Source organism: Arvicola amphibius, chromosome 4 (genome assembly GCF_903992535.2).
Source record: "Arvicola amphibius chromosome 4, mArvAmp1.2, whole genome shotgun sequence".
NCBI classification, from domain to species: domain Eukaryota; kingdom Metazoa; phylum Chordata; class Mammalia; order Rodentia; family Cricetidae; genus Arvicola; species Arvicola amphibius.
In genome coordinates, this window is record NC_052050.1 from 19,912,180 (window position 1) to 19,975,062 (window position 62,883).

Sequence of the window (62,883 nt, forward strand, 5' to 3'; positions counted from 1 at the left end):
GGTGTCAGATCGCCTAGAACTGGACATACAGACAGTTGTGGGATGACATGTGGTTGCTGGGAATTGAACCCAAGGCCTCTAGAAGAGCAGACAGTGCTCATAACCTCTGAGCCATCTCCCCAGCCCTGTTAACTGAGACTCTTTAAAACAGCAGGGCACGGAAGTTAAGAGGAAGACGGCCTTTGATTTTGTTCACACCATAGCGGACACAAGCCCCTGGTACCTTGCCGGGGGAGGGTTAGATGTTCCCGACTGGGAACATGTTAAATTAGACTTACAAAGAGAGTTACAGAAACGGGCAAGAGCACTTCCCTAAGGAGACGTTCTCCTTATGGAGATTGGTGAAGGACACACTGCTAATGGAGACAGTGAAATTACAAGAACAGATGGAGGAGGGAAGCAAGGTTTTACTGAGATGCAAGAAGAAGAAACTAGATGCTTGGGTCCTAAAAGAAAAGAACATGAAATGGGTTGCTGTTAGCCAGATTCCTAGTGAAGAGAGTTCAGAAAGCGAGAGCTCTCAGGGGGAGAACAATCTGAGGAGGAGCAATTAGAGAAGAACAAGGAACTGCAGTGCAAATTGCTTCGCTGATGGCCCTCTGCACCTATGAGGAAGGATATGAGAAATCTTATGGGGAAGAAACACATCAGTCTAAAGGAGTTATTTTTTAAAAAAAATATTTATTTATTATGTATACAATATTCTGTCTGTGTGTATGCCTGCAGGCCAGAAGAGGGCACCAGACCTCACGACAGATGGTTGTGAGCCCCCATGTGGTTGCTGGGAATTGAACTCAGGACCTTTAGAAGAGCAGGCAATGCTCTTAACCGCTGAGCCATCTCTCCAGCCCCAGGAGTTATTTTTCAGTGGCCATGTGGGCTGACTGGGGTTCAGGCTTACCCTGTCATTGAGACATCTGATCCCAATAACCCAGGGCAGGTCGTCCGGCAGCAGGTCGTCCGGCAGCACGTACCCTGACTTTTAAGGAGCTAAAGCAGGTGAAGGAGGCTCTTAGCTCTTACGTACCATTAGCCCCTTTCACTGTCTCCATGTTTGAATCCTATGGGTCCCTCAATTTAACACCTAGTGACTGGCAACAGCTCGGTTGTGCTGTGGAGATTACTTGCTAGGGGGGGGGGGGGGGCGTCATCAAGAGAAACGCATACAGACCGCACGCCTTAAAAGCCCAGGCTGGTTTCCCTCAAAGAAATCTGGATATGCTGACTGGGGCTGGAGCTTATGCCGGCCTTGGGGCACAAATCGGGTATGATCCTGGGGTTTATGCCCAGATTGCAACTGGGCATATGTCCAGGCCTGGAAGGCATTACCTAAAAAGGCAGCAGGAGATCAGTTATCCCAGGTATTGCAGGGACCCTCCGAGCCCTTCAGGACTTTGCTTCTCAGCTATTACAAAGTAGCTGGTAGGGGCTGGAGAGATGGCTCAGAGGTTAAGAGCACTGCCTGCTCTTCCAAAGGTCCTGAGTTCAATTCCCAGCAACCACATGGTGGCTCACAACCATCTGTAATGAGGTCTGGTGCCCTCTTCTGGCCTTCAGGCATACATGCAGGCAGAATATTGTATACATAATAAATAAATAAATCTAAAAAAAAACCAAAGTAGCTGGTAAACTCTTTGGAGATGCCAATCATGCAATGCCCATAGTAAGACAATTAGCCTTTAAAAACACAAACAAGGAGGCCATACGGCCCCACAAAAATAGAAGCCTAAATGACTATATTCACATTTGCAGAGACATTGATGGGGCTTATTACTCTAGACAGGTTATGGCCGCTGCTCTACAGAAGGGAAGGGCCAAGGCCAAACAGATGGAGGGGAGAAACAGGAACTGTTTTGGGTGCGATCAGCCTCTGGACACTTCTGCAAGGTTTGTCCCTGTAACAATCAAGGAGGGGCCACCAGTCCAGGGCTATGTCCAAGATGCAGAAAGGGCTGCCATTGGGGAAATGATTGCAGATCCAAGACAGACATGGAGGGGAGACCTTTGCTGCAGGGAAACTGGAAGCGGGCCTCACTCCGGGGCCCCGAAACCCAGGTGTACAGAGCCATGAAGCCTACAGCAGGCAGCAGTCAGATTCAATTTGTCCCGCAAAGCAATCCCTTTCTGTTGCAGACAGACCTCGCTTGAGGAACACCAGAGAGCGCAGGATTGGACCTCTGTGCCTCCACCCAAGCTGTCTTAACACCACAAACGGGGGTACAAGCCTTGCCTACAAGAGTCTATGGGCAGTTACCATAGGACTCGTTTTAGGCCGTAGTGGTACACTTCTTAGAAGGATCCACGGTCCTCCAGGGGTAATAAATACAGAGTATAAAGAAAAAATAAAATTCTCACCATGGTGGAGTGGGAAGTGCTAATAACTACACAAGGGGACAGGATTGCTCAGCTTGTCTTATCACCCCAGTTTTCGACAAATAATCCCTTTCTTAAAGGGCATGGGGGAAATCGAGGCTTTGGCTTAACAGGACCTGTGCGTTTGGGGTAGCCATCCGCAACCCATCACTTGGTATTCCATTCAGAAGATATGGGTGGAACAATGGCCCCTTACTTCAGAAATGTTGCAGGCCGCTAACCTTCTTGTACAGGAACAGCTTCCTGCTGGGCTAATAGTGCCATCCACCTCGCCCTGGAATACCCCTACATTTGTAATTAAGAAGAAATCTGGGAAGTGGCAATCGCTGCAGGACCTTAGGGCTGTTAATGCCGCTATGCAGCCTATGGGGGCTTTGCAGCCTGGATTGCCTAATTCAGTGGCCATCCCCCAGAATTGGGAACTGTCAGTCATAGATTTAAGACTGTTTTTTCACCATTCCTTTACACCCTGCTGACTGTCAAACCCCTATTTGATATCTTACAAGGGGACCCAATCCTTTGTCCCCTAAGGAACTTACTCCCGCAGCCAAAGATGCTTTAAAATTGGTGTCGCAGGCTGTACAAGAGGTAAATTTATGATCAACCTTTTTCCTTCCTAGTCTTTTCCTCTCAATTTTCTCCTACTCAAGTTTTTTGGCAAGATGGTCCCTTATTGTGAGTCCATGGCTCAACCTCCCGCAGTCGCACAGTGACACCATATTATGAGTTAATACTGTAGCTCCTGTGGAAGGGCCAGAGGGAGCCTGATATAATTGTTGTTCCTTATGATAAGGGTCAGTTATTTACAGAATCATTATGGACCCTCTTCTTAGCCACCTCCTCTAGTCAATCATTATCCAAAAAGTCGGCTCCTTGAAGTGTTCTGCCGCCACCCTGTAGTTTTTCCCAAGATTGTTAAGGATCAGCCTATTCCAGGAGGTCAAACTGTGTTTGCCGATGCCTCTGCTGGCAACTATGCCGTGGTCATCTCCCAGGAAGTTATGGAGAGGCAGCCAGTAAAGATGAGTCACTTAACATTTATACTGATAGTGTGTATGGTTCACAAATTTTAAAGCCTTTAGAAACTTCCCCTTATGTAGCTCCCACGTCTACTGTGCATCATCTTTTGTTATGTTTACAACACTTATTGTGGCACCGCGAAAAATCCATATGTTAGTCATATTAGAGGACATCCCAAATTGCCAGGACCCCAGAGAAACGCTACAGCAGATTCCCTGTCCCGGGTCATGTTAGTTCTTTCTACTTATGATCAGGCTTTGCAATTTCTGGCTGCCCTCACCCCCCCTGACTGACAGCTAGCATTCCCAGTACACATGCCCTGTCTTGACCTCTGGCTGCCCAGCAGGTCTCCGGCCAGCTGCCTAGAAGGGTCTAGTTCTGGACAAAATAAAGGTTGTTCTTCCTCCAGCATCAAAGCCACCGTGTCTGAAGAATCCAGGCACACACACACACACACACACACACACACACACACACGTTTTGGTATCCAAGCGAGCGGCGCTGGGGTGGTAACAGTCTTTGTTTCTGTCTTGTGTCTCCAGAGACAGAAAAAGATAGTCTTGGGGAGGTAAACCTCTGTTATGCAGTGGATTTGGATATAGAGGAAAAACTCAGAATAAGAACTACGTATAAAACTTTGAGAAACAATGGATGCTAGACGAGGCAGTAACAACAAAAACTACAAGTTGAAGCACAAACAGCAACCCAACTGCCCCAGACTGAGGAATAAATACAACAGGATAGTAAGAGCCAGAAATATCTAAGACACTCTATGACACAGAGGAAATGTAGAGAAAGGAGAGTCTTTCTTTAGAACCAGAGCAGATGTCCCCGAGGGGGTGCACCGTTCCTGGAGGTACTGCAATACCGGGTCGATGCGTGGAGTGGACGGAGCAAGCTCCTATTCCAACTCCTACTTCCAAAAACCCATTTAATATATTGTCCTCGGATAGAGGACGTATCAGATATTAAACTGATAAGAACAGATACTACACTTGATCTTAGCCAAAAGGCCGAGAAGCGATAACTCCTCACTCACCCGCTCCCGCTACACTCACCTGCGCGCACACATTCACATCACGGTCGCCCGCGCTCGCGCGCCCCCGGACACGCGCCCGACACCGCCTCTCCGCCTCTATCCTGATCACCGCCTCGTCTCCGGGGAAACCCTGTGGGATCAGCGTGGGGCCGAGGGGTTTTCGATGCCCTTTTCGCTCCCAGAGTTCCTGGGAGCCGCGGCCACGTCCTCATCTGCATGCCCCGCCCAGCGCGCATGCCATCTCTGCTGTGCACCACAGCGTTTCCGAATGCCCGCCCTTCTGCCGATTCTTAGTAATTCAGAGTTGACGGTACCCACAAGAGGGTCCCTCCCCGCCACACACTCCCCGCCCCATATCTAGTCTACTCGTTTGGACCCGAGATGAGCTCCGCGGCTGAGGGGAGGGGGCCTCCTGGGGGAAGGCACGTGCTGATCCGCTCAAAGGGTGGGCGGAGCCTTGGCCTGGAGTGGGGCCTTGGAATTTCAGTGGTAAACATTTCTCTCTGGGGGTTTTTGCCCCATCCTGCCGCTCTTCGGTCCTTCCTTTCCTTGTTTTTTTTTTTTTGTTGTTGTTGTTGTTTTGTTTTTTTGTTTTGTTTTTCGAGACAGGGTTTCTCTTGTAGCTTTTTGAAGCCTGTCCTGGAACTAGCTCTTGTAGACCAGGCTGGCCTCGAACTTACGGAGATCTCCTCTGCCTCCCGAGTGCTGGGATTAAAGGCCTGCGCACCGCCTCCAGGCTCCTTGTTTTGTTTTTAACATGAAAGCCCAGACATGAAATTTTCGGTGATCATCTTGCCTCAATCTGGTCGTGTTCCTTTTTAATACAGAGTAAATTGGGTGGTAGTTTCGCGTGCCTTTATCCCGCTCTGGGGAGGCAAAGGCAAGTGAATCTTAGTTCCAGGTTAACCTGGGCTACAAAGCACATTCCAGAACAGTCAAGGGCTAACACATAAACTTTTTTTTTCGAAAAACAAAACCCAACTAACCAAAAACAACAACAACAACAAAAAAAAGCGCAAAACAAAACAGAATAAACATCACTTTGGGCCGAGAATAAAGGTTCATGTGTAATGCCAGCATTCGGAAGGCAGAGGCAGGAGAGATCTCTTATGGAGTTGGAAGCCAGACTAGTTTATGTAAATTCTAGGTCAGCCAAGGGCTACATAGTGAGGCTCTCAAAATATAAAAAAAGGAAAACCTCACTTACAGCACGGTGGCACACATCTGTTAATCGCGAGCAATCAACAGACAGGCTGGTGGGTCCGGCCTGTGTTGTGAGGTGAAACGCTATGCTATCAGGAAATAAAAGGGCAGTGGGGCCAATAGGGGCAGCGCTATAATTTAAAAGCGGCCAGAGGCCCCCCTGGTCTACAAGAGCTAGTTCCAGGACAGGCTCCAAAGCCGCAGAGAAACCCTGTCTCGAAAAAACAAAAAAAAAAACAAAAAAACAAAAAAAAAGCGGCCGGAGAAAGAGAGACATACTATACAACAGGGCTCACATGGGAGGTTTACTGGAAGAGGAGAGAGAAATGGGCAGAGACCAGTCCCTGGGGACAAGGGGGGGGGGGGGCAAAAGAGAAGGGAGGAGAGAGGCAAGAGATAAGACACTGAAGGAGGGCAAAGCCAACCTTTTAAAAGTGAACCAGTGAACGTGCACAGGAGGTGCTCTTAGTGGCTGCAGCTGAGGACCAGCCTCTCAGGACTCAAGGGCAGGCCAGTACAGATGCCTGAATATTAACAGGAACTTGGGGTTTCTAGATAGGAACACATGGGAGGAGCAAGCCCTCATTTTCCAGGGTAAAGCGAGTGAAACTACCCTCCTAACTTTTCATCGTCCTTTATGCTCGGCGTGAGAGTGCCGACCTTCACACACCACACACGTATGCATAATAATAAACAAAACATTAATTAAAAAAACATAGAGCCAGGCATATTTGGCTCCCACCTTTAATCCAAGCACTCAAGAGCAAAGGCAGGTGATCTCTGAGATGTAGGCCAGCCAGACATACACAGGGAGTTCCAGGACATCCACTGAGACAGTCTCCAAACAACAGAAACAAAAAGAACAAATGCTGGCAAGAAGGTAGAGGAAAGACGGTTCTCATACCGCACTGATGGAAAGACAAACCAGCCTATCTGCTGTGGAAGTCATTATTGCGGTTTATTCACACTAAGATGCCCACATAGCAGAGCTATCCTGGATATTTACACGAAGGACTCCAACCCATCAGACACCCTCCCACAATCGTCTGTCACAGCCCATGCTCAACAGTAAGGTATGGACCTGTCCCCAGTCACAAAACACACAATGGATGTGTGATAACAACCCAGCGGCGGTGGCACACGTCTTTAATCCCAGCACTTTGAGTTCGAGACCAGCCTGGTCTACAGAGTGAGTTTCAGGACAGCCAGGGCCGTTACACAGAGAAACTTTGTCTTGAAAAACAAAAACAAACAAATTAATAAGAAAAGGAAAGAAAGAAAATATGGTGTGTCTACAACGCAACTGTTTTCAGTCTTAAAAACCAACTTAAGTTGTCTGCACCAGAAACCGTGCAGATAATCACACTAAGTAAATTAAGCCACTCAAACATTTTCTCTTTCCTATGCTTCCTAGATTTTACATAGATACATATATATATATATACACATACGTTAAGACATGACAGGAGAACAGGAGTGGGGATAGAGCTGAGAAAAAGGAGGGGGAGTATGAGATAGAATGTATGTTAAACATGCAATAAATGCACATATTCACAAAAGCTTACATACACATATTAGGGAGAGCGAGACACAGCTGTTGTGTGGACAAAACCCTTCCCGAGGAGACAACATACAACTTCCCACCCCAGACAAGGTCCCAGGACAGATAAACGAACTGATACCACCAAAGTCCAACTTGTTGTTTTCTAAGACGGGTTCTCCGTGTAGCTGTGGCTGTCCTGAGCCATTATTTTATTGGATGAGAGGTTACTTACAGGAGCAGAAACGACTCAAAGACAGCTGGATCACCATCGAGCACCCCAGCATGGGTGACAGCTCACAAAGCCGGGAACCTGGAGCACACCGCACAGCCTGCAGGCAGCTCAGCAGGCTGGAGAGCGTCCCTTTCAGGAGCCTCAGTTGGTCTAAACCTGTTCCAGATAGCCGTTGGGTCTCCGAGTCTTCGCGGCTCAGCTTTACTTTGTGTAGGAGGGACTCACAGCTTGTTTACTCTGCAGGGAGGGGCCTAGTGAGTCTGGTCAGTTTCAGGGACTTCCTGAAGCTATTTTGAGTTGTTTACTTTCCGGCTTAAGGAGCTTCCTGCAGCGTTTTTTGGAAGAAACTGTTGCACAAAAGTGTTGTACTGCTGTAATCCTGGAGTTTAGGGAATGAAGGCTGGAAAAATTCAGGCAACACAGTCAATTTTCAGGACCCTCTAAACTGAGGAGTTCCAGACTATAGAAGGACACTGTCTTTACTACTTATTTATTTATTTTTGTTTTTTTAAGATTTATTTATTATGTATACAGTGTTCTGCCTGAATGTATCCCTGCAGGCCAGAAGAGGGCACCAAGTCTTATTACAGACGGTTGTGACCCACCATGTGGTTGCTGGGAATTGAACTCAGGACCTCTGGAAGAGCAGTCAGTGCTTTTAACCACTAAGCCATCTCTCCAGCCCCTCTATTTTTTTAATTATTTAATTTTATGTGCATTGGTGTGAGGATGTCCAATCCCTTGGAACTAGAGTCACAGAGAGTTGTGTGCTGCCATGTGGGTTCTGGGAATTGAACCCGGGTCCTCTGAAAGAGCATCCAGCTCTAAACTTTTGAGCCATCTCTCCAGTCCTTGTTCCTATTTCTTAAAATGGAAAGAAAGAAATAATTTGCGAACAGCCCAAACTGTTATGGGTTTGGGACGCTCAGAGATCCACCAGGCTGATCACGAATAAATTTTAACAAGAAGGAGGCTTTTATTCAGTATCAAGATACTGGCACCAGGTATACACCGGGACTTGGGAGTCCCAAAGGCAGCACTAAGACACCTGGGTCACGGGTTTATAAAGGCAAAGAACACAAAGTTACATTCCGTCTACCTATAAGTGGAAGGTTATCTTCAGCAAAACAAGCTTCTATTTAACAGAAGCAGGAACAACAGTTGACCTTATGACCTTGCATAAACAACAGTTCTGTTAAAATTGTATCAAGACTAGACTATTACAAAAATTAACCTTAAAAGCCCGAACATTGGGAAGTCTGTTTTCACTTTATAGTTCTCTTAAGCACAGTAATTTTAAACTTTTAAACATGAGGTAAACCATCAATAGAACATTAGCCATCACAAGATTACAAGAGAACCTGTTTCCAAAAATGTGTGTGTGTGAAGGGGGTGTTGTAGGAGCTGGGAAGACGGCACAGCAGTTCAGAGCACTAACTGCACCGGAAGATCAGAGTTCCGTGCCCAGCCCTTGGGCCAGCAGCCTCACAACTGTCTATAAATTTGGCTCAAGGAATCTGATGCCCTCTTCTGCCCTCCCAGAACAGAGTAAAAAATATTTTTTGAGAGCTGGGTGTGGTGGCACACAACTTTAATCCCAGCACCCAGGAGGTAGAGGCAGAAAGATCTCTGTGAGTTTAAGGCCAGCTTGGTCTACAGAGTGAGTTCCAGTTTAAAAGGGGGAAATTACAAAGAGCTCCCAGGTCCCATCCAGTCGTAATACGGAGAGAAGTGATTGGAGGCTTTCCATGGTGACACACTTTCAGCCTATCAGGGAGTTCTGTGGCTCGGTGGTTCAGACAGGCTCTGGGCCAACCAATCAGAAGGGGGTGGATTGTGGTTTACACCAGTGTGAGGGGTTGGGGAGGGGGCTGCCATCTAGCCTCAGGAAATTGTGGATAGCAGAATGGTAGGCTGGGAAAAATGGAGTCTCTGCTGCTAATTAGAATCCAATACATCCACTCCGACAGTGGCTCTAGGATGCCCTGCCTTTCTCCCTTTCCCTCTGCCTTGCTAAAAACCATTAGATCACAACCCTAAAGATAGCCACCAAGGTCTATTCCCTTATTTGGCCACTTCCTCCTCCTGAGGCCGACTACCAAGGCCCAGCTATCAAAGTACTGAAGTTCAGCAATCAAAAGCTCCCCTTTGGGGGCTGGAGAGATGGCTCAGCGTTTAAGAGCATTGCCTGCTCTTCCAAAGGTCCTGAGTTCAATTCCCAGCAACCACGTGGTGGCTCACAATCATCTGTAATGAGATCTGGTGCCCTCTTCTGGCCTGGCCTGCAGGCATACATGCAGACAGACTATTGTATACATAACAGTTTTTAAAAAAAGCTCCCTTTGGCTCACCTAATTAACACGCCCAGTGAAAACTGAATGCCTCATCCTAACACAGGGTTTCCCAGTTACCTTTATAAACCATGATGTGCCTATGGGCCACATCTGTGTCCTCTCTATCAGAGGTAGTCCCGTCATCCCTCCCTCCCTCCCCACCTCAGGACAAATACCCCTCCCTCCTTTGCCCTCACCCTCTATTTCCTGACTTTGCCTGATTCCCTCGTCTTAGTGGTCCTGAGCTGACACTGATTCTTTCAGCAGAGCCCTGTTCTGACCCACTCCATCACTGGAACCACCTTTGGGAGTTTCAGGAGCTGTCGGTCAGCGTGGCACACTCTGGGGTGGAACAGTGAACTAATCTGATTCAGGACGCCTTAGAGTTTCTATTTCTGTGCAGAGACACCATGACCACAGCAACTCTTATAAATATTTAATTGGGGTGGCTTGTTTACAGTTCAGAGGTTCAGTCTGTTATCATCATGACAAGGAGCACGGCAGCGTGCGGGCAGACGTGGTGCTGGAGCTGAGAATAACACATCTTGACCAGGAGGCAGCAGGAAGTTGATTATCACATTGAGTGACACTTGAGAAGACCTCAGCCCCGCCCCCACAGTGACCCACTTCCTACTCCATGCCTACTCCAATAAGGCCACACCTCCTAACAGCATCGCTCCTTTTGAGGGCCATTTTCTTTCAAACCAGCACACACGGTATAGCTCCCCAAAGAAACTGGTATTCTGGAATAAAAACAAATGGTTGTAAACTCCTGTTTACACTGACACTGATGAGGGAGTAGTGGACCCAAGAGACAGGCAGCCTTTGTTGTGCTGCGGCCCAGTCCCATTCTGCACAGGAAATCTTTCCCACCATTATGACAGGGCTCTAGCCTCCCCTAGGCCTCTTCCAAGGCGCCGGGCAGATCGGGGCCTCACTCTGGGGTGTTCGGGGATGTCAGCAGCCCACTGGTCAGCCATACTTCCCATGAAAGTCAGACGGCAGGGCCTGTGACTGGCAGAAGAGCTGGTGCAGTTCTTACAGACTCAGTTCCTCTTCTTCCAAGCTAAAATCCGAGAGACATTCTTCCTCCCTTTGGCCAGGCTGAAGGCAGTTGACCTGCAGGATCAAGAAGGCCCACCAGAGCGGTGGAGAGGACACACTGCGGTTACTCCGGGGTTGATATTCCCTAACCGTGGTTCCCAACTCACGCTGCTTGGGCTGAGCCAGGATAGAATCTGTGATCACTCCTAAACTTCTGCAGAGGGATTTGGGGGTGGGTAATTCAGCCAGAAAGTTTATATCACAACGGAGAGCCTTCCCACTGGCCTGGGAAAACATCTGCATACCACGCTGACTCATGGGCATGGCTACCACGTTGCAGAGATCCACCTCACAAAACAACACAGAGAAGATGCCTAGCTGACTTCTTCCAGAGCCACTTTTATAATCTGTATTATGGTTTGCAAGAAGGGCCTTCATCTTGGGGCAGGAGAGGTGGCTCAGCAGTTAAGATCACATGCTGTTCTCCCAGAGGTCCTGAATATGGTTTCCAGGACCCACATGGTGTGGCTCACAACCACTTGTTATTCTGGCTCCAAAGACCCGGTGCCTCTGGCTTCCTGGGGCATCTGCACTCATGTGCACATAACCAACCATACCCGTGCCCTGACATAGCTGGGCACACAGTGGCGGTTTTAAAGTGGAAGTTATTCTGATAGTCCCCTCTCTATTGGCGAATCTACTGCAGCAAACCGATTCCAGAGTCCAGTGCTGACTGCTTCCTCGCACAGCCACAGAAAGATGGACTTGTTTTTACTTTTTGTATTTTTTTGTTTATTTGCTTTTGAGACAGTGTCTCACTGTGTAGCCCTGGCTGTCCTGGAACTCACTCTATAGACCCAGGCTGGCTCCAAACTCACAGAAATCTGCCTGTCTCTGCCTCCTGAATATTGAAATTAAATTCGCCATCACACAGGGCAAAGGCTAGACTTCTTTCTGAGCAGTGGTGGTGCACATCTTTAATCCCAGCACTCGGGAGGCAGAGGCAGGCGGATCTCTGTGAGTTCGAGGCCAGCCTGGTCTACAGAGCAAGTTCCAAGACAGCCAAGGCTACATAGTAAACCTGTTTAAAAAAAAAGAGTAAATGAACACCACAGCCCAAGGGATACCACTATCCTTGCTTTCTCACTTTGCTGCAGACTACCCTAACCTCTCTGCGGTGACGCCGCCTTGCTGCTGACCAAGCTCCTGTTTGCCTTGTGTCTCCACTGAATTCCTTCCAGCGAGAAGACGGCGCCACGGAGAAACACTTGCCCTCGAGATCCCTGATGAAGCTGAACTAAACCATTGCTCTCCATGGAGGAACTTTACTTTCTGAGATGGCGGCCACTCTACCTGTTCAAAGCAAATCACTTCAAAGTCTTGGGGTGAATTAGGTGATCAAAAATCCCCACATGAGCCGGGCGGTGGTGGCGCACGCCTTTAATCCCAGCACTCGGGAGGCAGAGGCAGGCGGATCTCTGTGAGTTCGAGGCCAGCCTGGTCTACAAGAGCTAGTTCCAGGACAGGCTCTAAAAAAGCTGCAGAGAAACCCTGTCTCGAAAAACCAAAAAAAAAAAAAAAAAAAAAAAAAAAAATCCCCACATGAAGCTGGGCAGTGGTGGCACAACGCCTTTAATCCCAGCACTCGGGAGGCAGAAGCAGGCAGATTTCTGTGAGTTCAAGGCCAGTCTGGTCTAAAAGAGCTAGCTCCAGGACAGGCTCCAAAGCTACAGAGAAACCCTGTCTCAAATAAAACAAAAACCAAAAAAATCCCCACATGACATTCCCGAGACAGAACACACGTTGGCCACTACTGCTGTGAAGGAATCGTCTATGTAATCGTGGCTGCTTTCTTGAGACAACTTGGGCAACCTATCCTCTGATTAAGACATTTATATAACTGACTTATAGGAATGTCTTCAGCAAAAAGAATCAAGAACAAAAAAAATTATAGAAAGGTCTTCTTCTGGAGAGACAGGGAAACGTAGGGGATTTGAATACCACACCGTATTAGAGACAGTTTCCCTGGTGGTACACATCAGAGAACTGCGCTGTTCCGTGTATTCTTAGGAATCATGCAGAAAATTCTGGAGAAACCACTGCTCACGCAGCCTGACTTCCTGGAGCAGGAACCTCCCGCCCATTCTGGGGCCACAGTCATAGTCAAGCTCTTGGTGACTCCAGTTCTCTTCAGACTCCACACAAGGGGGCAGAGGACAGGGCTAGTAGTTCAGGGAAAGCCCCCCAAACTGCCTATACTTCAATGGACTTCCTTGAGAATGCTGCCCGGTGCAGTCCTGTGGCTGCATCGGTCCTGACCACCCCAGCTAGGGACACCCAGGGCTCAGGTCCCCACGCACCTGGATTAAACTCTGCAGGTCTTCTTCACTTTCGGCATCCATGGACTCTTCGCTGGGTCTGTATTCCACCGCGACCTTGCCACTTTCTGAAAGTGAGCGGCTCAGTTCAGGGTTGTTCTTGTTCTCAAACTTCAGCATCAAACACAGTTGCACCAATGAGTGCTTGCGGTCTCTAGAGGCTAAAGGAGAGCGTGTCTCCAGAGACGCCACATCGCGCACTGCAGTTATTAACAGAACTGTCATTTCTTTCACTCTAACCGTGTCCCCAGGAGATGGGGACACCCTCTAGCCTGAGATGGAAGGCAGCTTAGTCACCCAACCTGTCTAGATGTCACTCTAGCTATGACACGGGGAATCAGTACACAAACCCAGATGTCCAAAACTCATCAACTCTATTAGTGCCGGGCAAGCAAAGGAGCAGGGCTTGCAGCAACGAGGCAAACCTTTGACATCGATACCCAAGGAACAAGAGCGTTTGTTTTTCTCCTACACGCGATAAAGAACCTGAGTCCACCGCTGTGGGAATCGCATGAATGAAAGCATAATCTAGAATGTTCCAGAGAGCAGCGTTTTCATACTATTTGTGTTTTAAATTTATTTCTTATTTATTATATATACAGTGTTCTGCCAGCATGTACTCCTACAGGTCATAAGAGGGTACCAGATCTCATTATAGATGGTTGTGAGCCACCATGTGGGTGCTGGGAACTGAACTCAAGACCTCAGGAAGAGCAGTCAGTGCTCTTAACCTCTGAGCCATCTCTCCAGCCCCTATTTGTATTTTAAAATGAACCTTCAGCTCGCCAAGATTCAAGCGCTCAGAATAATTGAGAGAAGCTCACCCAGAACCACGATGGCCAGCTTCTGGAAGGCATCTGCCAAAGCGCTCTGGATCGCGAGCTTCTGCGCGGTCTTCCTCTTCATCAGAAACGAGGACTGTCCTGGAGCCAACCACACAGATGGATTTCACATACCTGAACGGGGACTGCCGAGGGGCTCTGTGTTTGCTGTAGAAGCATGAGGACCAGTGTTTGCATATGATGCCTGTGTAACAGCTGGGCCTGACCCTGTCCATGTCTGCAATCCCAGCAGGGAATGGGGCTGAGACAGGGGGCCTGCTATCTTTTAGCTGGCCAAAAAGAAAGACAAGCGCCAGGTTCAGGGAGAGCCCTTACCTCGAATGAATAAAGAGAAGAGTACACCCAACACCCTCTTCTGCCTTCTGGGTTTACACACACAGGCCCACACACCTTATGTGCGCACATACACACACACTCGCATACACTCCACACAAATGCATCATACACCAAAAATAAAAACATAAGTAAAGGGGGCTGGAGAGGTGGCTCAGAGGTTAAGGACACTGTTCTTCCAGAGGTCCTGAGCTCAATTCCCAGCAACCACATGGTGGCTAACAACCATCTACAATGAGACCTGGTGCCCTGTATTGTATATATAATAAATAAAATCTTTTTTTTTTTGTTTTTTTCGAGACAGGGTTTCTCTGCAGTTTTAGAGCCTGTCCTGGAGCTAGCTCTTGTAGACCAGGCTGGTCTCGAACTCACAGAGATCCGCCTGCCTCTGCCTCCCGAGTGCTGGGATTAAAGGCGTGCGCCACCACCGCCCGGCTAATAAATAAAATCTTTAAAAAAAAATAGGAGCCGGGCGGTGGTGGCGCACGCCTTTAATCCCAGCACTCGGGAGGCAGAGGCACGCGGATCTCTGAGTTCGAGGCCAGCCTGGTCTACAAGAGCTAGTTCTGGGACAGGCTCTAGAAACTACAGGGAAACCCTGTCTCGAAAAAAAAAAAAAAAAAAAAAAAAAAAAAAACCAAAAAAAAATAAAAAAAAATAGGAGCCGGGCGGTGGTGGCGCACGCCTTTAATCCCAGCACTTGGGAGGCAGAGGCAGGCGGATCTCTGTAGTTCGAGGCCAGCCTGGTCTACAAGAGCTAGTTCCAGGACAGGCTCTAAAAAAGCTGCAGAGAAACCCTGTCTCGAAAAACCAAAAAAAAAAAAAAAAGGTAAATACTTACAAGGATAGCAATTATTATTTGTTTAAAAAAATTCATTTATGGTTCTGTCTCAGATCATTGTTTGGGTAACTAAAGGTACGCACAGCACACGGAGCTGCCGAATGGCTCTGTTGAGCTCACATAGTGACAGGGCCTGGTGTGTTCTGAAGTTCCTCATGTAGTAACTGTGGGATCTAAATGAGGAACAGGTACAAGGCTCCCATCACTGGCCAGTTCCAAACTGACAGGTCTTCCTGCAAACTGCCTGCTGCAGCTCAGGGCTGGACTCACACAGAGCAAGGTCAGGTGATGGTGCTGATGATTGTCCCTATCTATCCAGCAGTCGCAGGAGTCCACTCCACACCCTCCACTAGCACTTTCTATCTGACGTGGACCCCTCATGCTGAGAACCATGAAGCCTATGAAGCTTGGAAAAACAAACAAAAGAACTAGGGGCTGGAGACGTGGCTCGGCAGTTGAGAGCACTGGCAGTTTTTCCAGAGGTCCTGAGTTCAATTTCCAGAAACCACATGTGGCTCACAACTATCTAATAATTATTTATTTATTATATATACAATATTCTGTCTGTGTATATGCCTGCAGGCCAGAAGAAGGCACCAGACCTCATTACAGATGGTTGTGAGCCACCATGTGGTTGCTGGGAATTGAACTCAGGACCTTTGGGAGAGCAGACAATGCTTTTAACCTCTGAGCCATCTCTCCAGCCCCTCACAACCATCTATAATGAGACCTGATGCCCTCTTCTGGCTTCCAGGCAGGCAGAACACTGTATACATAATAAATAAATAAATCTTAAAAAAAAACTTTAAAAAAATCAATTGGAGTACCTTTTCACATTGGCTTTTTTGTTTGTTTGAGCCATTCCATTAATAGGTAAAGGACTGAGTGTCTATACAGAGTTTATGGCAATGTTAATAACAATAAATGATGTGTTGTGTGTGTTTCTCTGTGTCACTAGTAAAGGTGCCTGAGGAGAAGAGAGGCATGAGACCCCACTGGATCTGCAGTGACAGGTGGGTTCAGCTACCTGACGTGGGTCCTTTGCAAGAGCAGTCTGTTCTCTTACACCCAGAGCCACTTCTGCTGGGACAGCTGAAGGCTGAGATAAAGGACTCTGACCAATTATTTCAACACAAAGCAAGTCCTTAACCAAAAACTACAGGCACGGGATTTCCCACCTCCCCTAACCTCAGGACAGGAAAGCAGTTCTACTGTGAATGAAAGGGTTTTGTCATGCACATGCTTACGTGAAAATCTATATTATAAGGCATAAAAATTCTGCCGAGGACTTCAGTAGTTTGGCAATGGAAGGGCCTGACTAGTAGCTGACAGAGTGGAGAGATGGAGGAAAAGACAGACGGACAGACAGACACACTGCTGCCGCCCTCCCTCTGCTGAGGACAGACCTTCCTCCTCTGGCTGGTGCAGAGGCTCCTCAGTGATGCCAACTCCAGGGCTCTTGCACCCGTAGCGCGGCAGAACCACCTCTACAGCACACAAGAACTTGAAGCTCCGCTTCTGCACAGGCCCCGTGAGAGCCCCGTCCTCCGGTCCAGAGAGCTCCTGCAGCTGGGAGGGGTTGGATTCAGGCCCTTCTAGGATTTCGTTATCTCTGAGAACCAGACCCAAGATTTCACCGCTGCTAGGCCAGCTCTCCACCACTCAGCCCTATCCCCACCTTGCCTAAGATTCCAATGGAGAAACAAAAAAACTAAACCCCAGGTTCCAGCTGGAGCATGCTAGAGCTTCCAAAGCAAGTAAGATTTGCAGAAGAAGGCCATGGACTCCATCAGCCAGTGAACTGGGAAGGGTTTTCCTAACTCTCAGACACGTCCACCCGTCCTCACCCTTGCTGGCCCCTGACATGTCCTCCCCGAAATCTAGGATTCTAATGCGGAAGGACAGCCACTTACCCTGATGATCCTTTTGGACCATCCATTGAAGCCAAAGTAGTAATTTGCCAGTTCTTGGCACCGTGAGCTGTTTAGGGCAAAGGTCTGGTGCCGTAGTGCTTTCTGTCTGGTGCTGAGACGAACCTGCGGTCAGCAGAGACCCAGAAATATCAGAGCCTGTAGAGTCTATCTTGGAGATACCAGTGGTCAACCAGTTCCAGCTCCATAAGAGACAGTGAGGGTCAGGTGGATGGAAGGATGTCCTCAGTCTTGCATCAGAGTGAGCCCCAAACACGTGCTATGTGTCCATCTAAGCCTCAGTGCTGTCCTCCGTCATTTTGGGGGTCCCTGTTAAGCGGCAGGTTACCCTGGGGGCTGGGGATGGAGCCTGGTTGGTGGGGTGTTTGCTTGACATGCAGGAAGTTATTTTCTTCTACTCTACACCCAGTTTACCAGTGCTCAGGCCCGCTGGCTCAGAGGATAGCTCCAAACCCACAAACACAAAGATGGCCTGGTTAATCTTGTTGGGTCACAAAACAAACAGATAAGAACATGTGAGAGAGATTTGTGAGTCGGAGGAGAAGGAAGAACGAACAGAGGTGGTAGGGAGGTGGAAGGTGTGGTCAGTCTGCAAAACATACATATGTGAAATTGCTTTAAAAACTAATAAATAAGCCAGACGGTGGTGGTGCACACCTTTAATCCCAGCATTCGGGAGGCAGAGGCAGGCAGACCTCCGAGAGTTCGAGGCCAGCCTGCTCTACAGAGTGAGTTCCAGCACAGTCAAGGTGACACAGGGAAACCCTGTCTCAAAAAACCAAAATAGGGCTGGAAAGATGGCTCAGTTGAGAGCACTGGCTGTTCTTCCAGAGGTGCTGAGTTCAATACCCAGAAACCACATAGTGGCTCAGTCATCTGTAATTAGATCTGGCGCCCTCTTCTGGCCTGCAGGCATACATGTAGACAGAACACTATATAAATAAACTTATAAAAAAAACTAAATAAATATATCAAAGAAAGGCCCTATACATTCGAGGGACCAATCAATATCTTAATTTCATTCCCAGACCAGGTATAATTCATAACATCTAACAGAAGTTTGATGCTCTGCTGAGTGAATTCCTGAAAGAGCAAGTGACTGAAGACTGAAATTCCTTTTCTGATGTTGCCTTTTGGACAGCAGAAACATGACGGCCAGGGTCTAAACATCCATGTAGAGAATCTTGGTAAGCAAGCAAGTTCTCTTGAGGACGGGTGTCTTTACATGCCTGTAATCCCTTAGGATGTCACTGGGTATGGCAGCAAACGCCTTTGATTCAACTTGGGAGGCAGAGGCAGGTGGATTTCTGAATACAGGGCTGGCCTGGTCTACGCATGGAGGTCCGGGACAGCCAGGGATATGTAGACAAAACCCTGTCTCAAGACAAACAAATAATAGTTAGGAGGTTAATTAACATCATCCCTAACTAAGCATGCAGTTTGGAGGCCAGACTGGGCTATGTGAGAAGTTGTTTTAGAGAAGAAAAAAAGAGGGAGATGGTGGAGGAGGCAGAGCAGCTGATAAGGGGCTTTTTTAGCATGAAAACCCGAAGTCAATCTCAACGTAAGTAGAGCATGGAGACACATTTGTGGTCCCAACAGTCAGGTGCAGGCAGGAAGATCAGAAGTTCAAGGTCATCCTTCTCTGACCATAGCCAGTAGAAAGCCAACCTGGACTACCTAAGACCTGTCTCAAAAACACAACCAAAGTGCTCCTGAATAGCTGTAAAGCATACCTAGGGGCTACCTGGGAAGGCTACTTTTCTTCATGCCTGTCCTGGCTAGCTTTGTTTCGTTTTGTTTTTTAGAGACAGGGTTTCTCTGTGTAGCCTTGGCTGTTCTGGAACTCACTCCATAGACCAGGCTTAGCCTCGAACTCACAGAGATTCACCAGCCTCTGCACTTAAAAGTGTGTGCCACCACCACCCAGCTTGTTGAATTTTGTTTTGTTTTGTTTTTCAAGACAGGGTTGCTCTGTAGCTTTGGATCCTGTCCTGGAACTAGCTCTTGTAGACCAGGCTGGCCTTGAACTCACAGAGATCCGCCTGGCTCTGCCTCCCAAGTGCTGGGATTAAAGGGGTGTGCCACCACCGCCCGGCTGAGGTTTTTTTTTTTTTTTTTTTTTTTTGGTGTGTGTGTGTGTGTGTACTGGCTACTTTTATGTTGACTTGACACTAGCTAAAGTTATTTGAAAGGAGAAAACCTCAATTGAGAAAATGCCTCCGTAACATCCAGCTGTAAGGCATTTTTTTAAATATTTATTTATTTTATTATGTATACAATATTCTGTCTGTGTGTATGCCTGCAGGCCAGAAGAGGGCACCAGACCTCATTACAGATGGTTGTGAGCCACCATGTGGTTGCTGGGAATTGAACTCAGGACCTTTGGAAGAGCAGTCAGCTCTCTTAACCTCTGAGCCGTCTCTCCAGCCCCCGTGTAAGGCATTTTCTTAATTAGTGATTGATGAGGGAGGGTCTAGGTTACTGTGTGGGTGGTATCATCCCTGGGCTGGTGGTCCTCGGTTCTACAAGAAATCAGGCTGAGTAAGCCACAGAAGGCTAGGCAGTAGAAAACAGCTCTCCTCCATGGCCTCCGCATCAGCTCCTGCTCTGAGTTCTGCCCCGACTTCCTTCTACGGTGAACAGTGATATGGAATGTAAACCCAATAAGCTCTCCAACTTGCTTTTGGGCACAGTGTTTCTTCACAGTAGTAATAAAACAAAACCCTAAGACAGTGCCTTGAGAAGGAACCTGCGGCCTTTCCCTGATCTTATTTTATAACATGTGTTAGAACATATGTGTGCCCAACGAAGCAAACTATGTAAACAAACCAAATATGACCATTCTCACCTCTCAACAGTACCTTGAATTGGTTTTTGTTTGAGATTCACCTGCCTTTGCCTCCGGGTGCTGGGATTAAAGGTGTGACACCACCACGCTCTGCTCCTTGAATTGTTTTTATAAGATAATACTGAATGTTTCTTTGTTTATTTTATATGTCTATGTGTATTTTTCCTACACGTGCACCTGTGAATCACACGCATGCCTGGAGCCCAGGCTGAAAGGGAATGTGGAATCCCTAGGAACTGTAGTTACCAGAAGCAATTACGAGCCATCATGTGGGTGCTGAGAATCAAACTTGGGACCTCTGGAAGAGCAGGCAGTACTCTTAGTGACTGAGCCATCTCTCCAGCCCTGGTATCTTAATTGTTATTTCCTTCACCACTCTATCAAATCCCAAAGCTTATGAAATGGTCTCATTGTCCCAAGAGCACTGGAAACTCGTGCTTTGTAATCTTCCCAGTACCACATACGATATCTACCTGACTGAGACATGGTCACAGGCTAAAAACATACAAAGTCCAATAATTAAAGGATGACCGACAGGCAATCACTTCAGTACTGGGAAGAGGATGATCTAGGAGAGAAGAGGGTCTTGAACAGTGTACAGAAGTAGAGATAGTACGCTTGGAGTCACTACTGCCTAGAATTCTCCGATTCAATCAAGGGTCAGTGGAGGAGGAAAGCAATAGGGATGAGAGCAGACCAGACCATGGGTCAGCAGCCAGTAGGCAGATCAAGCAGCCAGTCAGAAACTGAAATGCACAGGTGGTGGAAATCAGATGTTGTCCTGAGGCTCTGGGCAGGTTACACGGTTTGCTGTGAATACGGAATGAAGATTAATAAGAATGCTTCTAGTACCTGAGGGGGTTCTGGGCAGGTTGTTTGAGAATGTGGGCAATCAAGCATCCATCACGGTACAGCTATCAGTTTATCCAACTCACATTTTAAATCCAAATAAAATAGAAAACGCTTATGAATATCTCTTAAATTTTAGGGCAACGTAATGACGTGGGATTTTCATCGTTACACTTGGGTTTGATCAGTTACTATCATGATGAACCTTGTATCACCAGCCATCCCGAGTTTGAGTTTCTTCATCTAGGAATGCACCTGGAAGCACCCTGTAAACCAGAGAGCCGCACAAACGCTAGCTCACTGTGGTTCTGGGAACTTCATTCCAGATCCTACATCTGCACCCACCTTCACGGGCGAAGTCTGAAAAAGAGGCTTCCCGTCACATGCCTTTTGGGCTTTCTGCGCGTCCCTCGATGAGTAAAACTTGATGATAGCATAGAAACCAGGGCGAGCCACTGCAGCGTTCGGGAAGACTCGGACTGAATACAATAGGCCAAACTGGGAGAACACTGCGGACAGAGAATGCTGTGGGAGGCCCACGACGTGAGTGCTCATCTCCAGCCACCGAGAAAACCCAACTCCCACGAGTCCTCGCCCTCCCCACGCGGAGCACTTGTCCGGGCAGGAACAGGGGCTTCCTCAGAGGAGATGAGCGCGGGTGGCGAAGGACGCCCTGGTGGATCACCAAAACCGGGTGCCCCTCCGCGCGGGCCCCTGTCCGGTTCCCTCCTCCCTTTCCTCCGCGCCGCCACTCACACTTAAGGCCTCAGCTGGGGGACCGGCGCTCAGCTCCCACACCAACAAAACTTTGTCACTCTGGGTGGGAACCGCGAAAGAAATCAACTCCGCCATGGTAAAGCCACTGCGCCTGCGCAAGGAACTACCGCGAACTTCGAATTAGGAGTCGCACAGAAGGGGCGGCGCTGGATGAGAACGGGGCGGAGCCCAGTCTCCACGGCTTCCCTAAAGCTTAACACCGAGCAGGTATTTCAGTGCCATTGTCTCGCTTATACATAACACTCTACACGTATTCGGACACCCTACTGGGTTCTAGGTGGCATCTTTTTTGTTTTGTTTTTCTCTATAGTTTTGGTACCTGTCCTGGAGCTAGCTCTTGTAGACCAGGCTGGCCTTGAACTCAGAGATCCGCCTGCCTCTGCCTCCTGAGTGCTGGGATTCAAAGCTCGCGCCACCACCGCCCGACACTAGGTGACATTTTTAAATGAACAACGTTAGATTCTCATATCTTGTAATATCACTTAATACAATAACCTTTGTTCTCTCAAAACCATAACCACCATAAGCAATGGATCGAAGGCACTGATGTCTGGAAACCACTAGTCTCCTGGTTTATGTTTAACCGGTTTACGCTTTCTACAAACTCTGGCAAACTATATTACATATCAGGAAATGTGTATAAAAGAACCACAAGCTGAGTGCGATATACTGCCCTGGAAATAACAAGCACTTACCGTACCTAAGCACTTAAGAGTATTTCTTACATGTTTTACTTTAACCATATTATTTCCCCGAGGGGATGCACCGTTCCTGGAGGTACTGCAATACCAGGTCGATGCGTGGAGTGGACGGAGCAAGCTCCTATTCCAACTCCTAGTTCCAAAAATCCATTTAATATATTGTCCTCGGATAGAGGACGTATCAGATATTAAACTGATAAGAACAGATACTACACTTGATCTTAGCCAAAAGGCCGAGAAGCGATAACTCCTCACTCACTCGCGCCCGCTACACTCACCTGCGCGCACACATTCACATCACGGTCGCCCGCGCTCGCGCGCCCGGGGACACTCGTCCGATACCGACTCTCCTGCTCTATCCCAAACACCCCTTTTCTCGAGGGAAAACCTGTCAGATCAGCATGGGCCGAGAAGTTTTCGATGCTCTTTTTGCTCCCAGACTTCTTGGGAGCCGCGGCCACGTCCTCATTTGCATGCCCCGCCCAGCACGCGTTACGTCTCTGCTGTGCAGAGGGCCGGACTTTTCCCCCCCACTGTTCTGCCAGGTTCTTCGCAATCTTTCAGACACGGAATTGACAGTAGCCACCACAAGAAGTACTGTCACTCTTTCTCCCTTCCCTTTCCTGACCTCTTCACTTTATATATGGTTCAGAGTGTTTTGTTGTCAAGTGGCAAGATCGCAATTGGTTTGGGTAGGGCTTCGATGGTGAGTATAACCCTCGGAGAATGCACACTTTGACCTGCTCAAGGGATAGGATTCTTGAGTAAAGGGGCCTTTCGATTTCCAGCATATATATGTATGTATAAAACTCTCGGTTCCAGGGGAGCTAACCGGCACACACACATACAATACACACAGGAAAAACATACACATATAAAATTGTCTATAAGTAACCCAATAAACTCACTGGTTCACCGAGCTAGACTTGGGTGGAATCATTTCTTTCGTGTGTCATCAGTGCTTTCTCTGGGGCGAAAGAGCTTTGCTCACATCTTCCTGGAAAGCCTCACACAGTATTCTCAACTGCTGAGCCACCTCTCCAGCCCCTACTTACTGAGTCGGCGGCGTCCTCCCTCCCTCCAGAAAGGAATCAACACCCAAATGGAGTTGTGAGCCAGGGCCTGAATGCGCCGCCTCCCTGAAGAAGGCAAAGTGCGCTAGGCGGTGGTGGCGCAGGCCTTTAATCCCCGCACTGGGAGGCAGAAGTAGGCAGATCTTTGTGAATTCAAGGCCAGTCTGGTCTACGGAGCAAGTTTTAGGACTGTCTCAAAAAAAGAAAGGAAAGGAGGGAGGGAGGGAGGAAGGGAGGGAGGGAGGGAGGGAGGGAGGGAGGGAGGGACGGAGGGAAGCAAAGTGCTAAGGGAAGGATGGAGGATTAGTTGGCCAAGTAAGACTTCATGGGAATACTCAGAGCAGCCCGAAGGTGAAGACGTGTGTGTGAGTGTGTGTGTGTGTGTGTGTGTGTGTGTGTGTGTGTGTGTGTGTGTGATTGATACCGTTCTCCTAAGAAGCATGACTAGGCTTGGCTCCTAGAGTAGAGTAGGGGTAAGAGGTAACCATTATTCAGGGTGTACTGGGCATGCTCAAATGTGCCAACATGGGGCTATGGTTTGTGAGACAGAGAAGTAGAGGCCAAGAGTTCTGGCCAAGGACTGGGTTGTGGTGGCACACATCTTTAATCCCAGCAGACGGGAGGTAGATGCAAGAGGATTTCTGTGAGTTAGAGGCCAACCTGGGCTACAGAGTGTATTCCAGGACAGCCAGAACTGTACTTGTTAAGAATTTTTCCTTAAACGACCAACCTCTCCACGGACACAATAATTCCAATCACACCAAATCAGACCGAATTAGAAGACACCCATGTTTAATGGCTGCCAGCACTCCAAGGTGGCCCCAGGAAAACACTGAGGGAAAGAGGGGAATCACATGTTCACTCCCTGGGGGGCAGTTTAAATAGCCTGTGGGAGTGGTCTTAACCTTCCCTGGGGTGGGGTCGCCAATTGGCTGGCTTTCTCGGAGGTGGAGTTTGGACTGAGGCAACCCCCAGGGAAGGGAGCTTTAAAATGAAACTTTCCGCCCAACATTCCAAAAATGGATGCCAGGGGACTGGGGAGAAGACCCTTAACTAATCCAGACTATTTGTAGAAAGGGGTGCCAGGGAGCTGAGGTGATGCTTTTAACCAAACAACACTGAGGAACCCTGTCTCAAAAAAAAAAAAAAAAAAAAAAAAAAAAAGTTCTGGCCCAAGCTACTGAAGGACACAGTCGCATGCTGAGCTGAGTCGGAGAACCAAATTTGCAGAGAGGTGTGTGCCCTGTTCTGAGATCAGTTTGGGAGTGCCGAGCTGGAGATAGGTGTCAGACAGCCACGGTCAAATGACATCTAAACAGTTGCTGACAACATGCTGGGATGAGACCTGTCTGCAGATTCTTTTTGTGTCCCTGCAGCTCCCAAATAAATGACAGAGACATCTTATGAATTAAGAAAGCTCAGCCAATAGCATAGGCTAGTTTCTAACTAGTTCTTATAACTTCAATTGCCCATTTCTACTAATTTACTTTGTCTCATGATTTTGTTACCTCGTCTCCACATGGCCCATCCTGCTTGCCCTGCGTTGCATGGCATCTCTACCTTCTTCTCAGTGTTCTCTCTGCCCTGAAAATCCTGCCTAACTATTAATAAAAAGTTAGCTTTTTATTAAACCAATCACGATGACATATTTTCACACAGTGTAAAGAAATATTCCACAACAATGGGGACACTTTTTTCCTGTTAGTGGCATTAGAGATTGAAGCCAAGGTTTTGCGCATTCTAGGCAAGTGCTCTACCATGGAGCTATGTTTTTGGCCTTTCTTAATACTTAGAAACAGAGCCTGGCTAAGTTGCCTAGGACTTGAATTTGTGATTTTCCTGCCTCAGCTTCCAAAGTACCTGGAATTACACCCATGGGTCACTGTGCCCTGCTGGGAGTTTCTTACAACTTGTTAACAGTTTATAGCCAGAGGCCACCAGGAACCTACCCACAGTGAAGCAAATTCAGTTTTTCCTTGGGGCACCTTGGTGAGATTGTGTTGGGAACGGCTTGGCATGTGGTCTTGTACAGGTGCTTTGAGGAGAGGGAAGTAAGGCCTTCCTTTGAACAGGGTGCTCTTAAGAAGTGGGGTCTAATTGGGTGGTGGTGGTGACACACACCTTTAATCCCAGCACTCAGAAGGCAGAGGCAGGGCAGATCTCTGTGAGTTCGAGGCCAGCCTGGTCTACAGAGCAAGTTCCAGAACAAGCTCCAAAGCTACAGAGAAATCCTGTTTTGAAAAAACAAAACAGAACAGAACAGAAGAAAACAAAACAAAACAAAAATAAGTGGGGTCTGTGTGTCCTTGCAACATAGGGATCTCCCACAGAGGAGGGGCGAGGAGAGCAGGGCCAAGGTCACAGTCATTAAAATGGTAGCCCTCACAGGTGAATGCCAAAGCAGCTCCCAGGGCTGCTTCTACAATTTCCAAATGCAAGACACATGTTGAGAGCTTTTCCCAGGTCTCAGGAGAATGATTCCCCGCCCCCAGGACATCCCGAGGACAATATCTCACTATGTAGTCCTGGCTGGCTTAGAACTTGCTATGTAGACCAGGCAACAGAGATCCACTCTGCTTTCAATAGGAATTCTCTTTTTAAAAAATATTTATTTATTATGCATACAATATTCTGTCTGCGTGTATGCCTGCAGGCCAGAAAGAAGGCACCAGACCTCATCACAGGTGGTTGTGAGCCACCATGTGGTTGCTGGAAATTGAACTTAGCACCTTTGGAAGAGCAGACAGTGCTCTTAACCACTGAGCCATCTCTGCAGTCCTCAATAGGAATTCTTTAAAAAAAAAAAGAAACTCGCCCTTTATTATTTTTTAAATACAATTTTTAATATTTATTATGTATACAATATTCTGTCTGTGTGTGTGTCTGTAGATCAGAAGAGGGCACAAGACCTCATTACAGGTGGTTGCCGGGAATTGAACTCAGGACCTTTGGAAGAGCAGGCAAGCTCTTAACCACTGAGCCATCTCTCCAGCCCCTCAATAGGAATTCTTTTGACCATATAAAAACCATATAAATAAGGAAATAGGAGAGTAGCAGGCTCCCTTAATAGTATGTGAAACCAAGCAGGGCACTGTCTACCAGCCCGGCCTACATAGCAAGTTCCACGACAGCAAGGACTACATAGACCCTGTCACAAAAACAAAAGGATGTGAAACAGTCACCATGGCACCCTTTAGCTGTGTCACCCGAAAAACAAAGTCATCTTTCTAGATGGTGAACAGACAAAAGACCATTTTCTTACTCAGATTATTGTTTTTGTCCAACACAAAAAGTACAAAAGACAAGGTGGTGTGCATCTTTAATCCTAGCACCCAGGAGGCTGTGGCAGGCAGATCTCTCTGAACTCCAGGCCAGCCTGGGCTAACTAGCCAAGTTCCAGGCTGGCCAGGCTACACAGTGAAATCTTGTCTCAAAAACCAAAGCCAGTTGTTTGTGCTGCTAACACTCCTGCAAGCATCGTGAACATTCTTATGACCTGCCTCGACTCTCTGCAAGAAATGTGGCAAGCACCAGCCCCACAAAGTGACACCATACACGAAGGGCAGAGATTCTTTGTGTGCAGAGAAAGTGGTGTCATGGCAGGAGAGGCAGGCTGCGGTGGGCAGACTCCTCCTGTTTGGAACAGAAAGGCTGAGAGACGAGAGGTCTGTGCTGAGGCACGAGCGTTCCATCCCAGGTACAGATCTCACAGTGCTGGCTGGTTAGAGATACATTGGACCTGGGAGGCTGAACAAAGAGAAGGGGACAGGCGATCCAGCTCTAAGTTGGCTTTGCTACTGTGAGACTGAAACCATGAACCATTACTCAAAGAGCAAGCAGACAGAAATTTCAGCCTCCTCACACCCTAGCCTCCTCACACCCAGCCTCCTCACACCCCAGCCTCCTCACACCCAGTCTCCTCACACCCAGCCTCCTCACACCCCAGCCTCCTCACACCCCAGCCTCCTCACACCCCAGCCTCCTCACACCCAGCCTCCTCACACCCCAGCCTCCTCACACCCCAGCCTCCTCACACCCCAGCCTCCTCACACCCAGCCTCCTCACACCCAGCCTCCTCACACCCAGCCTCCTCACACCCCAGCCTCCTCACACCCAGCCTCCTCACACCCCAGCCTCCTCACACCCCAGCCTCCTCACACCCAGCCTCCTCACACCCCAGCCTCCTCACACCCCAGCCTCCTCACACCCAGCCTCCTCACACCCCAGCCTCCTCACACCCCAGCCTCCTCACACCCCAGCCTCCTCACACCCTAGCCTCCTCACACCCAGCCTCCTCACACCCCAGCCTCCTCACACCCAGCCTCCTCACACCCAGCCTCCTCACACCCCAGCCTCCTCACACCCAGCCTCCTCACACCCCAGCCTCCTCACACCCGAGCCTCCTCACACCCCAGCCTCCTCACACCCCAGCCTCCTCACACCCAGCCTCCTCACACCCAGCCTCCTCACAGCTTTAGCCTCCTCTGTTGACTTGCTTTTTATTTTTCTTTTTTGTTTTGTTTCGTTTTCGAGACAGGGTTCCACTGTGGAGCCCCTGCCTCTCTAAACTTGGCTGGCCCCGAACTCTCAGAGATCCACCTGCCTCTCTGACAACCAAGTGCTGGGATTAAAGGCGTGCGCCACCACCGCCCAGCTTTAAGGATTATTTTTAACAGACCCCAGATGGCAAAAGTGGGTGTCTGTTGCGCTGGGATTCTAAGGGCAGGGTTACGCTGTGCTCAATGGAGCGGGCTGAGTGTCACATAGCTGGTGTTTCAAGCTAGCCAACTGTGACAAAGCAGCGAAGGGGGATGGGAACACTGTGGGAGGAGCGGGTGGGGGTCTGTGGGGCCAGTGGGGGGTAACACTGAAGAGTATCAGACAGCCTAGGTAGCAGAATGCAGAGCAGGAAGTAGATACTAGTAGATAAAAAGGACCCATCTAGGGATCGGGTAAGGAGGTAGCTGGAGTAGGGCCAACATCCAAGAACAGAGAGACCTGAACTCTGGAGGGATCCTCTGTGTGACTGAGGAGATCAGCAGCCATGACAGGACAGGTTGGAACGATGAATTCAGAGCTAGTGTTTCTTGAACTGGAGGATGTTCAGGGATAGCCATGACAAGGGAGTTAGGGCTTACCAAGAGGGGAAAGTGGGGTGTAAGAGACAGACCTATGATGAGGAGAGAATGAGGCTTCCAAAGCTGCAGTGGAGTTGGAGTTTGGGCAAACAGATGCAGAATTGTAACATTAAACCAGGAATCAGGCACAGTCAGGAAACCTGGGGCATCTGGAAGAAGCTGATGAGCCCAGAGATGATGGACTCCCAAAAACTTTTTGTGTGGGGGGATCATGTGTATTTGAGCACTAAAGGACAGAAAAGTACATATGTTATATTTTAATAATTCTCCTACAATGATCAAATCACTGCATGGAACAGACTAGCAAGCTCCCTCCTGTCTCCTTGTTTCACTTAAGCTGTTCTGCTGGGATAAGAGGCTCATGGGATAGTAAACTGGGAAGAACAGACATGACCAGTGACATACCAAAATGCTTAGAATTAGCATCAGCTAGCCGGGCGGTGGTGGCGCACGCCTTTAATCCCAGCACTCGGGAGGCAGAGGCAGGCGGATCTCTGAGTTCGAGACCAGCCTGGTCCACAAGAGCTAGTTCCAGGACAGGCTCCAAAGCCACAGAGAAACCCTGTCTTGAAAAACCAAAAAAAAAAAAAAAAAAAAGAATTAGCATCAGCTACAAACGCCTCCTCCACAGTCACAGGTGGTGAGCATCCTTGCAGTGGTGGGTGTCTGTTTCCCTGCTGTTCCTAATCCACACCCCTGCAATGTGGCTCTTACAGGTTTCTTATTCTCTCCTAGCCTTTTGCTTTCTGGGAAGCACATTCTCTTCTGGGAGGGACGTGGCCACCACGAGCCTCAGGCAGCACACCGTATAGGCTCCCAGGTATAGTGGAGGGGGCGTGCCGGGGCATGTGTGTGGAGGTCAGATGGCAGCTTTTACAAGCTCTCCTTCCACCATCTGAGTCCCAGGGATCAAACTCAGCTCATCAGGCTTAGTGGCAAGAGCCATCTTACTGGTCCCATATAGGTGTCTCTTTTTTTTAAAAAAAATATTTATTTATTATGTATACAGTTAGCCAGAAGAGGGCACCAGACCTCATTATAGATGGTTGTGAGCCACTATGTGGTTGCCAGGAATTGAACTCAGGACCTTTGGAAGAGCAGGCAATGCTCTTAACCACCAAGCCATCTCTCCAGCCCTAGGCATCTCTTAAATGCACACTAGAGACAGCATTTCTCATTTCTAAAACAGAAGTACTACCCGTTTTATAGCGTGTTGTGAAGAATCTCCACTCATCTAGGGCTTTTCTAACTCGTGCCTCTCCTCACCTGCCTTTTTCTCACACACTGGAGACTTGCGGCGCGTGCACAGCTAGAAACAGCAGCACAGACACAGGTATTAGATATGCTCACAATTACACGTGCATGTTTGCTTTAATGTTTTTCATCTTGAAGGATGAGATTTCGTGCCCAGGACAGTACTCAGCGTCTACCTGACCTTTGACATTTGCTGAATGGATGAATGTCCAATGATTCGGTGTGTACAGAGCAGACCATCCTCCCTGCTCCAGCTCCCCAGGCTTCGCCACTTGCTGACTGCCGGCAGTCTTCTAAGCTGGCATCCCGAGAAGGCCGTGTCCTGGGCTGCAGGCCTGAGAATGAGTGGAGAGACGCTTCACTGCCAAATGAACATCACATCTAAACTGTATCGCGTGTAAAGCATCCTTGCGAGTCTTACAGATGCACATCCAATCTGGATAGAACAGGAAGTAAGCATATCTGAGGCTGAGCAGAGCTGAGGGAAGCCGAGGAGCAGCCCCGCGACCTTCAGAAACGTGTCTAGAGCTGCTGAGATACTCCACACAGGCCTGCAGAGAGCGGGGAAATTATCTCTGCCTTGACCCTCTAGCACCCGCCTTGCCTCTAGTTGTCCATGGGTCTGTATTTTAAAAAGCAAAACAAACCAGCGTGAATTTTCCACCAATTTGTTAGGGTGGAGAACACCCGATCAGGCCAGAACTTGAGTTTTAGGACTTGGGGGGAAAAGACCCAGGTCCACAGAGCAGTAGGCCAAGTGATGCAAGAAGTCCAGTCACCCTGACTTCTTTGAGTGCACCAGGAGGTGGGAGATGCCCTGGGGGCCACGCATGAGTAGGCTAGGAATGCCAGGTTCTTGATGAGCCAGAGAAATTACCAAGACAACTGGGATTTTAGCTGAGTCCCTCAGCCTTGAAAATAATAGGCCATCTGCCTCTCAGGGGCGACTCGTGCTCTGTGAATGGAAAGATATTTTATAACCGAAGCTGAGAATCCTGTATTTGAAAACAAAACTTTGCCTGTTGCCCAGACAGGGTGAGGTCAGTGTCACTTTGGGTCCTCCTCTTCTTAGGGGCCCGTTTTGTGTGGGGCTTCTGGGAGAGCGTCGTTGAGCTCCTGGAAGAAGTACATAGTTAAGCTAATTCTCGGAATACCAGTTAAACTTGTCTTTCCCTCTCAGACTTAGGGATTTTTAAGTCACCCCAGCTACTTCCCCTGCATCCTTGTGGAAAATCTCATCCCTGTTGCAAGAATCCTGGCAATCCTGGTTTTACTGCTTCTGAGCCCCATTTTCCTCTTGTGTGGCACTAAGAGCCTGTACATATCCCTCAGTTTTTCCCCTGCATCCTCTAGCTGGGTTACATAAGACTACCTGTCTCAACAGTGACCGCCTTAACGAGAAAAAAAAATCTTCCCAGAACAGAAGAGGAAGTATGAGTTCTCCTTCCCTCGACCTTCTCAGTCCCAGCACCAAGCCTCGAGCTTATGTAACTCCCATGTTCCTGTAAGCACCTGCATTGTAGATACCAAAAGGAAGCTCCCTAGGAGAAACACCGGCACAAGACAATTACTGATCGTGTCTTTTTTTTTTTTTTCCTGGCTCTACAAGGTGCATCTCAGGCCCCACTGAGATACACTCAGAGCTTGGTCCATATCCACAAAGAGCAAAATCACTCGGAATCTGACATGGAATCTGCAAGGCTCCTCACTGCAGACCATGGCGGCCTCTTTGAAAGCATCAGTCAGAATCAAGAACATTTCTGAAGAGTTGGTTTCCTTGGCATTGATTTGCCACAGGATAGAGGAGACCGGCTTTTGTGCCCGCTTAATAGCTTCTTGCCTTTAACTCCAGCAGCCGCGTCCCCTAAAGCAAAAATGGCCTAGGTAAAGTCCGTCCTTTGGTTTTAATCTCAAAGAGTGAATTTTACAAATGGAAATGTCTAAAAAAAAATTAAAAAAAATGGAAATGTCTTTCATCGTGGACCGATTCGGCAGAGAGGAGTCTGCTGCCCTGCATTCCTCTGTGAGTGAGGACTCTGGCGGAAAGAGATTCTTACTAACTTTCTGGGCTTCGGCAGCCTGTCAAGCCGCTGTAGCTCCTGAGTTAGTGCCCTCCACAGGTGGCTGGGGGCTGGGTTTCCTTTAGCTCGTCAGTCAGTCCTTCTCTGGTGTACCATTTCTGGATGCTTTCTGGCCACTTGAGGCATCTGTTTATCCTCTGCATTCTCAGCTTCTTCCTGGACTTTATAACTGTACACATCTCAGCAGTCAATCATGCCTGAAGGCTCCGTAAGAATCCCCAAAGATGGGCCAGTGGTGGTGATGCACACCTTTAATCCCTGACACTGGGGAGGCAGAGGCAGGCAGATCTCTTTAATTCGAGGCCAGCCTGGTCTACAGAGTGAGTTCCAGGACATCCAGGACTGTTGCAGAGAAACCCTGTCTCAAAAAACAAACAAACAAAAAAGAAAAGTCTCCAAACATGGGGACCACAATGATTCTGGGTTGATGAACACATGCACAGGGAAGAAATGTTCCGCCCCCAGCACCATGCTCAGGGAGCCTTCCCAGCTCACCTCACCTATGCACCTCTTCCCCTGGCTGTCCACTGCTCCCCAGAATTCTTTGTCAGCAGTAGGAAGGGAACTGTTTTCCTGGGCTCTGAGTCATCCTAGTAAGGGATCACCCTGAGGTGGCTGTGTAGCTGGTAGGATGCTCTAGTTACAATCTGGACTGTGACTGCCATCTGAACAGGGACTCCCGGAGAGCTGAGCCCTTATCTGAGCAGTCTGGCACTAATTCCAGTTAGAGCCAAGTTCAGTTGATTCTAGACACCGATCTGGTACTTCCAGAGAATTGTAAAGTTGCTTGGTGTGCCCCCTTCTCCAGCTGGCGTCAGAAGTGGAGTGGCAGAGAAAAGGGTGCTTACCCTGCACTCGGGTAATTTAAAAATAGGCCTGCAAATTTGGCTCTTTCAAAAGACGGTGTCTCGTGGCCCCTTCCCTCGGCTGTGTGGGCTGGATTTGGTAGACTGAGGCAGAATTGATACAGTGAGCCTTCTGAAGCTAGGCCATAAAGAACATCTCCTCCTTCTCTTTGTCCTTATCTTCCTTCTCGTCCTATCTCTTCTACCTCTCCCTTCTCCACCTCCCTCGAGCCTCATCCCATGTGGACAGACCCTTGTGAACAGGAACTATTGAGACATGCCCTTAATAAACAACACCACTTACTGGGTATACGGCTGAGCGAACAACCTTGACAGTGGAGCCTGCAGCCTCAGTGAAGGTGTCCCATGGCCATAGCCCTGGCCCGGATCTTGAGACCCTCATGAGAGACGCTGAGCTCGAACTGGGGAAGCACCTCCTCGGTGTCTAACAGGTGCAGATTGTGTAGAATCAGCGCTTAAATCATTTAAGCTGCTGTCTTGGGGGTGGTGTCCATATCAAATAGACTGGAGGCCCTCTCAGCCAGGAGAGTAACGACCACCCATGGGATGGATGGGGACTTTGGCCCCAGACTGCAAATTGTCACTTGCATACAACCGTTGTCATGCCAGTATCTCACTGACTCTTGTAGGCACAAATCTCCTTGCGTCCTATCACATAAAGGGGACGCTATCAACATATTCTGCAAATATAAATTGGTTTACGCACAACAGAAGGTCTTAGTAACAAAGTGAGCATACTCATTCTCATGCCAAGTGTCCAGAGGAGAGGCAGCCCTGTACCAAGGTGGGGTTTCTGCAGAGAGAGGATCGACCTCAGAATGCCCTGCGCGTGTATGGGGATGGGGAAGCAGGTAACGTCTGCTCCGCTAAGAGAGCTGCTAGTGACAATGACCATCTCCTTAGGCTGTGGAGCCCAACACTCCCATTGATGTCACCGCTTCCTGTGGAGCCAGCAAGGGCCTTACTCTTCAGGCCCCGGTCTAATGCCCATATTCTCCTAAGACTTCCTGCTAAGTCTGTCTGTACCTGCAGTTTTCTCCTGCTTGTCGTAACTCTACTTTTTGGCCAGCATCTGAGGACTGTCCTCCATCTAAGCTTGCTCAGGTCATCCCACTACTTTATACCATGGTTCCTATGCGCTCACCAAGGCCAGGGATCAGGTTCCTCGTCTATCAGGCTTCAGAGCAAACACATCTGGAAGGGCCAGGCCTCTCTCTTATATCAACTAAAGCACCTCCCTTATTCTACTTCCCTTTCTTCAAGCACCGCTTACTTACATTGACTCAGCACAGAACTGAACCTCTTCTTTATACACAAGCCACTGTCACGTCCAAGCAGTCTTTTTGTTCTGGATTTAGCTCTCTGCCCCTTCTACCAATCCAGGGGCCTGAAGCTCTCCAGAATGCTGCTCTAGACTTCGACAAGCTAGGTGGCACAAGGGTCGCTATTCCTGCTTTCCTTCTATTCCTTTGTGTCCAAAGCTATTGTTAGCATCAACACACCGGCTCCTGTTATCAATCTGAGCTGACCTGAGGAGTCCGTGTCCTTGTCTCAACATTGTAACTAAAGTGTCTAGCACTGTAGTGGTATAGGATTGATTGAGAACAGTACAATGGAGGCTGGCTTACAAAGCTAAGTCCTTGTTTGGATGAAAGATCTAGGGCTCTTGTGTAGGCTCCTCTCTGCCTACATGTTTTGTTTTGTTTTGTTTTGTTTTGTTTTGTTTTCAAGCTGCCAACAGTTAATTTCGAGACAAAGTCTTGCTCTGTAGTCTAGGAAGGCCTGGAGCTCACTGTGTGGTCCACACTGGCAAGTGGTACTCAACTTGTAATTTATCTTCAGCCTCTTACGCACCAGCTTTACCACTGTGTGCAATCACACCCAGGAGGTGTGCATCCATTGATTGTTGGGTCAACCGGCATAAGATGTAAAAGGTCCAGCCCAAGGCTTGGCACGGAGCACACACACCGTTCCTAGGGGGCAGCTTCCACTGCTTTCACTGTCTTCAAGGTACTTCGTATTCTTGTCCTTTAAGTTGCCTCGCTGACAACAGCACAGGGAGAGACACCAGAGGTGCCTCCTTGGCAGCCAGCTCACTGACCAGCCAGGTGAGGACTAGAGGGCCACTCGCTCTGCTTGGACCCATAACCAACCACGCGGTGGTTCCCCAGCCACACTGCTCCTCTGGGGACCAAGAATGCTGAGCATCCACGACCGGCGCCAGTCTTTGTATTACCAGGATGGCAGCGTCTCTGTGATCGGTAGGCACATTCTCAGCTCTCAGACATTTTCTTTTCTTTACAAAAGGCTTCTAATTCTCACGAATCTATTAAAAATAACTTATTAGCATTTTTTCATGTGACGGAGGAATATAAACTTACAGGATGGGGTGACTTCATCAAGTCAGTCCCTTCCTCAGGAGCTCCCCTCTCTTCCCACTGAGGGGCTGCTCCCCTCAAGAGTTCCTGCCAGCTCTTCCTAATGCCAAAGCTGCTAACCTTGAAAGGAGCAGATAAACCTGTCCTTAACGCCTCATTTTAGAATCACCCCAGCCATTTCCTCTGCATCCCTTTTGAAAATCTCCTCCTATCCCGAGGACTTCTTGCCTTGTAGATTCTGAGCCATGTTTTCCTTGGGCTGGCAGGCTGGGTCTGTATAAATCCCCAAGCCACAGTGGTCACCTGAGTCAGAAAAATCCTACCTCGGAAACAGGAAGGGGAGCCATGAATTCTGCTTTGCCCTGTCTTCTCCAGAAGTATTTGATTCTGTCTGATTGTTCTATAGGAATACTGCCTGTAGAACAGTAGTTCTCAACCTGTGGGGTGCAATCCCTTTGGGGTTCCCTTTCACAGGGGTCACATATCAGATAGCCTGTATATCAGATACTTATATTACGACTTATGACAGTAGCAACATTACAGTTATGAAGTAACTACTAAAATAACTGTCCAGCTGGGCTCATCACAACTTGGTGAGCTGTATTCAAGGGCCACTGCATCAGGAAGGTGAAGAACCAATTCTCTAGTAGGTTCTGGAAGATGGAATCTGACAAAGAATTCTCCAAAGAACTCATATCTCCTAAAGATGAAGAGGCCTCTCCTGAAGGGAACTTCCAAGGCTTATCACTGAGAAACCATCAGGAGGCCTGTTCTGGAGATGAGCTTGGCACAGGGCAGTTGCACACGGGGATCAGAGCAGTCCATCTTCAAAGTCTTGATAACATGAGAAATAAGGCTTCTCACATCATGGTTGGGGATGAGGGGCCGCAACTGCTGGTTTAGCTGAGATTCAAAGCGTTCACCTGGTGACATCAGCAATAGTTAAGCAAATTCTCTGAAATGGTCATGGGAGTCAGACCCCAAGGTTAAGTCTAACTGTGGCTCGCTGGCTTGCTGTGCAGTTGGAATTAAATCAGATGCAGGCCCATTAGACTCTACAGCAGGATTCTCAGAGGGAATATTTTCTGAGGCAGGTTCTTCAGACACAGGGATGGTTGGTTTGAGGATGTTTTCTTCAGTATCATCTGTTGCTGCCTGATTTTTTTAATTTTATAATTTATTTATCTTTTATTTTATGTGCATTGGTGTGAAGGTGTCAGATCCCCTGGAACTGGATTTTGAGACAGTTGTGAGCTGCCATGTGGGTGCTTGGAATTGAACCCGGGTCCTCTGGAAGAGCAGTCAGTGCTCTTAACCACTGAGCCATTTCTCCAGCCCCTTGCCTGATTTTCTTCAAGAGGTTTTTCTGTAGGAGGTTCTAAGGCAGCATATAATTGTGAAAAAGGCTTTTCTTCATAACTCAGGTCTCCTAAAGATGAAAAGACCCCTCCTGCAGGGGACTTTATCAGGCTCCTCACTGCAGAGGATGCTGGCCCCTTTGCTGGAAATGAGATATTTTCTTCCTAATGTTTCGAAGTCTCTTTTTAGACAGTAAACTAGGGTTAGACCCCTTCATTCTTTTCAGATTGGCATATGCACTTTCTTAAAACTTAATTACTTTTATTTTATGTGCATTGGTGGTTTCCCGCATGTGTGTCTCTGTGAGGTATCAGATCTGGGAGTTAGAGTTGTTAGCAGCCATGTGGGTGCTGAGAATTAAACCTGGGTCCTCTGATAGAGCAACCAGTGCCCTTAACCTCTGAGCCAACTCTCCAGCACTTTCTAAAATAAAAATGGTGTAAGATAAGTCTTTTCGTCTGTCTATGAACTCGGGCAGCAATTTTGTAGTGGGAGTCTTGTCTACCAGCGACTGTTCTAGGGAAGAAGACACTGCCTCCCCATGCTCCTTTGGGAGCAAGGGCCCTGGGTGGGAGGAATTTCCCACTAATTTTCTGATCTTCTGCACCAGATGGAGCTGCTGCAGCTCCGATGTGGGTGGGCTCCGAGCTGCCCGTCCTTGGCAATACTCTCCACAGGTGTCTGGACACTCTGCTTATCCCACAGGCTCTTGTCACTCACTTCCCTGAAGGGCCTTTTCTGTATGTTTCCTGTCCCCTTGAGCACTCTGTTCAGGCTGTGGAGTCTTTGCCTTGTTTTTTCTTTTCTTTTTTTATTTAAAATTTAATTAAATTAATTAATACTTCATGGATGCTCCTGGATTCCCTATAGATGCTTTAACTGTCGACAAAGAGAAGAAATTATTTTGGTGTGGGGACTGGATGCCCTTCTGCAGTCCACAGCCATACACCCCAGCCAAGCAAATCCTGGTGTACCATTAGTACGAACTTAAACTTAAGTTGTGAAATGGCAGCCACAGAAAGACAATATTTTGTCTGTGTGCACACCTGCAGGCCAGAAGAGGGCACCAGACCTCATTACAGATGGTTGTGAGCCACCATGTGGTTGCTGGGAACTGAACTCAGGATCTTTGGAAAAGCAGGCAATGCTCTTAACCGCTGAACCATCTCGCCAGCCCGAGTCTTTGCCTTGTTAATCTCTGTGAGACTGTTTTCCTCAGCCTGGGCAGGTTCAAATTTTCAAATATTTCTCGCTTAAATTTGAAACTCTAGCGGCCAGACTGCGGCATAAACATGGCAGTTTTCTCTTTCCTGTTCACCTCATCAATTTCTGCATCTAACACATTTTCTAGAAAGGCAGAGCTTATTTTTGTAGCTTGAGTTATTAGATGTGGGTTAGAGTAGGACTCTATATCACTTTGCAAAGAGTCCAGGGTATTACCTACATCTTGTACATTAGGAAAAAACTAGTATAATAAATGGTGACAACATTAACATTTTATCTTCCAGATTTCCTTCTGAGAAATACAGCACTATGTAATTTAGGGCACTAATAACATCACTTTCATTGTTTGAGCCGAGCTGCTCATTCATGAAGCCCGAAGAGCTAAGACCATCTTGTTCTTTCTTTTTAAGTTTTTTTTTTTTTTTTTTTTTTTTTGGTTTTTCGAGACAGGGTTTCCCTGTAGTTTCTAGAGCCTGTCCTGGAACTAGCTCTTGTAGACCAGGCTGGCCTCGAACTCAGAGATCCACCTGCTTCTGCCTCCCGAGTGCTGGGATTAAAGGCGTGCGCCACCACCGCCCGGCTCTTTTTAAGTTTTTAATGTGCATTGGTGCATTGCCTGAATGCATGTAAGTCTGTGTGAGGGTGCCAGATCCCCTGCAACTGGAATTACAGACAGTTGTGAACTGTCATATGGGTGGTAGGAATTGAACCTGGGTCCTCTGATAGAGCGGTTGGTGCTCTTAACCGCTGAGCCATCTCTCCAGCCCCGATGATCTTTTTCTTGAATAGCCCCTTTCTGATCCAGCAGTGAGCTCGATACTGGTGTTCTTCCAGGCCGGCAACACCTTCATGGATGCTCCTGGATTCCCTATAGATGCTTTAACTGTCGACAAAGAGAAGAAATTATTTTGGTGTGGGGACTGGATGCCCTTCTGCAGTCCACAGCCATACACCCCAGCCAAGCAAATCCTGGTGTACCATTAGTACAAACTTAAACTTAAGTTGTGAAATGGCAGCCACAGAAAGAGTGACACTGGCAAAAGAGCTGCCTACTCAGATCACTGCAGAGTGCACACAGGGAGTCTCCTGGGCATAGACCATTGCCCCATCCTTCCAGGGCTGGAGGAGAAATGTTCGCCCACACCTGCAGATCTGAGTGACCGGAAGGAAAGTTCCTCACACCCACACTGTCCTGCTTCACGCAGAGTGGACAGAGCTCCCTCCATCCTCGCCTCATGCACAGGATACAGGCGGTCTTCTGAGGGATGGCAGGCAGAAGGACTAAAGCAGCCGGCTCTCACCCTCAGCAGGACAAACCCTTCTTCACCTCTACCTAGCGTCTTCTCATGGAGCCCTGGCTGCTGGGGAGCTCTGACCTAATGTATCCTAAGTCCTCTAACAGACAGCTCTTTACAGGCCAGGCAGTGGTGGCTCACGCCTTTAATCCCAGCACCCCGGAGACAGAGGCAGGTGGATTTCTGAGTTCAAGGACACCCTGGTCTACAGAGCAAATTCCAGAACGGCCAGTGATACACAGAGAAACCCTGGCTTGAAAAACAGCAACGAAAAGAAAGCTCTTACAGAAAAACATATCATATCCTCCTTGAATATTGTTGGAGACCTGCGGTGTGGGGAGACATGTTTATTTAATATGGCTGGTTTATTCCTATATGGAGTTGATCAACCAACGGAGCAGTAGCAGTTTCCAGAGGAATATTACTCGAAATCTTGAAATGCACAGGACCGGGGGCCGCAGGGCCGGCTCCGCAGTTAAGAGCACTTGCTGTTCTTGCAGAGGACCTGCATTTGGTTCCAACACCCGCACTGTGGCTCACAACACATTTGTAACCCAGTTCCAGGGGAGCCCATGCGATGCCCTCTTCTGACCTCTGCTAGCACAGGCTGAACATGGCTCACATTCAGATGTCCAGACAAAACACCTATACATATGAAATAAAGTAAATCGAAAAAAAAACTTTTATAAAGTGCACAAGGTCAGAGCTACTCTGCTCTCCCATCACTCCGTACTGTTCCAGCTTCAGCTGAGAACCACACAAAGCTTCTGATAGCGTGAGAGTCAGGTGAACCCTTGGGTTGGTGGGTTCATTCCCCCAGAGAATTAAGATTTTAAAAAAGGTTTTCAAGTGTGTATGGGCGTTTTGTTTCCATGCATGTATATGCATCATGTGCGTGCCTGGTAATCAGGGAGGCCAGAGAAGGGATCAGATCTGCTGCGACTGGAGTCACAGACCATTGCGGGCACCACGTGTCGTGTCGGGTGGTTACCCAGCCTGGGTCTTCTGCAAAAGCAGCAAGTGAACCGTTCAGCTGTCTCTCCAGTCCCTCCTTACATTGTCATGTTCACACTTTCATCTCTTTTTCTTCCAGTTTGAAGTTTCTCGAACGCATGGAGCTTTTAGAGTGACGAAAATATTTGCATCAACTCAACTGCTCATAAAATAAAGAGGGGGGAGTCATAGGAAAGTGACCGTTTTGGAAGGAGTCAGTTTAGAGGCGTGGCTGACTCCTCTTTCGCACATCTACAGTGTTACCATTTTGTAACCAGATACCAAAAATGCCAATCAGTGGAGACATTTTTTTTCTCTTTGAGACAAGACAGAGTCTAGGTAGCCCTGGCTGCTCTGGAACTTGCTGACCTCGACCTCACAGAAATCTGTCTCTGCCTCCTGAATGCTGGGGTTAATTTAAAGGCATCTTTAATTCATACGTGGGAATTCTGTCTATGGTGCGCTAGCCAATTGAAAGGAGCGTTTTTGGTCCAAGAGGTGTGGTTTTCACTGGGAATGGACAAGGCTAAAAAAAGAGGTGGGGCCGACGGATGCGTGGCCCTTCCGGACCTGGAATGGGAGCCGGGCCCCAGACGAGGCAGCTAGTGGCTTGGTTCAGATTCCCGTTTAGTTTGTGATGTTTGTGCGTGGATTTTGTTGTTAACACCTAGCCAATAACTGAATTTTGAAAACTGGGCTCTATTAGGAAAATCGAGAGGGATTGCTCAGTGGTTAAGAGCGCTGGCTGTTTTTCCAGAGGTCCTGAGTTCAGTTCCCAGCAACTACATGATGGCTCACAACCATATATATAATGGGACATGATGACCTCTTCTGGCCTACAGGCATACATGCAGACAGAACACTCATACCTACAAAATGCATAAATAAAATCGAAAAGAAAGTCAGCCAGGTGGTGGTGGCGCATGCCTTTAATCCCAGCACTCAGGAGGCAGAGGCAGGTGGATCATTGAATTCGAGGCCAGCCTGGTCTACAGAGTGAGTTCCAGGTCATCATCTGCAAAGATAGTGGATTAACACCCTGAAAAGGAAACACCTTGTATCTAATCTCCATCTGAACCTTAAGAGATCAGTCAGTCAGCCACATTTCTGGGTCTCCTGAAGTCTGTGACTCCTTCCTCATTCTCTAGATGCCTGGACTAGGGCACGTTGAACAGTCTAGTCAGTGCATGCTAGTATCAAGCCATACTCTTCTAGGCACTGCCAGGGCTAGAGAGTTCACTCAGAACAATTGCCCCTTGCCATGGTCACCCATACGGGGTCTCCCTATGTAGCATCCTGGCTGGCCTGGAACTTACTATGTAAACAAGGCTAGCCTGAAACACAGAGATTCGCCTGCCTCTTCCTCCCCAGCACGGGGATTAGAGATGAATGCTGCCACACCTGTCTGCAAGTTATTGAACAGAGTGTAGGTGCTAAGTTATTAATAACATGTACACACAGATTCCTATCTGTAACAGGGAATACAAAGCATCCCATAGCTGTCCCCTTGTCACCTGGCAGTCCGCACATCTGTGCTTGTGTCCCCTATGAGCCCATGAGTTTGAGAAGGTAGGAACTCTGTATCACTCACCTCTGCGCCTCTAATACTAGCTAGGGACAGCAGTTGGCACAGACTATTTTAACTTCTCTTGTTGTTGTTAGCCATTTTTTAAAAGAATGAGAATACAAATCATAACATGGAAGAATTGGTGTATAAAATATAAACAATCGGGGATGGAGAAATAGCTCAGTGGTTAAGAGCACTGGCTGCTCTTCCAGAGGTCCTGAGTTCAATTCCCAGCAACCACATGGTGGCTCACAACCATCTGTAATGAGGCGTGCAGGAAGAATACTGTATACATAATAAACAAATAAATAAATATTTTAAAAAATATATAAATAATCAAAGGCATGCCAGGCGGTGGTGGCACACGCCTTTAATCCCAGCACCTAGGAGACAGGCAGGAAAGTCTTAAGTTAGAGGCCAGACTGGTCTACAGAACTAATTCCAGGACAGTCAGGGCTACACAGTGAGATCGTGTTTTACAAACAACAAAAATCAAAGCAGTGGGGGGGGGGGCTTAGGGCCTAGAAGGACTATTTCTAGTGCCTCGCTAAACCTACTTCCCTAAACCCTCCTACACTTAAAAGAATCATCTACTTGTCTAAAGTGTCAAAAATTATCTCTATAAGGCTTAATGACATATACACTTCTGGACCTGGGTATAAAGGATGAAAGTAAACCTTTCAGGACCTGTGAAATGGCTCAGTGGGTACAGGCACTTGTCCCTCAAGCCTGACAACCTGAGTTCAATCCTAGTGTCCACCTGGTAGAAGTAGGGAACCAACTCCTGCAAATTATCCTCTGACCTCCACATATGCACCCTGGCATGTACACACGTTTGAGCGTGCGCATGGGCATGTGTACACAGACACACAGACACAGACACACACACACACACACACACACACTAAATAAGTATTAAAAACTTTAACTTTTTTGTTGTTTTTTTTTTGAGACAAGGTTTCCCTGTAGTTTCTAGAGCCTGTCCTGGAACTAGCTCTTGTAGACCATGCTGGCCTCGAACTCAGAGATCCGCCTGCCTCTGCCTCCCAAGTGCTGGGATTAAAGGCTTGCGCCACCACCGCCCGGCAAACTTTAACTTCTTACAGTAAAGCATACACTATTTTCTTCTCCAGACAGACAGAAATGCTATGTAGGAAGATAGGTATGGTGGTGCCCTTGTGATGCAGAGGCAGGCAGATCTCAGTGAGTTCAAGGCCAGCCTGGTCTACACAGACAACCAGGATTCAAAACAAACAACAACCACAGCAAAACTTAATAAAATGTGTGGGTATTCCCTTACTGGTAACAAGACTGTGGCAATTTGTATTGTGAAGTGTTAGGGACATGTCCGGTCTGTGACAGTGGGAAGTGGGAAGGTCATGAGTTTGAAGCCATCCTTGCTACACGGTGAGACCCTGTCTTAATAAACAAAAAGCAGGGGCTGGAGAAATGTTCAGTGTTCAGAGTACTGGCTGCGCAGATGGTGGTGGCATACATTTTTTTTTTTTTTGGTTTTTCGAGACAGGGTTTCTCTGTTGCTTTGGAGCCTATCCTGGAACTAGCTCTTGTAGACCAGGCTGGTCTCGAACTCACAGAGATCCGCCTGCCTCTGCCTCCCGAGTGCTGGGATTAAAGGCGTGCGCCACCACCGCCCGGCGTGGCATACATTTTTTATCCCAGCACTTGGGAGGCAGAGGCAGGCAGATCTCTGAGTTTGAGACCAGCTTGGTCTACAGAGCGAGTTCCAGGACAGCTAGGGCTCCAGGAAGAAACCCTCTCCTGAAAGACCAAAAACCAAAACCAAAGCAAAACAAAACTCTAAAAGACAATGAAAACTTTAAAAGACGAGTTTGGGACTCAACAGGGATTGTTGAATCTTAACGCTTATACACAACTGAGGTATGGAAGTAAGTATTACATATATTCACTCATCCAAATTTCACAGACTCCTAATAAAATGACAGAGACCATAATCTCCATTTGCCAGACATGATGGCACACGCCTTTAGTTCCAGCACTGGGGGGGGGGGGGAAACAGAGGCAGGTGGAGCTCTTAAGTTCGTCTACAGAGTGAGTGAGACATTCAGGGCTACACAGAGAAGCCCTGTCTCACAAAAACAAACAAACAAACAATAACACCAACAAAAAATGGAAAAAAATAATCTCCACTTTACAGGTGAGAGAGTTGAGCCACAGCTAAATCATTTCTCCATTGCTGCTTCATCTCTCCCCCTCCCCTCCCCCCATGTGTGGCCAGGTGTATGTGAACACACATGCATATGGAGGTCAGAGGTCAATGTCAGGTGCCCTCCTCATATGTCCCCACCTTATTTTATGAGACAGGGTCTCCCACTGAACCTGAACTTGGTGGCCAGTCAGCTCCAGGGCTCCACTTGCCTCTGTCCCTCCAGTGTTGGGGATTACAGACATGTGCTGTTTCAGTCGGTTTTTATGTGAGTACTGGGAGTCTAGACTCTGGCCTTCACGCTTGCATGACAAGCCCTTTACCCACCAACCCATCTCCCCAGATTCCCGGGATTAACTCTGCTGCATTCTCAGTACTGAGATGGGTTAGAAAGAGGCTGGAGGACTGGAGAGATGGCTCAGAGGGTAAGAACACTGATTGTTCTTCCAGAGGTCCTGAGTTCAATTCCCAGCAACCACATGGTGGCTCACAACCATCTGTAAAGAGATCTGGTGCCCTCTTCTGGCCTGCAGGCATACACACAGACAGAATATTGTATACATAATAAATAAATCTTTTTAAAAAAGAGTCTGGAGTGAAATAAAAGAGCAAAAGTTAAGCAGCGCTCAAATGGGGCTCAGTACGGACCAGTGTGGAAAAGCGGGGAAAGGCCATCACAAAAGCGTGGAGGAGGGGCACTGTCGGGTGAGGGCAAGGACAACCTGACAAGCAGAGGCAAGAGCAGAACATCCATCCATCCTCTAGGCTGGGGAGGTCTGGAATGCCCGTAAGATGCAGATCACAAATAAGCTACATACAAAATGGCAAAGCATCCGTTGCAGGTACAGGGCTGTGGCGCAGGCGCTCGGCAAAGCCTCTCCACTGGACTGAGACTACAAAACAGTGCTGGAGTTTCCCCAGGGTGTTTTGTCCCATTTGCACAACCAAATCTTTTCCTGCAGCCGAATTTACCTAGGCCCCCAGGTTGAACTGTGACTTCGGTTAGGTTTGGTAACTGTGCCTGAACTTGGAGGTGAAAGTGTCACCCCACCGTGCGTTAGAAGCAGAACTGTGGTCTGAAGGACTTCAGAACATGCAGCCTCTGTGGTTGGTGAAACTGGATGCTGAGCTTGCTCCTGCTGGGCATGGCAACACTGTTGCTTGAGCTGTGTGCTCCTTGTGTGGCTATGTAGGTTTAGTGAGAGTCCCCTGTAGAGCTGGACAAAGTTCAGCCTCCATATTGGACCCTGCAGTTAAGGTCCAGATCAAAGCATGGATTGTGACTTCAGTTTGGATGCCGAGCTGAACGTGGTTTGGGTGCAGCTATGATGCCCAAGGGTCTCTTCCAGGAGCAGGTATAGTCCTAGTCAGGGCTGCAGACTTCTCAGCCTCTGTAGCAGGTTCTGAAGTCTGAGTCCTGGTTCAAGTTTCCAATGTGGCCGGGTGGTGGTGGCGCACACCTTTAACCCAGCTCTCAGGAGGCAGAGGCAGGTGGATCTACTTGGGAGTTTGAGGCCAGCCTGGTCTACAAAGCTAGTTCCAGGACAGGCTCCAAAGCAACACAGAGAAACCCTGCCTCGAAAAACAAAAAACAAAAACAAAGCAAAACAAAACAAAAAATGTTCCAAATGTGACACTGGGTGACATGGGAAAGCTTAACTTTGGATTGATACTGGAAATGTTGCTTCACCATCTGCTGGAGGCTGACCTACCTGGGGCTGTAGCACTTAGAATTGGTTCCTCCTTCCTTGGCAAGTACTGCAGGCTGAGATGGAAACGGTTTCTGAACTAGACAGTGTGTGTGTGTGTGTGTGTGTGTGTGTGTCTGTCTGTCTGTATGTGTGTCTGTCTGTCTGTCTCTCTGTGCTGTGTGTGTGTGTCTGTGTCTGTCTGTCTGTCTCTGTCTGTCTGTCTGTCTCTCTGTGCTGTGTGTCTGTGTGTGTGTCTGTGTGTCTCTGTGTATGTGTGTGTCTGTGTGTCTGTCTGTGTGTGTGTCTGTCTGTCTCTGTGTGTGTCGGTGTGTCTCTGTCTCTGTGTGTGTGTCTGTCTCTGTGTGTGTGTGTCTGTGTTTGTGTCTGTCTGTCTCTGTCTGTGTGTGTCTCTCTGTGTGTCTGTGTGTGTGTGTCTATGTGTCTCTGTGTCTGTGTGTGTGTCTGTGTGTCTTTGTGTATGTGTGTGTGTTGGAGCACCCTGCATGTTGGGAGGCCCCAGTGGTCAGGGGTTGTACTCTTCCATATCTTAGCCACTCTCTCGGCACAATATGGAGGACTCCCTCCCTCCTCCCAGGGTGGCTTCCTGCTCTCTACTTAACCTTATCTGAAGGATGTCTCTAGGCTGATGCCTGATTTATCTTAAGGATGACCCTTGAACAGTTCCCTGCCAATGCTCTTTCCCTGCTGCCCACATGGTAATTAAATAACATGCTCTAGCTATTTTCCAGGGTCGCATTACCACCAATTCAGCTTATATGATAGGTGTGTGCCACCTCACGCAAATTAGGGCATGCCCCAGCTGCCACCCCAATCCTGTATATCCCCTATATTCTAGAATAAAGTTGGGCTGACTCACTGAAGCTCTGTCGTTACTTTTGTCCCTTCATCCAAAGGTGGCCAACAGACCTCGAGGAAAAAAGGGACCACCACACCTCCAACTATCTGTTGCTTCTGCAGGAAGCTTGGGCTCTGACATGAACTACCAATGGCACCCACCTTAAAAATATTTATAAAAGGGCTGGAGAGATGGCTCAGCGGTTAAGAGCACTGACTGTTCTTCCAGAGGACCTGAGTTCAATTCCCAGCAACCACATGGTGGCTCACAACCATCTGTAATGAGATCTGGTGCCCTCTTCTGGCATGCGGGCATACATGGAGGCAGAATGTTGTATACATAATAAATAAAATCTTTAAAAAAAATTTATAGGGCTGGAGAGACGGCTCAGCAGTTAAGAGCATTGCCTGCTCTTCCAAAGGACCTGAGTTCAATCCCTGGCAACCACATGGTGGCTCACAACCATCTGTAATGAGGTCTGGCGCCCTCTTCTGGCCTGCAGACATACACACAGACAGAATATTGTATACATAATAAATAAATAAATATTAAAAAAAATTTATAAAAGAATGTTTTTATTTTTAGAGACAGGTTTTCTCTGTGTAGTCTTGGCTGTCCTGGAACTCACTCTGTAGACCAAGCTGGCCTCAAACTCATAGAGTCCACTTGCCTCTGCCTCCCGAGTGCTAGGATTAAAGGTGTGCACCACCATTGCCTGGCTCATAAAAACTTTTAAAAAGACTTCTTTTATGTGTATGAGTGTGTGTGTGTGTGTGTGTGTGTGTGTGTGCGCGCGCACCATGTGCATTCTTGGAGTTCTGAAGTCCTGGAACTGGAGTTACTGATGGTTGAAACACCACCTGGGTCTCGGGAACTGAACCTGGGTTCTACACAAGAACTTGAACTGAGCCACCTTTGCCGACCCCGTGAAAACAGCTTAAGAATCCACAACTCGGGGCTGGAGCACTGACTGCTCTTCCAAAGGTCCTAAATTCAATTTCCAGCAACTACAGAGATGCTCACAATCCTCTGTAATGAGATCTGGTGCCCTCTTCTGGCTGCAGGCAGAACACTGTATACATAATAAATAAATCTTGAGAAAGAGAGAGGGGGAGGGAGGAAGGGAGGGTGGGAGAAGAAAAAAAAAATCCACAACTCTGGCTGAGACGGTATCTCAACCGGTGACAAATTCCTCCCTCCTTTTGGAGCTGTACCTGGGACACCCACAGCAGCAGCGTCTCCACCTTTTCTCCTCCATACAATTCACCCACCTCCTGCACCGCACGTGTTTCTCAGGTTGAATCTTTTCAACGGCAGTCTGATGTACAAACACATCTAATTTCCGTTTGCACTTGGAAATCTATATTTCTGACACTATATGTCAGAGGGGAGGCCAGTGGAGTGGCGGCGTTGCGGACTGTTCTTGCCTTGCGCCGCAGTTCCTCCGTGGTGGCAGCGGCGGCGGCGGTTGGTAACTGGAAGCCGTTAGCAGGTCCCGAGGAGGAGGCACGTGGACGTGGAACGCTTTTGCTCAGGCCCGTGCGAACTCCAGGGCAAGGGAAGGCAGGCGGGGGAAGTACTTTAATTTGGGACGGGGGTCTCTGGGTCTCTCTCTCTCTCTCTCTCTCTCTCTTTCTCTCTCTCCCCCCACCCCGTCCCTCTCTCGCCACCTACCCCTCTTCTTTCTCCTCTCTCTTTCTCTCTTCCTATATAGTCGCACTATGTAGTTCTAGCTGATTTCAACTACGTAGACCATACCGGCTTCAAACTCGCAGAGGTCTGCCTGCTTCTAGAGACGTGCACCACCACATCTGGCTCCTGGACGCCTCTCTTGGTTTTACTTTCCACAATGTTTTTTTTTTATTATTTTTATTTTGAGAGGTGAAGGAGGGAACAAGGTCTTGTGTAGCCCATGCTACATAACTTTTCTGTGTAACCAAGGATGACCTTAAACTCCTGATCCTCCTGCCAACACACACGCACGTGCACACACACCTCGTGCTTGGATTACAAGCCTGCGCCCCACCACACACTATTTCATAGGGTGCTGGGGATTGAACCCAGCACTTTATGAATGCTAGGCAAACACTCTCCCAATTGAGCTACATCCCAGCCCCTCTGACATTTTTTTTAATTACACACCACACAAAACACTGGAGAGAAATGATGAAATTTGCTATCCAAGCAGCTGAGATGATCGGCAAACAGCTGTTAATCATTAGAAACAACCACTCACTCTCACCAATGATTGACGTCTCCCACATCCTCCCCACGACCCAGTGCAGCCCTTCATTCTAAAGGCTGGGATTACAATGTTTGGAGAGTGATTATTCAAAGAAAATTTGCTGGGTTTCCCTTGATCATCTCGTGTGACCATCCATGGAACCCAAAGGAATAATTGGCCTGTTCTTGCAATCGTGAGCTCCTTTAGGGCAAGGGGCCTAATGCTAAACTGCCATATGTCTGTTGCCGAGATAAACCCAAAGTAACAAAAGTAAGAACCCACATATCCGAGATTTTAACTTGCAAATACTTGAGACCTTTCGGCACTGCTTTTCCAGTGTAGGGATGAAGATTAAAGGCTATAGGAAGAATATTTAAGCACTGTACTCAGGAAAAGCCCCATATCTTGTTAGTCTGTTTGAGAAGTAGTACATCCCTGCATCTTTAATTGGTTAAGCGCCCTCTAGTGGTGAACACTGATGGTGAAAGCAGTCAAGGAAACGGAAGAGAAAGCACACAGAGGGTGGGTAGCAGAGAAATCTCAGTCTTCCCATCTAGAAGGTCCTGCTCAAGACTACGACCCAAGGAGCATGTGGGATGAAGTAGATCCACCTCCGACTTCTCAGTCCCAGCTGGAGGACCTAATACATAATCTCTATGAATTTTACAGACAACTAAAACTACTGAATGCTCATCCCCATTAACCTTTTTTTTGACAATACAAATTTCTCATACTTTACACCTTACTGTAGGTTTCTTTGTTTCTTTGTTTGTTTTCCAGGAATGGGTTTCTCGGTGTAGCCCTGGATGTCCTAGAACTTCAGGCTGGCCTTGAACTCAGAGATCCACCTGTCTCTGCCTCCCAAGTGCTGAGATTAAAGGCCTGTACCACCACTGCCAAACTCTGTGGATTTCTTATACCACCAATTCTTTCTCATTTGTCTCTTTGGTTTTTATATTGCATTGTATATTCATAAAATTTTAAAAGTTTGAGGGGTCTGGAGAGATGGCTCAGAGGTTAAGAGCATTGCATGCTCTTCCAAAGGTCCTGAGTTCAATTCCCAGCAACCACATGGTGGCTCACAACCATTTGTAATGGGGTCTGGTGCCCTCTTCTGGCCTTCAGGCATACACACATACGAATATTGTATACATAATAAATAAATAATTTTTAAAAAAATTTAAAAGTTTGAGCAAATAAAGTCTGCACTATTAATTTTTTTGTTTTTATTGAGCTTTACATTTTTCCACTCCCCTCCCTTTCTCTCCTCTGCCCTTCTGCCCTTTCCTGTGACCCCCCCCCCATGCTGCTGATTTACTCAGGAGATCCATGTATGTCTCTCTTAGGGTTTTTGGTGGGTTTTTTTGTTTGTTTGTTTTGTTTGTTTTTTTTCCAATGCCTTTGTTTTTATTTGATGATGTACAGACAAGATTAACACACCTATCAACTCCAGGAACTTCTGCTCACACTACTGAGAAGCAAGACTCAGCCCTCTCTCTGGGGCCTCGCCTCAGCCACAGGACACCAACACCTGTGCAGCCGCCTGCCCCAGCTGAGATGGAAACTCTGTGTTGTCTCAGATGGAGACAGAACTCTAAAAACTCATCTCAGAAGATGCCACCATGCCTGGTTCTAGGCGAGTCCCTGTCAAACCATGTGCAGACAACAGCAGCCTTCACCCTCACATGGAGCAGAGGTCTTTACTTTTCAGAGTTGCAAATCTTAAATTAACACAAGGACTCCATCAGAACACCAAACACCCCCTAGATGGAGCCTAAATTTGAGCAAACATAAACCTAGCAACGATTATTAGAATCATAAGGATGGGCAGCAGGAGGTCACCCTACACCTCTATCCTAGCACAGCTCAGGACTCCCTGCGAGGGGGTAGGAAAGGAGGAGAAACAGCATGCTTTGTACAACTTGACAATACTGTGGGGGTCCCCAGGACCGCTGGCCTCCACGGCTCCTCTATTTCCCAGAGAGCTGCTCATACAGCTTGGGCACGTAGTCGTCCCACTCCGCCTGGTAACATGTGCCCGCCACCGGGGCTCCCAGGTGATACTTCTTGCGGAAGGCCCCCACCTTGAACTTGCCGCGATGATCTCCTGACCTGTTGCTGAAGATGGGTTCGTCACAGTTGAGTGGCTTGTCCTGTTCATACACCAGCCAGACATAGCGGTGGAGGCCTGTGCCACTGGGAGGCCCAGAGCCCACGTAATCCGAGAGGACCTTGCCGCTGCTGATGTCATTGCCCTTCATGTTGACCACCAGAAAATGGTGCCACTCCCTGAATTTGGGGTCCTTCCTGCTGGGAGCATCTGGGTCGGTGAGGACCAGGGTGTAGAGTTTCCCTGGGTCAAGGCCATCCCACGAAATGCTGCTGGGCCTATTCTGAACCTGGATGGGCGTCAGCACTTTGCCCAGCTCGTCTACCTCCACCCCGGCGTAGGCAACCCGCAGCGCGTGCTGGGGACGCTCGTCCACCTCCTGCAGGCTCAGCGGCCCGGACCACTGGCTGATGTCGGCAGGCATGGCGACAATGTGGACGAGGGCTCACGCGCTAAGTCCCGAGTGCTGTTTTTGTTTTTTTGAGACAGGGTTTCTCTGTGTATCTCTGGCTGTCCTCCTGTAGACCAGGCTGGCCTCGAACTCACAGAAATCTGCCTGACTCTGCTTTCCTGAGTGCTGGCATTAAAGGCGTGTTCCACCATTGCCTGGCTGCATTATTAACTTCTTAAAATTTATTTATTAATTTATTCATTTATTATGCATGCAGTATTCTGCCTGCACACCAAAAGAAGGCATCAGATCTTATTATAGTTGGTTGTGAGCCACCATGTGGTTTCTGAGAATTGAACTCAGGACCTCTGGAAGAGCAGGAAGTGCTCTTAACCTCTGAGCCATCTCTTCAGCTTGCATTATGAAATTTTTAAAAGATTTATTTGCTTTTATCTGGGCAGTGGTGACATATGCCTTTAATCCCAGCACTTGGGAGGTAGAGGCAGGTGGATCTCTGAGTTTGAGGGCAGCCTGGCTGGCGGAGTAAGAAGTCCTGTCTATATATATATATATATATATATGTGTGTGTGTGTGTGTATATATATATATATATATATATATATATATATATATATATATATATATAGTACATTGGTGTTTTGCCTGCATGGATGTCCGTGTGAGGGTGCCAGATCCCCTGGAAGTGGAGCTAAAGACAGTTGTGGGCTCCTCTGTGAGTGCTAGGAGTTGAAACTGGGTCCTCTGGAAGAGCAGCCAGTGTTTTTAACCTCTGAGCCGTCTCTCCAGCCTACACTGTTAATTTTTTTTTTTTTTTTTTTTTTTTTTTTTTTTTTTTTTTTTTTTTTTTTGGTTTTTCGAGACAGGGTTTCTCTGTAGCTTTGGAGCCTGTCCTGGAACTAGCTCTTGTAGACCAGGCTGGTCTCGAACTCACAGAGATCCACCTGCCTCTGCCTCCCGAGTGCTGGGATTAAAGGCGTGCGCCACCGCCGCCCGGCTCATTGTTAATTTTTTTTAAAATATTTATTTATTTATTTATTTTATTATGTATACAATATTCTGTCTGTGTATGTGCCTGCACGCCAGAAGAGGGCACCAGACCCCATTACAGATGGTTGTGAGCCACCATGTGGTTGCTGGGAATTGAACTCAGGACCTTTGGAAGAGCAAGCAGTGCTCTTAACCTCTGAGCCATCTCTCCAGCCCCCTCATTGTTAATTTTTTTATGTCTCTGTTTATTCATCTTTTCCCTCACCCACTAGTTATAAACTCCAAAATGCCTGAGGAACCAATATCTTATTCTTTTCTTATTTCCCTTAACCCAGCACAGATTTTTATATCCAACTGGTTGAGCGAATACATTTTTAAAAATTAATAATTAGGACTGGAGAGATAGCCCAGTGCTTGCTATGAAAGTACGGGTATCTGAGTTTGAACCCCAACACCCACATAAAAGTTGGCCACAACATTTTGCGTCGGTAGTATAACCATTCAGGGGTGACAGTTGTATCCCATGGTGCTGTGGGAGCTCCTTTGGCCAATAGCCTTTAAGATGCCAGCCTACTTGAGCGTGGTCTCTTATCCTATAAATGCAGTGGTAAAGCGTGTGCTCACTCTCTTGCTTCTGGCTCTTGATTACAGCAGCTAGACTCCGTTCCTTTTCCCTGTTCATGCAGAGGATTGTGATCTAGGACGGTGATCTGAGTCTCCCCTAAATAAACCCTTTATTCTATGTAATTTTGAACTAGTGTGGGATTATTTTGTATCTTCCGCCATCATCTGGCAACCAAATGTGGGGAACAGTCTACAGTTTTGGGGATCCATCCACCAGCTGCGTGGTTCATCGGGCACTGACTCTCCCACCCGTGGCTCTAGCTGGACACAGCACAGCCCTCAAGACACAGCAAGGCTGCTGCTCAGTGCTCCCCGGCTCGCGACCCACACGCTGCCTGCCTCTCTGTGTGTTACATGCCAGCCCACACACTGCTGCCTGCGATCCCCGAAGTATACACAGTCTGCAATTCACACTGACGGAAAACTTTGGGTTTATTCTTTATTCTGACCCCCAACTCTCGGAATCATTTGATCGACTTACTAACTGCTCTTAGTTTGTTAAACAAAGCATATTTGTACCTAAGTAAGTACCTAAGTAAGCAACACGTTCTATTCGCTGTGACTAGCGTCTCTTGGCCACGTGGCTGCAACTGCAACACCTGCTGGCCGATAACGATTATTACACCTACTCCAATTTATTGTTAATTGCCTTACAATTGCACAAGCCTTTAATCCCAGCACCGGGCCGGATGGGTGGAGGGATGCCAGGATACATCAGGCAGGAGGGGAACATTTTCATGCCCTGGACCATGTTGCAAACCATGTCTCTTTTAAGTGTCCCGCCGTGTAAAATCCCTGCAGGGTTGATATTAGCACTCAAGATGGGACCAGAAGGCCCCCACCCTAGACTTGTAGCTTTGACAAACACAAATACTTTCTAGTCAAAGAACCAGAAAATCCACAGTGGGACCCATGGATAAACTGTGAGCGTGCAGCTGGGGTAGAAGGGCGAGTGGTGCTCTGGCTGTCCAGTGTTTAGAAGTCGCCAGACCAGCTGAATTTTGTCTTGTTTCATTTTTTTGTTGGAGCCCGCTTGGGCAGGAATCAGCAGAAGGTACCTGGGAGGGGGCGAGATGTTAAAGAAAATGGCAGATTGAGGGAAACAGAGACAAAAAAAAAAAAAAAAAAAAAAAAAAAAAAAAAAAAAAAAAAAAAAAAAAAAAAAACACAGGATAGACCGGGAGGGCTGAAGGTTAATACCAAACAGCACCGAGTTTATTTCTAAGCCAGCATATACACTAATTACAGGCAAAAGGCAGAAGAGAGAGCAGTACGGTCAGCTAACATCCTCCCTACAGTGTCCTTGGGAGGAACTTCAAGCAGAGGCATTATCTCACACGAGAGTTCAGCTAGCAAGCAGATTCTAATCTCTCATGAGGAGTGCCTCCAGCCCAAATCTTAATAGAATAATGTACTCTTTCATCTGGGCAAAAATAGTCTTTCTTATGGGTTAACACAGAAGTTACTCACAGCCTTGAAGGTTCCTGGAAAAAGCAGAGCAGGCAAGCTTGAACTGAAATGGCTTCTTTAAGTCTGAATTGACTGCAAATGGAAACTGAGTCACACGTGGGTTTCAACTCAGGGCAGTAATTCTGCCTCAGTCTCCCAAAACGAAACACGGAGATTACAGCCTGGGCCACCATGACCCACTGAATAAGCTGTTAATAAGAAACACTCCATCCTTGGAGTTGAAGAGATGGTGCAGTAGTTAAGAGCACTGACTGCTCTTCTTCAGGTTCTGAGTTCAATTCCCAGCAACCACATGGTGGCTGACCACCATCTGTAATGAGATCCGAGGCCCTCTTCTGGCCTGCACGTGTACATGCACGCAGAACACGGTATACATAATAAATTAATTAAAAAAAAAAAACACTCTAACTTCACAGCCACCCCAAAACCCCACTTAATTGGATAACATATTTAAATGTTTCCAGCTATTTTTCTATATGACAGAAAGTAAAAAACCAAAGAGGGCTGAATTTACTTCATTTATTTTTTCAGGATAAAATGTCTGCTTATTAAAGGGAGCTGGTGACCATATCAGTGACTTGCAGAAACATATTCATAGCATTGTCTTTCTGGAAAACTTGTGTTTCATACAGTGATCTGGTCCTGGGTGGGAGTTCCGAGGGACAGCAGCTGCCACTCAGAGCAAAGTGACAGAGAAGTGAGCCCTTCTCTGTCATCATATGTATTAGTTGGTTTAGTTATTATGGTGGTGTTTCCAGTTTCTTCTTTTTGTCTAGGCTGGCCTCCTGTACCAGAGGCGAGGACTTAACCACTGAGCCTAACTCTAGCCCCTTGTTTATTTTTCAAGACAACATAGCACTGGGCTATCCTGTAACTCAGAAATCAACCTACCTCTGCCTCTGCGATTAAAGGTGTTAACCATCCCCACCAGTTCAAAGTTAAACATTTAAAATACTTTTAGTCCCAGCACTCAGGAGGCAGAAGCATGCAGATCTGGTCTACAAACTGAGTTCCAAGACTGACACAAGGCTACACAGAGAAACCCTGTCTCCAAAAGCAAACACGAAATAATAACTAAAAAAAAATATGTACTGAATTCCATTGCTATATTTCCATAGCTCAATAGGTAAAGGCAGGCAGAGAAAAGAAGAGTGAGTAAAAAGGGAAATACGGTAACCTACAAGTTTAATTCTGGCAGTGGGGAAGAGGCAAAAGCAAGGAGAATGTTTGAATCCAACCTGGTCTGTGAGACACACGACAGCAAAAGAATCCAGAAAGACCACACATGGCCTTTATGTGACAATTAGAGATAGGACTGCACCAACACACCCCAAGGAAACACTAAAAAGTTAATAGAAGGTAAGCAGCTTTCTTTAGGACCACAGCAGTTGCCCCCGAAGGGGTGCACCGTTCCTGGAGGTACTGCAATACCAGGTCGATGCGTGGAGTGGACGGAGCAAGCTCCTATTCCAACTCCTAGTTCCAAAAATCCATTTAATATATTGTCCTCGGATAGAGGACGTATCAGATATTAAACTGATAAGAACAGATACTACACTTGATCTTAGCCAAAAGGCCGAGAAGCGATACCAAACTGAACCCCCGTGGACCATGCCGTCCTCTCATTGTCCCGCTTCAACTCGTGGTGACCTTCGAGCAGGGCTCTGTCTCCCTCCTGTGCCCTCCACCTCTTCCGCCATCAACACTGGGCTCTGCTACAAATTTTTTATGCCCTCAGGTTTCACGAGAAACTTCGCACGCGTGAGAGACCCTCGCCTTTCTCCCCCAACAGAAGCGTGGTCCCCGAGAGATTTGCATGCTCCGCCCTGCCGCGCAGGGGCGTGGCCACCGCGAGCCGACTCCACCCCGGAGCTGTCCAGGGATCCCCCGTGTGTGGGAGGAGAGGCTGTAGACTTCCTCTTCTGTTGCAAGTGAAAGACGGAGCAAAAGGTGACCCGAGGGGCTGCAAAGCGGTTTACGAGGGAGCTCCCAGAGGCCGGTGCTCCACCCTTTCTCGACGACAGGACACACAGCACACACAAGAAAAGCCCAGACTTTAACATACTCAGTTAATTAAGTAGATAATTAGTTTGTAAGCAGGATTTCTTAACATAGCCCTAGGACTGGTTTCAAATTTGTGATTCTTCTGCCTCGGTCTCCCAGGTCCTGGGATTGTAGGTATTGTGCCCAGATTACGACCCCCAGAGAGGTGTCTTTAGCAATCAGTCAGAAAAGGGGCTGCTAGTAATACTAGAACGTTGATAAATTAGAATAATTGGTTCTTAGGCGGAGAACTTAGAAGATAGCAGAAAGTTCTTCACACTATCTCAAGGTAAAACTCAGATACAGACTGCCATACTTTACAACCTCCATTGTCAGAGCTCATCAATTAAACCATTGTATTTGTCCACTGTCTCCTGGTACCTCCAGGTGTAAACTGGAGTTTTATGCCTCTCCTTTAGTGGTACCAGTTTCCCATAACAGAGACAGTGTCTAACCCAGAGGTCACATATCTCTGTCTCCTAAAGTTTAACTCAGTCCACATCTGGTTTATCAGGGATGGCCAGGACACTACTCTCAATTTGCAGGGAAAAACTCTGGCCTTGTAAATAAAACAGCCAGTTGTAAAATGAAATGACCTAAGCTGATGGAGGCTTCCCAAGCATCCGAGAAAATAGCTCACTGTGAATGAGTGATCCTTGATCTGCTGAGAAAGCTGCTGACAGTCTGTTCTCATTCTCCTACACTTACAACTTTATATTTCTTTATTTCTACATTCTTATTTTTAGAATCTACATTTTTATTTTCTTATTCTTGGACTCTTCATCCCAAGCTTTTTTAATCTTAGCACTCAGGATCTAAGGCAGGAGAATTTCAAGTTCAAAGCCAGTATGGACTGTAGGGCATCAAACCATAGCAGGCCCCAGACTGACTGCATGATGACAGCACCATCCAGCCTGTGAAACTCAGCACACAGACTGCACTACCTGCCTAAATGAAAAGACCTAATTCAGCAAACTCCAAAGTTCTAGAAAAGTCTCTAAATGTACTAACCTTGTTTTTTGAGCTGTAGTTCTACTTCTTGTTTTTTTTTTGTTGTTGTTTTTTTGTTTTTTCGAGATGAAGGACCCCCGTCTCAGCCTGTCACAATGAGAGACCCCCGCCCCAGCCTGTAGCAGGGTTTAAATCAGGTCACCTACGTAAGCTTAGAAAAACAAACTTTAAAGAACCAAGTGGGGCTCAACTGAACAGGATATCTGTGGTTAGCTAGCTCTGTAGAGACTGGGCCAACAGGAAGACAGCAAACCACTGCGACAGTCTGTCAAAACCCAGAGTGCTGAACTTAGCCTTATCTAGATCTTATGATTTTTCTTATGAACCTGCAGATGGACACACAGCCCTGTCCTAAGCTCGACCCTAGCCCACCACGCAAGAACTAATGAAATGCTTGTTGCTATGCAGCCTATTATGTAACTCCTGAACCCCCTATAAATGCATGATGTATCCCTAGCCCAGCATGCTCATTCAGCTAGCTGTTCACCCAGCTGGGCTGTTTTGCAGCATACGCAGGCGCCTGTGTATCCAATAAACTGCCTCTTGCTTTTGCATCTAGTGGACTGGTCTCAGTTCTTGGGTAGGGGATCCCCCAAAGGTGAGACACCCATTTTGGGGTCTTTCAGAGACAGGGTTTCCCTGTGGTTTCTAGAGCCTGTCCTGGAACTAGCTCTTGTAGACCAGGCTGGCCTTGAACTCAGAGATCCGCCTGCCTGGGATTAAAGTGCTGGGATTAAAGGCGTGCGCCACCACCACCCAGCTCTACTTCTTGTTAATTGAAGTGTGACAACCCAAAATATATTTGGTTTTCTGTTTTGTTCTTTTTTTATTTTTTTGTTCCTAGTTTTGTTTTTTCAAGACAGGGTTTCTCTGTAGCTTTGGAGCCTGTCCTGGAACTTGCTCTGTAGACCAGGCTGGCCTCGAACTTACAGAGATCTGCCTGCCTCTGCCTCCCGAGTGCTGGGATTGAACAGGATATATATTTGTGTGTGTGTGTGTGTGTGTGTGTGTGTGTGTGTTTAAAATCTCACCCTGAGAAAGGTTCGGGGGCTACTTTGGGGTCCCGAACACACAGTAGTTGCCGGCTGGCTTAATAAAGACTTTCTATCTTCTTTAAACCCTTGTCTGAGCAGTCTTGTGTGGTGAATGCCACATAACATGGACTGCACAGTGAGTTCCAGAACACCCTGACTCAAAACGAAAAAGGAGGATGAAGGAAGGAAGGAAGGAAGGAGGAAAAGAACCCAAGCCACACCACAGAAAAGGCTCTTCCCAACATATGAAGAGCTTTGAGACTTCAGGCGGCGACTTCAGGCGGCGGAGCACATACTGTGGGACTCTCACCCCTTATTCTCAAAGGGGCAAGAGGAAATTTCCTAGCAGAATGTTTTCCCAGGAAGATAGTGACCTTCCCCTCCCCCACCTAAGAGACTCCAAGCACAAGGTCACGTAGCTCTCAGCCCAGCCAGCCTCCTGGTACAGGCTGATAAAGATGGCCTAACTCAAGAACAGTGGCCTTGCTCTAGAAACAAGGAAAAAGCTGACTTAACAGAATGGGAGGGAGCAAAAGTCCTTGTACCCGTGCCAAAACATCTTCAAAGATTCTCTTTGTAGTTATGCCTTTAAAAGCTTACCCCACAGAGGAGATACAACTCCTCTCTACCTTGTTGTAACGGGGATAGAGATGAGTTCCAAACATGTTTGTATTATGCTGATTAAACTTTGCTTATTACAGTCTGGGCTTCTCTGGTGGTCTCTCTCTGGGGGTCGTAATCTGGGCACAATACCTACAATCCCAGGACCTGGGAGACCGAGGCAGAAGAATCACAAATTTGAAACCAGTCCTAGGGCTATGTTAAGAAATCCTGCTTACAAACTAATTATCTACTTAATTAACTGAGTATGTTAAAGTCTGGGCTTTTCTTGTGTGTGCTGTGTGTCCTGTCGTCGAGAAAGGGTGGAGCACCGGCCTCTGGGAGCTCCCTCGTAAACCGCTTTGCAGCCCCTCGGGTCACCTTTTGCTCCGTCTTTCACTTGCAACAGAAGAGGAAGTCTACAGCCTCTCCTCCCACACACGGGGGATCCCTGGACAGCTCCGGGGTGGAGTCGGCTCGCGGTGGCCACGCCCCTGCGCGGCAGGGCGGAGCATGCAAATCTCTCGGGGACCACGCTTCTGTTGGGGGAGAAAGGCGAGGGTCTCTCACGCGTGCGAAGTTTCTCGTGAAACCTGAGGGCATAAAAAATTTGTAGCAGAGCCCAGTGTTGATGGCGGAAGAGGTGGAGGGCACAGGAGGGAGACAGAGCCCTGCTCGAAGGTCACCACGAGTTGAAGCGGGACAATGAGAGGACGGCATGGTCCACGGGGGTTCAGTTTGGTATCGCTTCTCGGCCTTTTGGCTAAGATCAAGTGTAGTATCTGTTCTTATCAGTTTAATATCTGATACGTCCTCTATCCGAGGACAATATATTAAATGGATTTTTGGAACTAGGAGTTGGAATAGGAGCTTGCTCCGTCCACTCCACGCATCGACCTGGTATTGCAGTACCTCCAGGAACGGTGCACCCCTTCGGGGGCAACTGCTGTGGTCCTAAAGAAAGCTGCTTACCTTCTATTAACTTTTTAGTGTTTCCTTGGGGTGTGTTGGTGCAGTCCTATCTCTAATTGTCACATAAAGGCCATGTGTGGTCTTTCTGGATTCTTTTGCTGTCGTGTGTCTCACAGACCAGGTTGGATTCAAACATTCTCCTTGCTTTTGCCTCTTCCCCACTGCCAGAATTAAACTTGTAGGTTACCGTATTTCCCTTTTTACTCACTCTTCTTTTCTCTGCCTGCCTTTACCTATTGAGCTATGGAAATATAGCAATGGAATTCAGTACATATTTTTTTTTAGTTATTATTTCGTGTTTGCTTTTGGAGACAGGGTTTCTCTGTGTAGCCTTGTGTCAGTCTTGGAACTCAGTTTGTAGACCAGATCTGCATGCTTCTGCCTCCTGAGTGCTGGGACTAATAAAGGTGTGCGACACTAGTGTCTGGCTTAAGTTATTTTAAGTATTTTAAATATTTAAATTTGAACTTGTGGGGATGGTGAACACCTTTAATCGAAGCATTTGGGAGGCAGAGGCAGGATGAAGTCTGAGTTAAAGGACAACCCGATCTAGAGAGAAAAAAGGGGTTTTTTGCACACAGATAAGCATTGATGAAGCCAGGAAAGTTAAACACATAGTTTACCTCTTCCATGAATTTAAGTGTGCAGCTGGTCTTCCTGTGTTGGAGCGGCTGACCAATTTCTTGTCTGAGGGGCGTGGCCGCTCCAGGGGCAAAACATACCTTTAAAAGAACCGGGTTTGGGTAGGCTCCTCCCTTCTTCTTCCTCTTGGTTCTCTGCTCTTCGCTGGAACCTTGGCTCTTTGTGTACCCCACTTGCTCCCTTTATTAAAACTGATTCATTCGAAAAAGGCTATTTTTGGTTATTTCCGATCTCCGCCCGACCGCCATGCTCCATTCCTGGAATGCTAGGAATGATGTAGTTTTACAGTCTGGTGATACTTTGTTCAATGAGGAGACAGGTTCTGCTATAGCAACCAGAATTGTATTTTTACTAATTTAAGACTTTTCCCTAAATCTTGAGCACTGTTTTTAAGACCATAAACCCCACAGTTTTTATTTTTAATTTTTTTTTTAATGTATACTGTGTTCTGCTAAGAAGAGAGCACCAGGTATCACTATAAATGGTTGTGAGCCACCATGTGGGTTTTGGGATTTGAACCCAGGTCCTCTAGAAGAGCAGCCAGTGCTCTTAACCTCTGAGCCATCTCTCCAGATCCCATGAGCCCCACTCCTTATACTTTACAACAGCTTAAGTGACTTCCATGTTATCTTTGGGCCATGCCAATCCTGACGTCCACAGGCCTTATGCTTACCTCAGTCAAGCTCACTAAACCCTAAATCTTGGGCACTATCTCTGAGTCAGCAGTACCCATTCTTGAGAAAGAAGCCAGATGTACTTTGTAAGGAATCTCAATGTGAACATATCTTAAGTTGTTGTGCACTTGAGACTGAGTTAATTTGTTTTTGTATTTTTGGCTTTGTTTGTTGTTTTGAGACAGGGTTTCTCTGTATTAACAGTCCTGGCTGTCTTGGAACTAGATTTGTAGACCAGGCTGGCCTCGAATTCACTGAGATCCACCTGCCTCTGCCTCTGTCTCCCAAGGGCTGGGATTAAAGGCGTTTGTCACCACTGTCTTGCAGAGAATGAGTTAATTGTTATCTGAATACTTTTTTTTTTCAAAAATTGTGCCGTGCTTAAATATGGCTAAAGTAAAAGGATCTGCTCCAGACTCTAGAAGTCCTGGTCCAGCACCATTACAATAAAATCGGGGTGAGCCGAGTTTCCTTGTCTCTTCATGGATTGGTTTTTTTCCACTGCCTGCTGTGAAGCCTGCAGGATAATCACCACAGTCTACAGATTGGAGCCCAGGAGAGCCAGGACTATACAGAGAAATCTTCTTTTGAAAAATAAAACCAAGCCAAACTAATCAAAATAAAACCCCTAAACTATGGGTGCTAAAGAGATGGATCAGTAGTTAGGAGTACTTACTACTCTTCCAGAAGACCCGAGTTCAAGTCCCAGCATGCACAGGACAGCTCACAAACACCTGTAATTCCAGTTCTAGAGGATCACTGCCTTTGACTTGAGGGCACCTGCAGTTTCTTCACACACATACAACTGAACAAACAAAAAACTAAAAATGGGGCTGGAAAGATGGCTCTGCAGTTAAAAGCACTGGTTGTTCTTCCAGAGGTCCTGAGTTTAATTCCCACCAACCACATGATGGCTCACAGCCATCTGTAATGAGATCTGGTGCCCTCTTCTGGCCTGCAGGCATACGTGAAGGCAGAACACTAACATAATAAATAAATAATCTTAAAAAAAAAAACAAAAAACCTAAACTAACAACAGTTGGACAGAGCAGTGCACATTTGTAATCCTAGCACTTAGAAGGTACTATCAGAAGGATTAAGAGTTCAAGGTCATCAAAAGTGGGAGGTGGCCATGAGACCCTGTAACAAAAACCAAAAAACCTGTTGTTTAAGTGGTTCTACACTGACATCACCGGAGGTTTCCTGAGGGCCAACAGGTGTTAGTATGGGATGATACGAGGTGGAGGGGATGTGGAGGAGGAGACAGATCAGTAGTAGGGTTTGGGAGAGGCAGTGCACACAAGGAAGGCAGGAGGGGGCCTGGGAGAGAGATGACCAGGTAGGACAGTTTCGACAGTCACTCTGAGAACCTTTCCTCCCGCATAACACCGACTTAGAGATTTGGAAACCATTTCCCTGAATTCCGGCGTTCAGACCGCTCTTCTGTCTCCTCCATCTTAGGGTTCTCAACTTGAGACGTCCTTCCCTTCAGGGGAGGGGTTGGAGATAAAAAGGGAAGTGAGAGAAGGGGAAGGGCAAAAGGAACTCGCTTCCTGCTGTGCGCTGTAAGGAAGGGAGGTGGAAGGGCCTTCCGCATCCTTCTCAAGTTGTCCATAGAAGTGTTGTTGCCACTTCATTTAGAGGCAGGCTCTCACCTGTAGCTCACGCTGGCCTAGACTTCGTAGCATTCTCGCCTTAGCTCCTCAGATTCTGGGATTATACACATGAACAGGCATGCCGCACTTTTTAGAGTCAGTTTATACAAAAATAAACACGATGTGAAGGTAATGTCCCAGCTGGGGTTGGTGGCACAAACTCGTAATTTAACTC

General features: G+C 47.6%; 2 protein-coding genes, 1 long non-coding RNA gene and 4 other non-coding genes across 8 annotated transcripts; 2 read left to right on the forward strand and 5 right to left on the reverse strand.

Annotated features, from left to right (window-relative positions):
* Positions 1-4,227: 4,227 nt before the first annotated feature.
* Positions 4,228-4,418, reverse strand: LOC119813905. The gene has a single exon (XR_005285338.1). It is a non-coding gene; the product is annotated as a U2 spliceosomal RNA (small nuclear RNA).
* Positions 4,419-10,164: 5,746 nt separating this feature from the next.
* Rdm1 (RAD52 motif containing 1) lies at positions 10,165-21,735 on the reverse strand. Of its 2 annotated transcripts, none has more exons than XM_038325689.1 (7): positions 21,569-21,735; positions 21,158-21,337; positions 17,095-17,217; positions 16,588-16,750; positions 13,990-14,088; positions 13,148-13,326; positions 10,165-10,862 (listed from the first exon to the last, which is right to left on the reverse strand). In XM_038325689.1, exons 1-7 carry the CDS (start codon positions 21,662-21,664, stop codon positions 10,782-10,784), a joined length of 921 nt encoding a protein of 306 aa, XP_038181617.1. In that variant the 5' UTR covers positions 21,665-21,735; the 3' UTR covers positions 10,165-10,781. The 2 variants fall into 2 exon arrangements, with proteins under 2 accessions (XP_038181617.1, XP_038181618.1); XM_038325690.1 differs by having other exon boundaries at positions 13,148-13,233; positions 21,569-21,725.
* Positions 15,984-23,162, forward strand: LOC119811724. Its single transcript, XR_005285004.1, has 3 exons — positions 15,984-16,194; positions 18,141-18,299; positions 20,952-23,162. It is a non-coding gene; the product is annotated as an uncharacterized LOC119811724 (long non-coding RNA).
* LOC119813902 lies at positions 22,345-22,535 on the reverse strand. Its single transcript, XR_005285335.1, has one exon. It is a non-coding gene; the product is annotated as a U2 spliceosomal RNA (small nuclear RNA).
* Positions 23,163-50,242: 27,080 nt separating the features above from the next.
* LOC119812826 (phosphatidylethanolamine-binding protein 1-like) lies at positions 50,243-51,042 on the reverse strand. The gene has a single exon (XM_038327782.1). It carries the CDS (start codon positions 51,006-51,008, stop codon positions 50,445-50,447), a length of 564 nt encoding a protein of 187 aa, XP_038183710.1. The 5' UTR covers positions 51,009-51,042; the 3' UTR covers positions 50,243-50,444.
* A 4,432-nt stretch (positions 51,043-55,474) lies between these two features.
* Positions 55,475-55,665, reverse strand: LOC119813896. The gene has a single exon (XR_005285329.1). It is a non-coding gene; the product is annotated as a U2 spliceosomal RNA (small nuclear RNA).
* A 3,843-nt stretch (positions 55,666-59,508) lies between these two features.
* Positions 59,509-59,699, forward strand: LOC119813897. Its single transcript, XR_005285330.1, has one exon. It is a non-coding gene; the product is annotated as a U2 spliceosomal RNA (small nuclear RNA).
* Positions 59,700-62,883: the final 3,184 nt, after the last annotated feature.

Coding starts and splice junctions, on each gene's coding strand:
- Rdm1 (XM_038325689.1), bottom strand. CDS start 21,664: ATGGCGGAGTTGATTTCTTTCGCGGTTCCCACCCAGAGTGACAAAGTT. Junction 17,218..21,157: donor TTCAGACTTCGCCCGTGAAG/GTGGGTGCAGAT, acceptor TGCTGACCGCAG/GTTCGTCTCAGCACCAGACA. Junction 16,751..17,094: donor GGTCCAAAAGGATCATCAGG/GTAAGTGGCTGT, acceptor AACCCCTCCCAG/CTGCAGGAGCTCTCTGGACC.
- LOC119812826 (XM_038327782.1), bottom strand. CDS start 51,008: ATGCCTGCCGACATCAGCCAGTGGTCCGGGCCGCTGAGCCTGCAGGAG.